The 72,089-nt window shown below is 40.9% G+C and overlaps 2 protein-coding genes across 2 annotated transcripts; both read left to right on the forward strand.

Moving 5' to 3' along the window:
* The first annotated feature begins 1,003 nt into the window (after positions 1-1,003).
* On the forward strand, positions 1,004-9,903 carry Ca3 (carbonic anhydrase 3). The gene is made up of 7 exons (XM_028885150.2): positions 1,004-1,123; positions 1,761-1,958; positions 4,161-4,279; positions 5,591-5,683; positions 6,489-6,551; positions 7,295-7,450; positions 9,068-9,903. Exons 1-7 carry the CDS (start codon positions 1,090-1,092, stop codon positions 9,185-9,187), a joined length of 783 nt encoding a protein of 260 aa, XP_028740983.1. The 5' UTR covers positions 1,004-1,089; the 3' UTR covers positions 9,188-9,903.
* A 14,740-nt stretch (positions 9,904-24,643) lies between these two features.
* On the forward strand, positions 24,644-40,114 carry LOC114704100 (carbonic anhydrase 2). The gene is made up of 7 exons (XM_028885151.2): positions 24,644-24,942; positions 26,025-26,222; positions 33,319-33,437; positions 33,858-33,950; positions 34,976-35,038; positions 36,054-36,209; positions 39,331-40,114. The coding sequence occupies exons 1-7, from the start codon at positions 24,909-24,911 to the stop codon at positions 39,448-39,450; spliced, it is 783 nt and encodes a 260-aa protein (XP_028740984.1). The 5' UTR covers positions 24,644-24,908; the 3' UTR covers positions 39,451-40,114.
* Positions 40,115-72,089: the final 31,975 nt, after the last annotated feature.

A 72,089-nucleotide genomic window follows, 5' to 3' on the forward strand; every position in this document is an offset into this window, starting at 1 on the left:
TGTGGTTTATTGTATTATGAAACACATTAAGACTGAGAGAAAGAAACGACCCCCCAAAACCGATTCCGTAGACCCTTTTCTCCTTTTTGCCTAGTGTCTGAATTTGTCTTGGAGAGTGAAGTTTTTAGTTAGCGTACTCATTTTATGACAGTGCCCTTCTAAAGCTTCGGGTATCCTTGGCGTCCTGAGACTAACGGAGCATAACTCCCCGTGTGGCTCATTCCCAGACTGCTGCTGAGTGAGGCTGGGGTGCAGAGTCCGTGCTCCGCCAGGGATCTGGCTCTGTGCTCAGACTCCTACAGGACAAATGTACCCACTAGACTGGATGTGAAGCCTTGCACGATCTGCCTCAGAAACTCATCCCTTGAAGGATAACGGGACTGGGCAGGGTGTAGTTACGGGCTCCTCCTCATCTCTGTTCCCGGGATTTGACATGTTTTTCACAAGGGAATCATGCTTGAGTTAGAGGATCGGAGGAGTTCTTTCCCGCCACCCTAACCGGATTCTTACAGGGAAAGGAACCTTAGCATTCAGAGACCGCAGCTGGTGGTCCTCCAGTCCGAGGTAAAAGCGACGTCTTCTGAGTGGGGCTGCAAGAGCGCGGGTGCAACTTTTAGTTGCTAACTAAGCGTAACAGGACCGCAGCCTGCGCCCGCGCCTCCCCAGACCCCCAAGTGCATGAAAGACGGAGGGAACCAGCATGGCCAAAGCCGGAGCTCTTAGAAAGCCCCGCGCTCGGAAACCTGCAAAGGGAGCAGGAGAAGGAGCCAGGGCTCATGCGAGAGCCAAGGGGCGAGGCGGGGGGGGGGGGGGCGAGGGGGGGAGGGCTTCCGCCCCCCTCGCTGCCCCCTCCTGCCACCCTCTCACCCGGACAGCTGTTCAGCTCTTGTAATTCATTGGCTTCCCCCCGCCCCGCCTTCCAAATACCACCCCAATCCAGTTTAGCCCCCTGCCTCACCCCTCTGACCTAATAAGGCCATGCACACTGCAGGAGACCTATATAAAAGTCAGGACTGTTGGGGACTTCGCAGGACAACTGGAGCAAGGAAAGGAAGGAGCTGTCCAGCGCTGAGAAACAAGAAGGTGACCATGGCTAAGGAGTGGGGCTACGCCAGCCACAACGGTGAGTAGAGCCCTTGGCATTACACAGATGTGCTGGCATAGGAGTAAAGAACTAGCAATGCTAGTATGTAGTGAGAACTTTCAGGTGCCCCATGCTGCTGGTCCTTTTAACATGGTTCACTGTTTTCCTTTCCACCGAGGAACCTGAAGCTCAGAGATACACTGTAACTAGTCTAAGGTTGGATGATGTGTCTGAGAAGTCACTCAACCCCAGGTCAGGTCTGGTTGGTCCTTAGTCTGTGAAACTGAGCAGTGAGCACTTGGCCTCTTTAAGCCTGGGGCCCTGGTAACAATCATTGCTTTCATTATGAGTCAGCCCTCAGCCATGGGCAAGAGAAGAAAGCTGAAAAATAATGCAAAATCATGTGATCATGTGTGATTCATTTCAAAGATAAGCTTTTCAGGTTACATGATTCCTAAGCGAGAGGAGGGACTGCATAGACTGAAATACTCTTCGAGCATAGATAAGCAAGGTTCTAAATAGGTTTGAAATGCAAAGTGCTATGTTGTTTAATCTGAACCCAAAACCTTTCTGTAACCACTTTCTGGCCTATGTGTATTTTGCTGGCTTAGTCCACTGGAAAGAGACCTTGGGTTGTACTATTAAATAAATAAATTTCTTTCCTTTTACTTCCTAGGTCCTGAGCACTGGCATGAACTTTATCCAATTGCCAAAGGGGACAACCAGTCACCCATTGAGCTGCATACTAAAGACATCAAGCATGACCCCTCTCTGCAGCCCTGGTCAGCATCTTATGATCCTGGCTCTGCTAAGACCATCCTGAACAATGGGAAGACCTGCAGAGTTGTGTTTGATGATACTTATGACAGGTCCAGTAAGTACAGCACTTAGGAAGGCTCATGTGGGTGTTTTCAGTATCTGTTGGCAAAATGCAATTTGTAACACAGTAACAAAACTAGTGGGGAGGGGGAGAAGTTCATCCTTGAAATGGAGATGACATTTGACTTGGCTCTAGTTGTAAAGAATTATATTTATGCAATGAAGAAAAATGCCATACCCTCTAACTATGGTTACCCTGTTGCTGAAAAATGGCCATGTGCCCAAGCTAAACATTAGCTACATATTCCAGAGACAGAGTATGGTTGATCAGGGAGTGCACGTGGACTTTTTGACTACCAAGAGATGAAGTTCTTATGTTTCCTGATGGTATGGAAAACAGACTCTCTCAAACAGAGAGAAATCAATTGGGTCATCTCTTCCCTGGATAACTGGAAGGAGGCCAATCAATGGGAAAAGGTAGAGCCACTTTGAGTTCAGGTGACTTGGGTTCAGTACCTCACTGGGGATCAACCAAAGAATCTTTGTGGTGAGTGTTTCTGATGTATGTGACCACTTCTTCTTGGGGCAATGTTAGTGTGAAATTGTAAACATAATATAATTTTTTAAGTCTACACTAGTAAGCAATCTGTGAAGTAAAATAAGACTAACCTGACTTTATTTCAGACAAGCTTGGTGGCTGTCATCTATAAACCCACTCAAGAGGCAGAGACAAGAGGTTTGCCACAAATATGAGGCTAACCTGGTCTTCCTAATGAATTCCAGGCCAGCCAGAGCTAAAGAGTGAAATTTTGCTTCAATTAAACAGGCTTTATTTCATTGCAAACAAGAATAAGAATTATTCTTTAGTTATCAAGAATGCAATTTCCTAGAACAACATTCCTCATAAGATAAAATTTCCTTTATTGATATGCATGAATGAACATCCCAGTGATATCATAAGAAATAATGATAGAGTGAGTGATCACTTCTACTTCCCAGTTAAGGAAAAGGACAGAAGCTTACCATTTCCTGGGCAGTTATTTCCTGCTGCTCTTTCCCATTTTTCCTTTGCCTTAAAAGCTGAAGCTCCATTTGGAAGGAAAAAAAAACTAGAACTCACAAGCAGAATCACATGAAATACCATTTTTAAAAACAAAAATTGAGTATTAGAGATTTAATATGGTTTAGTTCAATAAATTAGACTCATATCCAGATCATAGCTATTCTCAGTGATTGGACAGGAAACTACAAGTCAAACCACCTCCTTCCCATCTGATCAAGCTGGTTCAAGACTAGCATTATTGCTGTAGGTCTGCACTGTGGGTTTCCCTGAACCACTGAAAGAAACGAAGTCTTTCTAAAATAGCTGCTGTTACAATGCTATTTCATTGCTAAATCTTGATTTTAGGGTTTCTGTACAGTTTTCAGTATCCTTTAGAAGATATTTGAATCTTTAAATTAATCTCCAGGCAGAATGAATTGAGACCAAATTACAGGAGAGATTTAGATAAGTGCTATACAAGCCCAAACTAATGCCTAAGAATGATACATATGTCATACATACATACATATACATTTATATAATGATGATATGTACTGGTCCACCCTGACTAGCTTCCTGGGAAATTTCTGAATTTTGTTTCCTCTGCCATGAGCAGATACAATCTAAAGTAGATGTGTATGGGAAGTACCCCTTTTCATCTAAGGAAAAGCACCACTGAAAGTGGGACACTCAGAAGGAGTTCCTGCCTGCTCAGTGATCTCTCACAGGGCACTGTGAGATGAGCACCATTTAGGTGCTTGATCTCAGTTAATCCTCACAGCAGCTCAAAAAGTGCGGGATTATTATCACCTTCTTAGAGATTCAAAGACCAGTTCAGAGAAGCGAAGTATCTTGCCTGAGATCACACAACGATGAGGGTGTGAACTCAGAAATGGTACTTAAATCCTCTCAGGTGCCCAGCTCTTCCCAACAGTGCTGTACTACTAGCCTGTCCTCAGGTTCTTATAGTATATCTGCTACTTTAGTTTGTTTCCTAAAGTGTTAAAAGAACAAGATAAACAAGCAAAAATGAGAGAGAAAAGAAAATCCTTGCTCTGATATAGTTTGACTTCAAGTTACAAGCACTTGGGGATGGCTCCATATTCCCAGAAGTTGACGTCTTTTACCCATGGAGTCTTCTGTAGAGTGCTGGTTTCAGATAGGGTCCTGCAGAGGTAGGGGAACTCACCAGTCACCTTATTATCTTACTCACAGTGCTGAGGGGTGGTCCTCTCTCTGGACCCTACCGACTTCGCCAATTCCATCTTCACTGGGGCTCCTCGGATGACCATGGCTCTGAGCACACAGTGGATGGAGTGAAGTATGCTGCTGAGGTAGGGGGAACTGCCTGATCCACACTAGGTCTCAAATCAATGAAACTGGAAATTTAAAACAACTTCAGTACTCTTCCTGCTTCAAGCCTCCCACTCATAAAGTGAAGCCACCAAAGGTCAGAGAGAAGTGGGCAAATGGGTCAGCATCCTCAATGAAGATTCTCCAGATGATTTTGAGAAACGGGCATAGTCTTGAATAGAACCAGACCAGTAAGGCAGCTAATGTGCGTGAAGCAACTATGTGCATTAGCTGATTTGATCCCCACTAAAACCACCTGCAAGAGGTTACAGATAGGCAACATAATTGTTACATAACAGAGGCAAGGGGACTGGGCTGGTCTTCTTTATACAGACTGGCTCAGATATCTCTTTTATGAGTATAGATAATGCTTCAAAAACAACATTTAGTAATTATAAGAAATCTTTACTTTCTGCTTGCTTAAGGAAGTATGCTTGTATGTGTATGCACCTTGTTTAAGGCAGTAATTTGCAAATGGAATAAGACAAACCACCTCTCATTTTCATTAGGACATCAAGTCAAAATTCATTCTTCAAAAATCGAGAGCAAAATTCATTCTTTCTGTTTCACTCTTTTCCAAAGATGTTGATGAGCACTAGGATGAGATGGAAGTGTAATCATGGCAGCACACTATAGCTGATCCCACTAGGGGCATCACTGAGTACTTAACTGTTGGCTACATAAAACTTGAAGAAACTCCAAGTACTACCCAGGCTTGGCCTGGCTGGCTTCCAGATTAGATGAGATCCAGCACATTTAGGGTGGTATGGCCATTTCTCTACAGGCAATCTAGAAAGCTAGGGTAGAGACCAATAAATTATTAGGACTGTCTTCCTGGCTCGGCATTTCCTCCACCAGTGGAGAAAGTTCAGGCTAATTTTTTTCCAAATGTGGAAAAGGCTTGGAGTGTGGTATTTGTACATGGGATTATCTCACATTTTTGAAATTGAATATAAACATTTAACAGCTATAAACTATTCTCTTGCCATCTTAAGTAACTCAATATGGGCAACCTGATTACTTAAGCTGTGCTCATGTCCTAAATTAAGATATGCTTGCTGCCAGACACTGGAACTCTGTCCATGAGGAGGCAGACAATTTCATATCCCCCTTTTTTTGAACTATTGAAATTTTACCGAAGTATTGCTTATTAATATTTAGAATCTCATCAACTTCCATGAGAGTGTTCAGCAACAACCTGGAGACTGCACACATTTGGGTCTCTTGGGGATAATAATGCTCATTTCTGCATCCTAAGGATTTATCTCACAGCCTGTGTTTGGTGGTTGCAGCTTCACCTGGTTCACTGGAATCCAAAGTACAACACCTTTGGAGAAGCTCTAAAGCAACCCGATGGAATTGCTGTTGTTGGCATTTTTCTGAAGGTGAGGCAGACATAGATGGTAATTTTTTTCTCGTTCAGAATGCAATCTCTTACTAATGTTTAGTAGACCATGCATTCCATTTTCCCCTTGTATTTGAAGCCCGTGTGAGGCAGGGTCTTAAAAAGCTTATGAAGGCAAAGGCAAGAGCAAGGGCGAGTGTGAGTATGACATGTGTTCATTTTCTTTTCACACCACTCTATTTCCATCACACTGGAAACCAGAAAGCCAGTGCTGGGAACTTCTGGGATGCCAAGTGCCTGGCTGGACCTTCCCCCAGCTTAACGGGGCCACCACCCACAGGATCTCAGGCTAGGATGGCACAAAGAATGTGTGTGTTGTTCAGCCAACCTTGGTTTAAAGAGGACTTAGTGACATTAACACATGAACTTCATGGTAACCCAATCTGAGTTTTAAGCCAGCGAATGACCTAGTTTGTTCTAGGTTCTGAATTCACTGGGAGGATTGTGAGGGGAAAGACAGTAAGTTCAGTTGTGGAAACATAGTTTACTTTTGCTTTGGCTCTTTTAAAAAATGGAATGACTTTGCAGAAAGAGTCAAGGAAATAGAGTTGAACCAACATGTAATTTTGTGGTTTTGTACTTCAGAGAACTAAAATCCAAATTTAGATCAGAAAATATATATTCAACAGTCCTTCAGGGTGAATAAACTTACATTTGGCTCAACCTAAGACTATGGAAGAATTATAAACACCAATTGCACGTGGATGGATCAAATAAGTTTTTATGATGATCTCCAATTATAAAGGAGGGAAAAAACATCTCATTGGATGCCTATTTACTTACAGATAGGACGGGAGAAAGGGGAATTCCAGATTCTCCTTGATGCCCTGGACAAAGTTAAGACCAAGGTAAGAGCAAATCAGATAAGGACTGCAAACCTAAGTCCAAACATTTCAATTGTATTCGAATTTTGGGTAAAACCTTCCACTGTCTGATGGATATCCTACGTTTGCATACAAAAGTAAATGCCAGGTATTTGTTAAGTGTTGAGTCCTTAGAGCACTTTCACATCTGTTATTTCATTTGTCAGTCAGCCTATCAGATAAGGACTTTCCCCAGGAAGGTAAGTAAGAGGTTCTGGGTGGTCTTCCCCTGCTCCATGGTGAGCACAGGATTTATTGAGGTTCTTCAGGCTACCCACGGTCACTCTTTCAATCCTGGTATTGTCCTTCCTGGTAGCCTCTATATACATTAAACATTAACAACAAACACAATTTTATTTTCTTTGAGATTATTCAAGTAGCTGCTTTTAAGTGTGGACACTGGAAGAAGTATTCTGAGCATGAAATGTACTAAAGTGAAAGTCTTCAAATCAACCTCCAAGAAGTATTCTTCATTCTCAGTCTCCCCTGTGAGAAAGGACAGAGTAGCAGCCCCACACAGCGTGAAAACAAGGACTAAAATACTGCAGTGACTGTAACAGATCAAGTCAGACATAAAGCAGATTCCTTTTCGCCTGAGGTTCGCTAGTGAAGGGCCTGAACCTGTTTAAACGCCCGCTTTCCTTTCCGTTCTCATGAATGAATAAGTGAGGCCTCTAGGGGGCGCTGAGTGCACATGCCGGCTTAGAGTGCCTGCTCCTGTCTTCCAGGGCAAGGAGGCTCCGTTCACGCACTTCGACCCGTCGTGCCTGTTCCCTGCTTGCCGGGACTACTGGACCTACCATGGCTCCTTCACCACGCCACCCTGCGAGGAATGCATCGTGTGGCTGCTGTTGAAGGAGCCTATGACCGTGAGCTCAGACCAGGTGAGCGCAACCGCAGAGCCCTGTGTGTGAGCTGTGGGCTGAAGGCATTTGCTAAAGCCGAAACACATAGACGCTGAATGCCAGATTGCTGGTGTGGTCCTCAAATGTCTCACAGTTTGCCCTCTAGAAATTCCCTCAGCCTGTTCAGCTTTATCCAAGGGAGTTTCCCAAGGGTAGTGGGACAATGCAATCCTGAACTGGGTTTATGTAAGAGTGAGGACTGACTAGGAGATGGGGTGAAATCCGGGCCTGAGGAAGAGAAAGACGCAGAAGTGATTGAGCAGGACAGATTTTGAGGAGTGCTGCGCTCCTCCAGCTTTTACCAGTAGAGAAACATACATCAATTTCTCCACAAGGACAACCAAGCACAAAATCCTCATCCCAGTCCCAGTCTGTTTACTTCCAAGAGTTCCTGGCTGCTCTTCTCATTCCTGCCTTCCATTTATCTAACAAATGGACTGGTAACATGTACAAGACAGGGGCTTCAAGGAAAGCTAAGTGGGTGTGGACATGGAGAACATAGGTAAAGACGTGAAACACATAGGGCTCACAGCCTGGAACATGAATGTCTCACAGTAAGATCAGCTCATCAGCCTGACTCTTTGGCCCAAGACAGTGGCTTATATGTTTCTTCCTGGGTGGACCCAAGAGTAAACCGACGTTAAAACAAATAAATGAATAAAATAAGGATTAGCTTTAACAGTCTTGTTCACTGGTATAAAGATTTTAAAAGTGGAATGACAATTTTTAAATAAGGAAAGCTAAAACCATTTTATTACTAAAGCATAATATATCTTTATCATTATTATTATTATTATTATTTGTTTTTCGAGACAGGGTTTCTCTGTGTAGCTTTGCACCTTTCCTCGAACTCACTTGGTAGCCCAGGCTGGCCTCGAACTCACAGAGATCCACCTGGCTCTGCCTCCCGAGTGCTAGGATTAAAGGCATGTGCCACCACCGCCCAGCTATCTTAACTGTAAAAGTACAACATGTGCGTGTATATGCATGCGAGTGAGCACGTGTGAGTTGGTCAGAGGACAGCTTACAGCCCTCTGCCCTGTGGGTTCTGGGCATCGAAGGTTGTCAGGCTTGCCACAAGCACTTTTACACACTGAACCACCTCAACTACCAAGACATTTACACACTGAACCACCTCAACTACCAAGACATTTACACACTGAGCCATCTCAACTACCAAGACATACTGTTTTTATGAGAACTTCCTATTTTCTGATCCTTTAAGGAAAAAAAGAAAAGAAACGGTTATCATTTTAATGGATAGCCCGATTTTAATTTCTTTCTCGTCCTTTAAAGTAATTTCATAAGTGCTTGAGTTGATTACACAGTGGAAGCCTACCAAGGTTTTTCTTATTTGCAGGCATACAATAAACCTTTCTATAAACTCCCTTTCTATGTAAAATGTATACTTCATGCTGACCCCTCAATTTACAACGGGTGGGAAAGGTGGGTATCCAGAGAGCAGGGGATCCTGGATGTAAGGAACTGTTTATGTTATGTTTGCCAACTCGCGCCACACCCCTGGAGACTCGGCTTGTGGTTTGCCTGGCTGGCTTGGAGAGTCAGCGGTTTCTAACCGTCTGTTTCCCTTTGCAGATGGCCAAGCTGCGCAGCCTCTTCGCCAGCGCGGAGAACGAGCCCCCAGTGCCTCTGGTGGGGAACTGGCGCCCTCCGCAGCCTGTCAAGGGCAGGGTGGTGAGGGCCTCCTTCAAGTGAGGCTCTGGATTTGCCCTCTTCAGGAAAGAAAACTTGCTCCTGAAGAGTTGCCTGCCTCCTCCTGGTGCTCTGTTTTCTAAGCTGTTCTAAAACACCTAGAGGGAAAAGAAGTAGTCACATGAAATAGCAACGCCTTTTGACACTGTCTATCTAACCCAGAAGCATGAATTTCACACCTAACCTTTGTAATAACCACCTTTTCTATAAAATTAGTATTTCTAGTATGGGTTCAATGAGAAGAAATAGATAGAAGAAGAGATATAGAAGAAGAGATATAGACAACAATGACTTACTGAGCATATTGAATTTCTCACAATCTCAGGGCTCCTGTTTTCCAGCTGAGTTACTGATATTACAGAAGTCAAGCTGTGTGCGTGGGTACGGAGATGTGTGCCCACCGTTAGGATCGTTGTGTTTTACCTCTTAATACCAGCAAAACTCCATTACTCGCTAAAATTTTTCCTACTACCAAGTTTGCCTGGTTAAATTGTCTGTAAAACACACACACACACACACACACACACACACACACACACACACACACACACATGCACACACATGATCAGGTGTTTTAAAATGTTTGATCCAGCATTTGAATTTCTTCTCCATGAAGATGGTTTTCTTTGTCCAAAGCAGGGCCATTTCTTTTTTATTTCACTACTTTTATCTTTGCATGCTTAATAAAATAACAATAATAGTAATAATAAAAATAAAAACTGTCTCTGGTGTCTTTTGAGTTTGAGGTTGGAATGAATGATTCCTGGAACAGGAAGGCGTGGATGACAACTTGGTCACAGAAACTATAAAGACAGGGTGCAAATGACAAGTGGGTGTATCCTCTTTTAAAACTGAAGACTTAGATTAAAACATTTGTATTACGGTAGCATATGAAGTGACAGGTTTCATTATGGCACTTTCATGCATAAGAGTCATCAGTATACTTTGTTCTAATTTAGCCCCTCCATCACTGCCCTCTCTGGTCACATCTGCCCTCCCACCGACCCCTCCTCTGCTTCAACACCACACAAATCCCACTGTCCTCCCCTTTTAAGATCTGTCTTCTCCTCCCCTCATGATCCCCATTCTAGTTTCATGACCACCCATAAGTCTATAGACATATATTATTTTAAGCCTAGGCCTTATTTGTCTTTCTGAGTCTGGCTTATTTCCCCTAATAAGATTGTATTTGGTGTGCACAATTAATGGAAAAGCAATGTAAATGACAAAAATGGAGGAAACCCAGAATGACAAGCTTCTCAAGTTTGTTTTTTGTAACTGAAGGATTGCAATAAAAGAGTCGTCAAGTTCTGAGTTCAGATGCTGCATCCTTAGGAAAGGGGGCAAGGCAGTCGGTAAGGACATCCAACTGAACTGCAGACCTGAGCGGTGGGTGTTGGTCAGTCTCATCATGTGAAAGGTCCCAGCGGGTCAAGTCAAAGCTGGTTAGGATTCCGGCATGCAGGCCAGTGCGAACAGCCTGTGCTCCCTTTAGGCCAGATAGCACCTTTTATCACTGTTTGAAAAACGTACTTCAGAGTGCGAAGACCCAACAGCACAGAAATGCATATATTTGACTTTTAATACATTTAATATCTCTAGACACAAAGTCGAATTGTACAGTCAGAGATATGGGTTATCTTTCGTTGCTTTGGTGGCCTACAAGTTAGCTACTGTAGAAAAGGGCAGCAATAAGCACATTACCTTAAGGAGTGAAAAACGGTCCTGGGTCAGGAGAGCCCTGAGACACTGGAAGTCAAACCATGTGACGAAGTCCTGGGAGGCTGAAGTTATTTAATAGATTACCACTTGGGTGAGGTAAAACCAGGTTGGTCAGTGTGAAAAGGATGTGTTAATTAAATCCCTTGAAATTAAGAGGTGTGGAGCTCTCATCATTAGTGGTAATACACAAGCTGCTTGTCTCAGGATACTTGGTTCGTCACATTCAGAGCATGGTAAAGAATGTATCCATTTTTTATGCTGTGTGTGGGAGGCACATGGTTGCACACCTGTTAGAAATGGTTATTATTCTAGGACACAGGCTGGACAAGGCTGGAGAAGGCTGTTTCCCTGAACCATAAGCTCCCAGAGGGCACAGGCACTATTCTGGCCACTGGCATTTGCCTGTCATCTTATAGTGTGTCCAGCAAAAAATAACCACTTGCTGAATTTCGTATGAACAGACGATGTCATGAAAATAGATGCGTCTAGGGAAGGCTCAGCCTCTTGAACTTCACAGCACTTTGAATATTGATACTAACACCACTTTTGCTCCTCTTAGTTTATGTCTTCTTGAAAAATCATTTCATTGACTGTAGGTGGAGACTCTCCAGTGTCCTGTCTGCCCTTGCTGTCAGTGATTAATAGTGCACACAACAATCAACCATCTTAACCCCCACACACAACTGCCTCTAATGTGTGGTGCCATAATAGACTTCTCTTGGCTTGAAGACAGGCATGCTTCTGTGTTCGAGGGACCATCGTTTTCCAGATTAGGTCCAGGCCTCTGAATGATTGCACTTCAGGCTTCTGTAGCTTGCAGAGCAGTGTGCCAAGAGCTGCCATCTGAGAAGGCTCCAGAACACGCCAACCTTATTTCTCAGGGTATAATTGCAGGTATCTTAACATTTCAAAGTCGGGAGAAACCGATGTGAATTAAAGTGTTTCATAATCTTCAGATAATAGCATGCTGAAAAGCCTACAAGGAGAGCAACATGGGCAGGCTGTTAGGCTGAGGGGCACAAATTCATGACAGGCCTGGGGTTTGTAAAATGGAGAGATACTGTATTTATCAGAAGGCAAATAATAATTCAGGACTTCAGTGTAGAATGTTTTCAAATGCAAAATAAGTGAATAGTTTTGTGGATAAATGGGAGCTATTCTACATAAAGACTGAAAAGCTACAGCTCTCAGCATCTAAATGTGGCCACTTACACCATTAAATAAATCTAGTTGAGATGAACCAGCCATAAATACACTTGGAAGCATTGGAAAATGGTAACACACCAGATACCAGAATGACAGCTAACACAGCAAAATTGACCTAAAATAAACCATAGGGTCCCCAAACACATTAACTGCATCTGCTGGATATTAGTTCTCGATTTTCTTTAAGGTTTTATTCGATATAAGAAAGAACTCTGGGCATGTATAGTATATTATTTAACATATGAATAACAAGAGAAGTAACTCTGCATGTCAGAGTTTAATTAGTTCATATTTAATGTATGTAAATTTAGTGATTATTTATTAAATGGCTCCCTGGGTACTAAGACTTCATGCAAATAAAGCCTAACATGTTTACATGTTATTTTCATTTTGAGCACTAGATGGCAATAAAATCTCTGTTACAAAAATAGTAGCCTTTAAAAGCTGCCCTGTGTTTCAATCATGTTGACATCTAAGTTGCTAAGCTTTTAAGTTTTTTAGACTGACACTTTGTTTCCTTTGCTTACATATTTATTCTTATCTATTGATACTGTCTAGCCAAGGAGATGAAGGATTTTTACTTATTCTTAAGAACCTTAGCTGGAAAAGGAGGGCTGAGGGCAAACAGGGAAGCAGTTACTGAACTGAGAGGGGGATCAATAAGCACTGAGCAGCTTAAAGAAATGTTTAGTGTGTGGAGGATGCAAAATCACACAGCTGGACAGGAGATCATGAAGGGGTTGTAATCTCTGTGTGTCTGTGGGGATGGCAACAATATCTATGGATGGATATTTTAAGACTTAATCAATACATTTACAATACAAAACAATATCATGCTGACAAAATTCTCAGTAAGGGTTAACCTTTATCTTCTAAAATTGATTTTACTTCAACTTAGGAAATTTCTAATGGCTTATTACAACCCCAAAGATCATCTTTTAATGAAATTTTTTGTGGTGTTAGAAATTTACATCTCATCTGTTCAAACGGTAGAAAAGGGCGTGAGAATTCCTATTTACTACTGCTTATTATTTGATGAATTTCTTTTGATTATATCTGTGTGTGTGTGTGTGTGTGTGTGTGTGTGTGTGTGTGTGTGTGTGTGCTTGTGTATGTGTCACAGTGCTCTTGTGAATGTTAGGGAGTAACTTTTGGGAATCAACTCTTTCCTTCTACCATGTGGGTCTTGAAGAATCAAATTCAGGTCTTTAAACTTGGCAGCAGGAGACTGCCATCTTGCTGGCCCAGTGATGCTATTTAGAAGCAATAACTCAGGTACCAGAAATGAAGCAGAGTAACCAGGGTGTGGTCACACTGAACTAACACATCTCCTGAAGAGGTGGCTTGGAGGAAGACTAAACAATTGTTCCTGGGGAAGTTTCTGCCTCAGGAGCTCTGCTCCTAGTGGAGGAGGTGTATGATTAGTCAGACATCCAGAAAAATCAAACACCGAAAAGAGGCTGAAGAATTATAATGTTCATTTCTGTTTGACGCTAGCTTTCCAAATGTCATGAACAGGGTCTCCTGCAGTGCTGAGTGAGGGGGAAAAGCCATCTCAATACTGAAGGCAGAAAGTCTCCTGCTGTGAAATTAATTTTGAGCGTGCCTGGGCATGTCCTAAAGTGAGAATGCCAAACATGATGTACGAGTCACGCTCGGGAAAAGCGTTCGTGCTCCTGAGGGCTTTCAACTCCAATGGAACGAAGTGAAGCATAATATCTATGATCAAGGGCAGAGCTAATGATCCATCTTTTGCGGATGTGATGGAGTTTAGCAGGTATAACCTGTGACAGCTCAGCCAGGGAGATAATCACAGGTGATCAGCAGGAGTTAGAGCGAGTCTAACAGCGCAGCCCCAGGGGACAGGGCGCACTGCTGCCGCACAAGCCCAGTGATCTAAAAGCTAATTTTAGCCAGTTGAGAAGCAGCTCTGCAGTAAACAGGGAACCGGGTTCTCCCTTGTATTTGAATCAGCCCCAGGTAAAGGAGCCTGAAACCTCAGGGAGAATCTTTTTCCATTAAGTAAACATTTTCTCTGTTCCAACTTGCCTGTAAATTTCTATCGTGTTCATTTGAAATTTGGATGCTTCCAAACACATTTGTTAAAGGGAAGTCATTCCCGAAAGACCTCTTGATTCCCATGGAAGCATAATACAAGTACAGGGCTCACAGAAGTCACACTTCAGCCTCTCTGTGAGCAGTTTAGGGCAGGACCTCAGGTCACCAAGGGCATACGTGGATAGAGCAAGGGCCCCAGAGATACTGGAAGGGTGATGAGGTTGCACAAGCCAAGCAGAGCAGATGTGAGAGCAGGGCCCTGCGCTGGGCAGAGACAGAGGCTGGCTACATAGAGTTCAGGGACTATAAAGGACTCAAGTCCTTGCTGTGTATACTAATTTAGAAAAAGCAAATATATTTGAAATTTCTACATGAAATGAATGCTGGTGTGGGTTAATATGGGTATGATGAATAAATAGGTGAGGGTGGACAGCAAGGTTTTATGGAAGTGAGGACTTGATCTGTCTTGTTGCACTGAGGCCTGAGGACCTAACTTGGAACCAGGGGCCTGCTAGAACTCAAAAGTGTTTGTTGAATGGATGAGGGACGAATGAATGGTGACACATGAATGGTCCAGTAATCTTTGCTAGTCTCTGTCAGTGCTCTGGCAGGGGTTATTCCCTCACACTTTGAAGGTCAGAGACACCGCAAAGAGTTTTTGGGAAATTGTAGAATCCAAGTTTCTCTATGAAGAGAATGCATGGGAAATGCCGTTTTACATATATCCAAACATTTGTTATTTGTAAATTTAAAACTGAACTCAGCAAAGAAGAGATGTGTGTTAGGAGATACGAAAGAGAATTCCATCCCAGGATACTTATCTCTTTTACCACCTGCACTGCTGGGTACAAGGCTGGCAGAGTGCCTGGGGGATTGTCTCCAGTAGCATGCATCTGCATCACCACCCTGGTGCTTGTGTTTGCCCATTCTCTTTTTTCTAGAAGTTTCTCTTAATTTTCTCCGTGACTTAGTTCTCCAGTAGTTTCTAGTTTTGTGTGAGGACTGTTAAAGCAATTCTATATACATGATAAAGAGTCCTCGTCTTAGGTCCAATCCTTACCTCATGGTAAGAAATCAGAGAGTAGAATGCTTTTGAAGAGTCAACAAACACTCCTAACTGACATACTCCACTAAGACAGGAAGTTCAGGGAAATGGCCCCCTCCACATGCAGCCCAGATACAAATACTACCAACATGTTCATGTACTTAAAATTACTACTCAGCATCTTTTATTATGTGTGTATGTGACTGCACCTCAAGCATGCACTATACCATGAGCTACATCCTGGCCCTATTTGTTATTGTTATTATTATTATTATTTTAAATTTTCAAACAGAGCTGCATTAAATTTCCAAGGCTGGCCTTAAACTTGATATTTTCCCACCTCAGCCTGTTTCGTGGTTATGAAGAGAGGTCTGTACCATGAGGCCCATCTTAGCCCCTTTTAATATAACTGAGAATATTTTTTGGAAAAAAACACAGATAATCAATGACCCCAGATAATCAATTAAGAGAAAGCAGGATTATTTTGGTGTGGGGAGGCTGAGTGGCCCTTTGTGTGCTCATGAGTTGATTTGTAGCTACCTGTTGTAAATCCTTTTCTTTGAATAAAATATTTTAATGACATGTCATTAAAGAAAGTCCAATTCCTCTTTTTCACTTTGTTTTCTCTACAAAGGACCTGTTGTCAAGATTATGAGGTATGTTGAGCCTCTTGTCCTCAGCAGCCTAATTGATAGAGAACATAGATTAGGCCCCAAAAGGGAGGGAGAGTTCCAGAGGAGCTAGGAAATAAGCACAAGGCTCAGGGAAGGAGGGATCTGGCTAGAAGTACTGGCATTAGCTGAATATAGAAAAGCCTTCAGTACTAGATACGTGCTTTAAAAATAAACACACAAGTGGTTTTGTAAAACCCTCTTTTCAGGATTGTTTCATGCTTTTCAAATGTGTTTATGTGACAAAAATGTAAGACATCAAAAAAGACCAATAAACTACCTGGATGCAGGAAGGAGAAAAAATTAAGAGGAAAAAGGCAGTCTCTAAGCAGAAAGGCTGATTTGGGCTATGGCTACCAAAAGAAAAGCTTATCAGGCATGAGCATGGTCCACAACACCAGGGTGTGTTCCATAGAGATATCAGCACCACTGGAAAGGATGCTTAGATAGCAGGGCCTGGGACAGGTGGCCTGCAAAACATGGTTCTGGGTCAGCAGGCCTGGGAACCCATAATGGATTCCAGCTTCCCCTGAGGCACACGATCCCCAAATAGGACCTTTTTTTTTTTTTTTTTAAAGATGTATGGGCACATATAACATATCTGTTATAACTAAAGTATCTGCTATAAAATAAAAGTAGACATTTTTAAAGGGTGAAAAAAATTAATCATAAATACAAGTTCATCTGTTTTCTTCCTGCCATGGGTGACAGATACACCATGGCCACCCCTGAACTGTGTGGGGTGTCTTCTGTGGAAAGCTGGGTAGTCTTCTGCTAACAAGAGCGGCCGTGGTCTCCAGCCTTTCTGTCCACACTGTTCTGCCCTGTGCTCTCTCACTCTGCTGATCTGTTATTTCGTTCACAGTCTTCTCAAGTGGGCACCGGAGAGTGAAACAAAAGAAGTCCTGTACCGTGAATACTAGAAAAACAGGCCAGCACTCCTGCCCTGGTGGAAGCAGGGAAGCATGCAGCGTAGGTTGTCCAGCTTCAGCATTCAGCGGGTCAGTTTTGAATCGGTTATAACCCTTCCAGTTTGGTCAGACAATGCAAACAAAGAAAGAAGGGTTTAAAGGAAGCCTGTTGTTGGGGAGGTAAGAAGGAAGGAACAAAAGGAAGAAATAAGCCGGTGGTGGTGGTGGTGGTGGTGGTGGTGGTGGTGGTGGCGGCGGCGGCGGCGGCGGTGCACACTTTTAATCCCAGAACTTGGGAGGCAGAGCCAGGCGGATCTCTGTGAGTTTGAGGCCAGCCTGGTCTACAGGGTGAGATCTAGGACAGGTACCAACACTACATGGAGAAACCCTGTCTCGAACCCCCCACCCCCCAAAATGGGAAAAAATAAGAGGAATGGATGAAGGAAGAGGAAGGAGAGTAAATAAGAAGAGAGAGAGGACAAAAAACACATTTTGTCACATACAGGATTTACTGTATTTCCTGTCCACTGAAATTACATTGTTATTCATTCAAATGTATATATTTATATTTTACCCACTGTACTGAGGTGGAGAGAGGGGGGCACAGGAACGCTCTTGAAAATTATAAAGTCTAATTTTGAAAATTTTGTATGGAGTGGTTAAAACATGAAATTATGGCATGAAGCAAAGATGCTTGAAACAAATGCTGTCAGAGTTCAATGTCAGGAGCATTTTCTTAGCTTATGGTTTCTATTTTCCTGAATCCTGATTTTGAGTAGTATAAAACTCTTAAAATATCTTTGTGTGTGTGTGTGTGTGTGTGTGTGTGTGTGTGTGTGTGTATTAAATACATTTCCTTTCTGCTTCTGAATTAACTTGAATTAGAACAAAACAAGAAAACCACAGTTATAAAACGTAGCCATGTCCATCTGCAGAAGCCCACTCATACATGTTACAGAACTGTGAAAGTGCTGGTTGTGTATCTGTTTGCTCCTAGTAAACGGGGCTGGCAGCTCTGGCTTCCTGCCCTTAAGACAGAGGAACTGTGTAGTTGTGATGCCTTTACTCCTGCATGGAAAGTGTTAGTTCGCTCTTGTTAGTAAGAGGGAGTCAGAATTCCCCAAGCAGAGCAGTGACTTATCGGCAATAGAGACGTTTAATCATGCAGGGAAGCCAATGCTCACCTAACGAGCTCTTAGGATCTGCACAGGACTGGGTGTGCATTCAAGCAGCATAAACTGACAATTTCCCAAGGTGCAGTGCTAGAGTTCTATTCTTTCCTACTCAATCCAGTGAACAAAAGATAAGTGAGGGAATATTATGAATGCATCACTGTCTTAGGTCTCAGATGTTTTTGAATACAAACATAATTTTCCTAATTGTTTTCCAGACCTTTAAGAAAAGAATTACCATATATATGTATATATAGTATAGTATATATAGTGTGGGTGTGCAAATGAACCCACGACTTTGCACATGCTAGGCCTGTACTCTGCCCCTAAGCTCTACCTCGGCCTTTAACCATGTGGATAAACTTATGGCAGAATTTCACAGCCTGGTCTGGTGGAGTTTCTCATATGTGAGGAGATACAGCCCAAGACTCCTGGTCCTACTTCAAAATCTAGATAGTACCAAACCACAGATATTCCATCCTTATCCCCAGATGCTCTGCAGCTTTGATGCACAGTTCCAGAGTTAATTGTTCTCCAATATTTCATATCCTGGCTACTACTTTTGTGCTTTGGGTCAACATTAATTAAAACAGTTTTTGTTTGAAAAAAAAATTCCATGATACCTGGGCAGTCAGTCTGCTAACCAACATGTCTACTAAATTGCTATTGGCAGGTAGTGTTTACAGCATGGCTATTCTGGTCAAAGGATGATTCATGTCCTGGGTGGGATGAGGCAGAACATTGTTGGATTTCATGAGAATGGTGGATGATAAAAGTCTTATAAATTGTTTATGTCTAGAATTTCCCATTTACTAATTCCTATATATGGCTGACCATGGGTAACAGAAGCTAATGAAACCATGAGTAAGGAAAGTTCTGCTAGATAGGTAGCATTAGGAGTTGAATAGTCTCCAGGGTCTTTCCTGTACACTGCGGCATATGTAGGGCATCTTTGGCATTTGTCCATAGATGCCAGCCACAGAACACCCATATCTCCCAAGCTGGGAAAACCAGAAATCTCTCCAGAGATGTTCAATATTCCCCATAGGGCAAATCAGTTGAGAACCTATGTTCTAAGGAGAAGGGGGCTTTTATTTTTATTGGAGTATTGTGTATGGTAAATGTGGTAGCTGCTCTGAAACACCTAACATTAAAAAGGTATAATTTGCACACTTGAGTATAATTTTCCCATTTGATATTTCAGCTCAGTTCTGCTTAAAATGGAAACTTGTTAATATACTTGATTTCATTGACTACTCTGGATGGATTTAGTTCTTACAGGAGTTAAATATTACCAGGTATCCTGAAAAAAACAAAGACATTTTAAAAATATCTTTAAATTTGGAAATGTAGGTATTACACTTTTTAAAATCTAGAAAACAGCTGGCCAAGGACAGTTAAATTCAACTGTTTGTAGATGTAAAGTTAGTGTTATCTCTTAACCAAACTGTAGTTAGAGGGACTTTGGCAGGATGTTCCAAAAGTGCTTGGCATGTTGACATAACTTGGCTTCCCAGAGGAGGGCTACACACATAATCTTAACACATTGTTATTCCAGTACCATGGAGCAAATCCTTAACAAGGAGGAATTCATTGGTTCTTAGCAGGCCAAAGGACAGGTCACTGAGGGTTCAAACTGGATTTGCCAGTTTGGTTCACACCTGGCTCTTTTGCTTGCTAGCTTAGTGGCCTGGGGTCAAGAAACTTATCTCTGCCGTCCAGTGCTCTGGCTGCAATTTAGACTTATGTGAAGAATTTGGTACTGTATTGGTAGATAACTACTTTTAGTAAGTTATTTTTTAAGAACTGTATTGGTAAATGAATAGTTTTAATAAGTTATTTTGCCGGGCGGTGGTGGCGCACGCCTTTAATCCCAGCACTCGGGAGGCAGAGCCAGGTGGATCTCTGTGAGTTTGAGGCCAGCCTGGTCCACCAAGTGAGTTCCAGGAAAGGCACAAAGTTACACAGAGAAACCCTGTCTCAAAAAACCAAAAAAAAAAAAAAAAAAAAAAAAAAAAAAAAAAAAAAAAAAAAAGTTATTTTAAGAGTGTAAAAACTCACACATGTTAATTAAATGCTTTTTTCCCATTTAAGTTAGTGACACAGAAAAGGCAATCTATTATTTTTCAGTGGAAAATATTATAATGACCATTATATTATTAATTCAGGCATAAAACCACACCAGGCTTTTGAGATCTTCCAGACCCTTTGCCTTATAATGATATTCTGTGGCTAGAGTTCTCTCTCATCAGTTTACAAATGGAGCAGGGCAAGATGCCTAATTTTAGTTCAGGGCTATGCTGGAGTCCGATGGTGGTGGACTCAGCTCACACTGAAAGTTGGATTCTAATTTCACAAATCTATGTTTCTCCTCACAATGACAAGGACCCTGACAGAGAAGTTAATAACACAGGAAGCCTTAGCTAAGTCACATAAATGAAGTTTATCACTCAGCAGCCCTGGGTATGCTTAATACATTTCACATGTAAACACAGGAGCTTGAGGAGTAGAATAGATCATGGAAGTTTATACAGTGGAGAAGGCTCAGAGACCCAGTACAAACCCACAAAACCTGGCTCTCGTTCCTGTAGAAGAATACTGGGAGACTCAAAATCCAAAAAGGAAGCCAGGGTCAGAGTCAGATGGCTTTCCATATCAGAGGAACTTGGGTTCTTTTTCTGAAGGTAGTTCTTAGGCAAACACAAGGGTGGGGATAACAAGGGGGCACACAAGCCGATCCTTGGCTGTAAGATGAAGAGTTGGATGTGTGGCCTTAAAACTTCTCTTTGTCTTAGTTATAGGTTGTGTCATTCTCTTCCTGACACCTTCCCCCTGGCTTCCTTGTATACTTAAATAGAAAACGGTTCCTGGGTATGGTGGTCTGTAAGGCTCCTCTGGCTGCAGGTCCTGCCTGGCTCTGATGCTACTGCTTGTCTTCTCTTTCTTGATCCCAATGCTAAAGTTACAAACTTTTCTGTTCTAGAAACTTCTTTGTCTAGGCCTTTATACTCATTGCCTTTGCTTGAACTATTCTGTTTCTGGTCATTCCTTAGTGGCTCTTCTGGCGCTTCCTTCAGCAGGGATTCCAGGATCCTCAGTCTAAAAGTGGCCTCTCTTCCTGTACCATTCTACCTCAGTTCTGTGTCATGAACTTCACACTCATTGGCACTGATGGAATTCACTTAGCTTTTGTTTGCTTATTGTTCCCTGCTGTCTCCATATTTATTCATCATGAACATCAAGAGGACTGGCATCAGGTTGACATGACTACAGCCCAAAGTAGCATTTGATATCTTGGTAAATGAATGGATTTACCTTATGTAGCCCAAAAAGTAAATGGAAAATATTGAGCACTTAGTAGGGTCTCAAGAAATGCAATCGTAAAATGATAACTCATATTTAATAAGCTGTAATTATTGGCATAATGTCAAACCCTTTTACACATGACATATCACTTAGTTCTCATTATGACCTTATGACATGAGAATCATTATTATCTTAATTTACAGGCGAGATGCTGAATTTTAATTTACAACAACCTTAGGCTACACAGTGAAACCTTGTGTGTGTGTGTGTGTGTGTGTGTGTGTGTGTGTGTGTGTGTGTGTTTATGAGTATATATAAAACAATTTTCCCAAGGCCATAAAGCTAGTAAATAAACCCAGATCAAAGCCACTCTAATTTTAATACAATGCCATTCTTACATAGCTGGCTTCTTAGTCAAGTTGCTGCTGTCTTCACCTAGATTAATGAAAACACAAAACACTTTCAAAGAGCTTTACATGAGCAGCTGCCGCATGTGTCCTGGGGGCTCAGTCTAGGTAAAGGGTTCCATTACCTAGGATATCAAGAGAAAGAATATGTCTTAACCAAGGGTTACCTTTGCTGTGATGAAACACCATGACTCAAAGCAACTTGGGGAAGAAAGGGTTTATTTTACCCACAATTCCATATAACAGTGAGTCATCAAAAGCAGTGAGGGCAGGAACTCAAGCAGGGCTGGAACCTGGGGGTAGGAGCTGATGCAGAGGCCATGGAGGGGTGCTGCTGACTGGCTTGCTCACCCTGGCTTGCTCAGCCTGTTTTCTTATAGAATCAGGACTACCAGCCCACCTCCTCCCCCAATCACTAATTAAGAAAATGCCCTACAGCTGGATCTTAGCGAGGCATTTTCTCAATTGAGGTTCCCTCTTCTCAAATGACTCTAGCTTGTGTCAAGTTGACAAAATTTAGCCAGGAGAATATGACACACTTTGCACTTGAATGGCTCAGTGTGTGGTAGAATGGATGTTCATGTCCCATACACTCTTCATTCCCTCCACAAGGAAAATCCAGACAACTAGAGGCTCTCTCTCTCTCTCTCTCTCTCTCTCTCTCTCTCTCTATCTCTCTCTATCTCTATCTCTATCTCTTTCTCTCTCTCTTCCTCCCTCCCCTTTGCCCAGATGTTTACTTTACATCTGTTGCATGGTGTTTTGTACAGTCCTGTGTAGGATGGACTCTGAAGTCATGACTTACCCATGATGGCTTCAGGTGGCAGGTGATTAATGTGCATTCACTAGCTGAATTTGTACAACAGCTCTAGCTGGGTGTGATTATTCTCACTTCACCATGAACAATCAATAGCATATTGGGGAGGTGGGTTACAAACAGGTGCTTAGACAGTGGTGTCAGCTTAGAGCGCTGCACCATAGTAGAGAGATGGCTACATATAGAGCTCTAGGAGCCCTGAGAAGGGATGTCTCTCAGTCTCCATTGAACCTTAATACTCCAATTAGTCACTATGAGACTATCCACTTCTTTCATTAATTATTGCATAAATCAGATGTATTTCTTTGTAACATATATTAACTATCTGTATTTGGGAGTAAATCAAATGCTTTCTCATTTTGTTTTAAAATTTTGTTCATGTTCATGATAAAGAATTTTTATTATAATAAGTGGAACCTGATTTTAGTAATTTTTAAATGAGTTTTTTTCTGATCGTCATTTTATATATATATATACATATATATATATATATACACACACACACACACACACACACACATATACATACATACATACACACATACATACATGCATATCCCCCGGAGGTACATTTCTTCCCTCTAAAAAGATCTAAGCGCGTAAGTATTGTTTTTACTTTTAAAAACCCAATGTCAGTTTCTGGGAGCCAGTGAATGATGGCAGCCTGGGAGGAATGACGGCAGTACAACAGAGTTAGACAGTGACTGATCTACATGACTGTGCAAAGCCATCTCCATCAGGAAAACCTAGGACAAGGAAAATGCCGACCACCACGGTAATTAGAAAAGGAAATGAGTAAGAAGTACAATACCTGAGGCTCTCTTGACTGTGCGAAGGCAGACAAGCCAGACTCCCCAGCAGGGGCTTGGCTCCCTAAGAAGTACCCGAGCTGATGATTCCCAGTAGCTGCAACCCCAGTTGGTGGGGTCTGAAGTCTTGAGAGGTACTTACTCAAATCCGTTCCTGTTCTGTGCATGGCTGTGTTGAAACAGTAGGCTTCACAGGAAATGAGTGAGGGCCACGCAGCAAATTATGCGGGTCCAGTGTCACAGATGGAAGGGACACCCTGTGAAATGCGCTTTGTAATGACCCAGAAATCTAAAATTTGTGACTGATGCTCCTTTGTCAAAAATTTCCCTTGACATCAACCTAAAGACTCATGTATACAGATGAACACAATCTTCTGAGTCTTAGAATAAGAACAAGAAGATCTACACATGCATCATGTCAATGTGTGACATTGGCTGAAACAAATGCACATAGATTCCGAGAACACTCAAAATGTCACATGCTAATTTGTCATTTTATTTACTCATAGATTTTAATATATATAGGTAACAGTGATGTCTAGCCCCACCCCCACCCCTAACTGTATCCAGCTCAGTTTTAATTCTAAATACTATGGCCTCGGGTCCACATAGATTCAGAAGTCTACGAAAACGTTCTCAAAGTCAGAATGGGAAAAACAAGTGTTATGTGAAAAGGAAATGTTTAAACATAAGTGCACAAACGGAACACTGAGAAATGTGTCCCTGAGACGCCCCAGTTCCCTGGAAAGTCAGACAGCTACCTTTCGTTCTTTCTTTTTTTTTAAAGTCATTTTGATCAAATTATTTTGTTTGTTTAGGCATTCCAAATGCTAATTCCTTTACCAGGCAGGGAAAGTTCTCATCACTTTGAAAGACTTTCTTTTTAAAAACCCGATTCCAAAAGAAAATCGATTTTTGAGAAGTGTTGATCGTGTTAAATTAACACGCGACTGGAAAGCTCGGTGCCTTGGGTTAATTTGCGGGGCAAGTGAGAAGCTGGAGGAGGGCGCCCTGGTGGGGAGGCCAGGTCGTCTTCCCGCAGCCGGGCAGCAGGGGGCCCCCGGCTCCCCGCTCCGGGCTCGGGGATCCCCGCTCAGGGCGCCTCCAAGACGCTCCCCGCCCAAGGTCAAACTCGGCAGCCTCGTGCGGGCCGCGTTCCGGGGGTCGGGCGACTCTGGGAAGCGGAGTCGAGCTCTGTGGGCTGGTGGCACTGGCTGTGCGCACAGTGGGGACGGGGATGTCGGGGGGTCGGGGATGTGGGTCGCCGGCGGCCGGGGAGGCAGCGCCGCGCCCGGGAGGGGTGGAGAGCGCACGACTGCGGCAGAGCGGGTCGGACGCAGAAGCGGAGACAAGCCGGAGGGCGCCCCGCCCCGACCAAGCAGCGGGAGCCCCCGGCTACCCAGGCCTCCGCCTGTCACCTCCATCCGCCACCTCCACCGTCTCCTCCCCTTGCTCAGGTCCACTCGGTCCCTCCCCTGGGCCGCCCAAAGCACCAAGTTGGCGGGAGCCTATAAAAGCCGGACCGTGCGACCCGCGACACATACTGCAAGACCGCTAGTCACAGGACAACTGCTGCTCTGCCCCAAGCACCGGCGCGACCATGTCCCACCACTGGGGATACGGCGGGAACAACGGTGAGTGCGGAGGCCGCGCGCTCCGGGCCGCGCGCTCCCGGTCTCCGCTCAGGCACCTGCCTAGCACCGCGGCTCCCGTAGCGCAGCCTGGATGCCTGGGTCCCAGCAGGGTCCCCGCGCTGGGATGTCCCTGGCGCCACTCGGAGCGCTGTCGAGGATCTGATCTTAAGCCATCCCGGCCGCGCACAGGGGCCGGGAGGGACAGCCCAACGCAAAATCGGAGGACAGTACCTATGGGGACCACAGCTGGTCACCGTATGCAAACCCAGGCAGAATCGCACAAAGATTGTTACGAGTATTTTAGTTGTAGGTCACAGGAAGATTAAGGGGCGGGGGCGGGGGGAAGTGGCTCTTGTCCCCTTCGCATCACTCTCTGCCGCACCTGTGGCTAAGCTTCCCAGCGTACTTTGTCATGGCATCTTCTGGAGCCAGTTTAAATCTAATCGCGCTGGCTCCAGAGTTTTCCATTCATTTCTCAACTTCCAGTGTCCTCGATAACCGGACGTCTTCCTGGTCACAGACCTAGGTGCCTGAGGCCAGCTGAGGGGAGAGGAAGGTGCACCTGGCTCGCGGTTGAAGTGTGTGGGCTCCCTAGGAGAGAGAATTCTAAAGGAGGTGACTGTGCCTGAGCCTTGGTCTGTACTGTCACCTAGTGTGACAGCAGGAGGTATCCGGATTTGTTATAATGTCGTGGGGAGAATACATATCCCAAACTCAATCGCAAGAGGATGTATATTCCCAGCGAGACCACATCCCTAACAGTAGTTCTGTCCAGTTTTAGTTATTGAATCTGGGTAAAAAGACCTCAAAATTGTTTATGTTTCTGTTAAAAAAAAATACATGTATATGGATTCTAATTTTCACACTGACCTTTATTAGGAAGACTTGAAATATTATTACCTGATGTTGCAAATAAGGAGACTAAGGCACTTTTTGTTTTTGTAAACGTTACAGTGCTATTAAGTATCACCTCCAAATTTGAAACTGAGCAGACTTTCTCTAGAATTACTGGTGGCTTCTAGAGGCTAGTGTCTCCTTTCCCACACTGATGACTTCACAGATGGATGTCTTTTCACCTCCAGGACCAGAGCATTGGCACAAGGACTTCCCCATTGCCAATGGAGAGCGGCAGTCCCCGGTGGACATTGATACCAAGACTGCTCAGTATGACCCTGCGCTTCAGCCTCTGAGTGTATGCTATGACCAAGCTACTTCCAAAAAGATTCTCAACAATGGCCATTCCTTCAACGTTGAGTTTGATGACTCCCAGGACTGTGCAGGTCAGTATTTAAGAAATACTGGGCTCTTTAGCCAATAATTATTTTCTATCTTAGTGGAAGATACAGGGACACTGGCCGGAGGCCCCTGACACCACAGTTTGTTTCTAGAAGCCAAGATGTCACTCTGATTTCTTCCTTAGGTTCTAGAAGTAGGCAAATTACTTTGAACCCTCCTGGGGCTGTTTTCTACCTCGTCAGATTGTGAGCTATGTAGGGCATTAGGCAATGTGCCTGCGAGAATTCACAGAAAGCAAGCCAGGTCCTTAGCAATCCAGAGACCAGGGAATTCACAAAACCTTTAAACTTTTAAGATTCTCTAAAGTTTTAAAACATTTGTCCCTCTGAGTTGATGATGTCTATCCTAGAGAAGTAGGTCTTTGCTGTCTTCAAGTCAGCAGCATGGAAAGTGATGAGTCTGATGACTTAAAATGTAGAAGTTCCTGGTAAGTATGTCAGCGTTGGCAGAGCATGGTAAAGGTACCAGTATCTTATTCAGAAATTTATTCCACAAGTGAAGATTTTTCAGAGTTGGTTGGATATGCCTAGCCAGTTACTGAAAAAAAAAAAAAAAAAAAAAAAAAAGAAAGAAAGAAAGAAAGAAAGAAAGAAAAAGAAAAAACCAGTTACCATAATTTATTTGTAATAGGGCCGTTGACAGGATGCTGGTGAATGCTTTCTTCTTTATTTAGAAAGAAGAGACTGATCCCATTTAGACATAGTAACTGTCTTGATTGCTCACTGGCTGATTTAATTGCTAGTGTCCTATTTTCCTGAATGTTTTCCTTTGGAGGTCACTGAATGAAATGGGCCTGTAAATGCATTATGTTTGGTGGTTTGGGGAAGGAGTTGTGTTAGATGAAAAGGCAAAGACAGGAAACAGCTACAGTTGCAGTCAGAGTTGGAAGTAATGACCATGTTAAATGCACGCATATGATGTGTAATTAAAGCATTCTAATCAGGTTGACCATTATGTTTCACTAGCAGCAGAGAAACCACAAATACTTCACACAGAATCATCAGTTGAAGAAAGTCGCGTTTAGTGGGGGATGGGGAAACATACATATGCAGCAGACACACAGAGAAAAAGACCCTCTGCAAGAAAAAGAGGAATTGAGAATGTCAAAAAGAAAAAAAAAATCTAGTCTTTTCTCGAGGGCAGGGTTTTTTAAGTCTCTGAAAGATTTTCCTCCCCTAATTTAGGGTTGGTCAGTTTGAAGAAAGCTAGGATGGTTGATTGGCCCAGAACTGTTGTGTGACTTGTCCTGAGCAGCCTTTGGAACTTGTTGAGTCAGTCCATCAGCAGGGGGCCTGCTGGTGGGAGACAGAAGGCTTGCAGAGCCTTTGTTTTAAGCTTTTATCTCAAGTCATGAGGGAGGTGAAGAAGCTGGCTCTCTCGGAAATTCGCCACCTTTATTACCTAGCTGTGGCCCCTCCCCTTCTCTGCCTTACTAGGAATCTTTCTAACTCCTAGTCTGTCATCATCGCTAACGTCAGTTCATGCCTCATAAGATAAGGGTCATGAGGGCAGTTGAAGCTTGATTTCTTTCTTGTACCCTCAGAATCCAGAATGTACTGAAGATATCTAAAATCGAAGGATATAGAAATAATAGGCCCTGACTTGCAAAGAAGCTTGATACATGCAAAAATAAACTGTTCATGGAACTGCAGGCTCTTGATATGGGATCCAAGGGGTCATTGAAGTGGATAGTTTGGTGTAAGAATTGTTTGAGGAGAATTTAAGACCCTAGCACCAGAAACAGACAACATGAAAGTGTGTGTGTGTGTGTGTGTGTGTGTGTGTGTGTGTGTGTGTGTGTGTGTTGGGCAGGGTGGTCTAAAGAGAGGAATCAGGGCTTAGGTGGTACACATCAGGGTTTCAGAGCTTTTGGAGGATAGGGTAGGGGGGTGGTGGTTTCATAGCAGGAGCTTGCAACCAGGCTCTTGAATTCCCAGGCAGGGAAGGGGCTGGGGAACAGGATATGTGGCTACCAATACTTCTTTTGATTTAAACTTATTCCTCAGGTGGGAAATCCTGGCATTTGGAAGTCTGTTAGCTAGAGACTCACAGACAATGTCCCCAGTTGGGTGTCTATCAATATCTGTGAAAACGAAGGCTGTCACTTTGGTACTTGCAAAAATGATGTGGTCCTAGGGACAGGAGAAACACAAAGGAGGCTTCGACTTCCACATGACACCTCAGTAAAGAGTTTCCAGAGTAAATAAGGGTCATTCAGAGGAATAAAGGGTTGGGGTGTGTTGGAAGAGACTCCAGCAAAGGGAATTAGGAAACTCCAGGGGGTTAAAGAGAGTACAGGATGTGTGTCTATGTGCCCTAGATAGCAGAAAGGTCTAGGAAAAACAAGGGTCACAAAGATTAGAGCGAACTGTTCTCCCTTGCTGTGAAAGACTCCTTTGTAATTTTCCCAGTGTCTCCTATCTCCTTCAGTGACTTTGGTCAAACAAGAATCTAGAATGTATTAAAATGTTGATATAAAAGGAAAACCCACTTACAGAATAAGTTAAAAGTAATTAGCCACATGGAAAAATACCCTTTAGATTTTTCTTTTTAAGGATTCTTAGATTCTCAGAAGTAGACCAAACAGTAATAATGCTACAGTCAGCCCACAACAATGAAGAAAGAAAGAATCACCTCCTAAAGTTTGTCCTTGTCAGCACTACTTTCCTGGAAACATTAACTAGTGGACTGAAAAAAATATATATATGTATATATATATATATATATATATGTATATATATATCATTATATTATGTGTTATATATAAATATATATGTAAGAATCTTCAAATGATAAGCATCTTCAACATTTAGTTGTACATACCGTGTTTTAAAAAACTGATGTAATTTTACTGTACACTTAATCCTAAAATGAATTCATTTTGGTTAATTGATATTTGAAAATTAACACTAAGGAGTCCCTGTTGCTGTTTTTAATTTCTTATGTTCTGCATTTAAATGCATCAGTCATTTACCCACACCCACACCCCGACACTGAGATCCAAGCCTTCTAGAATTTATCTTAATTCTGGCCTTGCTGTATGTTCTGAATGTTATCTTACACACAGACTTAAGTACTTGGTGTCAGAAACTGAGCTAGCTGAATTTGATGTTGTCTATTTTACCCGCAGGTAATTTCTTTAACACATGGAATTAATAGGTCTTAATCTGAAGTCCACACTAAAGTTTTCAAAATTAGTTTAAAGCCGATAATCTTAAATTAATGAAATATTGTTAATAATCCTTTTAAGTTCTTTAAAAAAGTATTATGAAGGAATAAACTTCGGCTTGAGATATTTTCCTGCCAGCTTTTTCTGGTACAAAAACAGTCAAAGCATTAATTAACCACTGCTAACTTATTAACTTTTGTTAATAAGTTTAGAACTCTGTGCTTTATTGCAAAGTTACAGGAGAATATTGAGAGCAATGTTGGAATTATTGGGTCAGCTCACAACATCGTATTCATCTCAGTCAGCTCTCTGTTTTTAAAAACAGAAACAACGTTTATTTGTTTATGCTAGTTCAAGAAGAAAGAAGGAAGCTCGTGGTTCCCTGTGTGCCTTTGAAGCCGACCATTGTCTGGATAACATAATGGGGCTTTGTACATGGATTCTGTTTAACTTTACAGGGACTTAATTTTGAAGCTGTAAATTTACCTTCCACAGGCCATCATAAGCAACCAAGGAGGGGCTTTCCATGCACGTGGTCAATGATGTCAGCAGAATCTCTAATACCTAGGACCCTAAGCCATGTTTCCTAAGCACGCTGAGTAGTGAAACTCTCTCCTAAAAGGGGTCAGGCTTAAGCCTAAGTAATCCCTTTGTAGCTTAAACTAAAACTTCTGCACACTTGATTTTTCATTGTGCTACTCTAATGTTTCATTGTTTAGAAGAAATGGAATATGAGCACCCCTTGCAGATATATTTGCAATACTATAGTCCTAGGATTATCTGCTACTGTTTAAGGAAAAGTATGCATAGTTTAAACGGTAGTAAAAATTGCAAGCATGAATTAAAAAATTTCAGGGTATTTGTGGAGAAAATGTTCAGGTATTAACATTGACATCTTATCCATGGAAAGTTTTTCATTGAACAGGAAATCACTAAATGTTGGTTTATGAACAACATATTGGGGGTGCTTACTTGTAATTTGGGATTAAGGGTGATTACTTATCCCAGTGGTCTTTAGCTTGTTGTTCAAATACATCGTAATTAGTAATAGTGACTAGGAAGAAAAACAATGAAAAATGGTAAATTTTCTGTTATTTCATTGGGGTTTCAAATTAATTTCAGTAGTATAGAATCTCCTATTTTAACAAAAATATAGTTTAATAAATTATCCAGGTATTCAGTATAAGAAGACATTATTTTATAGTGTTATGTGGTATTTATACTGTTTATCTGATAACAGATTATAAAAGTTAAAATTGGGACAAGTTCTGGTTTTAAGAGTTGAAATTTAGTTCGAGGCCAGCCTGGTCTACTAAGCGAGTTCCAGGAGGCACAAAGCTACACAGAGAAACCCTGTCTCGAAAAACCAAAAAAAAAAAAAAAGAGTTGAAATTTAAATAAAAATTTGAAAGTCTTGAATAAACAAGTACAGCAAGGCCCTTTCTTTGTTTGCGGCCTGGTGGAACAAGTTTCTGTGGCACAGTGAAGGCATGGACTCCGTGGTACTGTTCCCCACCCCAAATGCCTGGATTTTTACAGAGAATAATCATACAGCCAGTAATTTCTACTACCCTGAAAAAAATGTTTTTGTGTGAGAAAAGCAGGTTTCATTATAAACCAATACAGTTTTAAAAGTGATGTATCGCAATCACAATAAATAAATATATTTCGGAATATAGTGTAAGCTATATTTAATCAAAGTGTTGTAATTTCTATTTCTTAGACAAAGTGACACATGCTATATTTATCCGGGATAAAGGCATTGTAAGATTCTAATGATGCTTTTAAAGAATTTAATCAACTAAACTCCATGCTAACAATTTCTGAAACCAGAACTGCTACTGTCTGTGGCAATTTAATTCTAAAGATTTAATAACCTTTTCTAATTACAATGGACTTCTAATCTACATAGCAAAAAGTTTTATTTTAATGTGGATTAAAACAGCTGTCTGTCTAGTGTTAAAGGTTACTACTGGGTATATTTAATCATTGAATCATTTCTTCTAGTGTTCACAAAGCCTTTTAAAATAAAAGTGTATATGCACTGAAAACATTTGCATTTAAAATACTCCTTAAAACAAGTGAAAGATGATGCAATTTCAAGGTCTGAAAAGGAGGGAATAAGAAACAGTGGGATAGTATGGTCACTTTAAAATATGAGATGGCGATTTGATTCTTCTCTGGGGGAAAGCGGATATACTTAGATCGGTGATGCCTGATGCTCAGGATCGTTTCATTGAATTGGATTTGCCCCTTGTCTGATCTAATGATACTATACATGACATTTGCTGCATATGACTGGTCAGTTGATTGTGAGCTTTGAGGAGTCAGTGTAAAGAACTTTTTCCCTTGCACTAAATTGCTTCCTAAAGATGGTTTCACTGTTAAGTGTCTATTTGTGATGGTGCATGCCTGGTCTTATTGTAGGTTGTTGTGCCTTGTTGGGTTGATGTCCCTGGGACGCCTGCTCTTCTTATCTGAGGGGAGGTGTGGGGTGGGGTGTGTTGGGGGAGGTGTTGGGGGTGGGAGGTGCATCTGGGAGAGAAGGGGGGTGATGGGGAAAGACTGGGAGGAGGGGAGAACTGAAGTCAGGATGTAATATATGAGAGAAGAATGAAAAGGGGAAAAAGGGTGTTCTTTCATTTCTGAAAAAAACCTAGTGTAGGGGCCTGGGCTTAATCCTTTCCTTGTGGTCTCATCAGATAAATAAACACAGTAGCTTCTGTGCTTCAAGAGATACAATCTTAGCATGGTACATATGAGTTCACATTTCTTCACGTATGTGTAATACAACACCGTTTATGATTCATTCTTTCTGTTTTCATTCTTTATTTTCTCTTGGCCTATTGGAAGAGTCAGCAGCCAGTGATTGCTTAGCTGCTGTGGAAAGGCCACACTGCATATCTCAGCTGGTTTCACCCTTTACTTTGAATAGATGAATAGGTCTTGCTACCGGCCAAACATATTTAAGTGAAATGAAGCAAATTAAATTTATTGTACAGACTTTGCCCCTATGTTTTACAAAGCCACTGTGGATTTAAGTTCATTATTTTATAGAATTATAGTCCAAGGCCAGTAAAATGTAAATAAAGCAACAGATGCTTTCATCCTAGAAAAATCAAATAGTAGAACTGAGTCACTTCCGAAAACATTTAACTGTATTGTTTAAACGGCATAGATACATACAAGTAAGGTGAAAGTTTTAGTTTGATTCCATTGTAATCCTCTTTCAAGACACCCTTGTCAATTATCCATAATGGAGGAGTCCGAGCATGTGGCCTCTAGGATGATTTATTGACTAAAACAAAGTTAATTCCAGAATAGAGAATCCGGAATAGTTTCTGTAGTTAGAGTTTTAGCTTCTGGAAAATAATAAGGGACATTGCACTGCACATAGAGATGATAGACAGGTTATTATTAATGATATAAATAATTGAATGACACATTTTACAGATTAGGAAGTTCCAGAGGTTTGATGAAGATTTTCAGGGACAAAGCCAGTTAGGCACAGTTAAGTTTTAAAATATTTTTAATTCTTTCACAAATTCTGGTGTTTGGACTGGCAGGATAATCTTTGGGCCACATGGGAAGATGAGCCCTTGGGTTCGCAGATCATTCCACTAGGCCTTTCAGTAATCGTATATTAAATCTCTCTCTGGACTCGAGAGTCTGCAGGAGACATACCCATGTACCCAGCCAAGATGGATAAGGCATCCATCCATCAGCTAGCACATAGGACAATAAAACACAGTTGGAATAATTTTGGTTAGTACTCTGAACTTAGCCTGTCTGGATTTAATTTCTGTGTGTGTGTGTGTGTGTGTGTGTGTGTGTGTGTGTGTGTGTGTGTATGAGCACACGTGTTGTGTATGTGTCTACAGAGACATTACACTTATGTATTCTAATTTCAGTGCTGAAAGGAGGACCTCTCAATGGCACCTACAGATTGATCCAATTTCACTTTCATTGGGGCTCATCTGATGGGCATGGCTCCGAGCACACTGTGAACAAAACAAAATATGCTGCAGAGGTAAGATCATTTCTTTGTTACAGGGAAAAGCCTGTTTAGCATTAATTAACAAAGCTTAGTTTTATAAGTCCAACGCATGCCAAGTGAACAATCTCTTTGCAAAGGACCTTCACACTGGTTTCTTACACACTTCATTGCCATCCAGTTAAGTCTGTCAGAACAGCATTATTTTATTATAAATCCATAAATAAAATCTGTACCCTTTCTCCATCTACATTTCCTTGTCTTAGAGTTGTTCTCAAAGTGATGTGCTATTATATCAAGTATAACTAGAATTAAATCAAGTTTTTTCTTAAAATTATCCACATTTTCTCTTTAATAACCTTTGGCTGTAAAGGGAAGAGTAGTCATTAGATAAAATCTGTTGGTTTTTTTTTATCATGTGAATCATTTACTGTGGTTTTTCTCCCATGACTTTAGCTTCACTTGGTTCACTGGAACACCAAATACGGTGATTTTGGAAAAGCTGCACAGCAACCAGACGGACTGGCTGTTCTGGGTATTTTTCTGAAGGTTAGTTAATGACCCAGTTCTTTGTGTTTCTGCTTTCAAGAATTATTGGCCAGACAGAATATTCTTAACAGGAAGAACATTCTACAAAAATTTTGAGGAAATTTTTGGCACTGAAGTATTTTTAGGCTTAATTCTCCCTCCCCGACTCCATTCTTTCCTTATGGATATCTGAAAGACACTTTGAGTGTGTCACTTCGAAGCCAGTTAGATAATAATGTGAAGAAAAGACAGGTAGGTAAGCTGAATGTCACCAGTAGGACATGATTTGCTTTAATCAAACCTTCAGCTAACGTTACTACTCTATTAGCTTAGGGTAGACTTGAAGTGAGATCAAGTTCTGGTAAGATGGTGGTGGGGGTCTAGGTCAGGGACACAGTGTTGGCAAATATCAGGAACTGTGAGATCTCAGAGTTGAGCTGTCCCTGGAAGGTTGGAAAAGGGAGTGTAGAATACTCTGGGAATGGATGCTCGTGAGTAGTGTCCCATGCTGAGGAGGAAGCTACAGGAGCTCATGAACTCATCCAAAGACAGCAGAAAGAGAAAAATGACAAAACTGCTCAGGATATAGTCCTGAAAATTTGCTAATGTGAGGCCTTTAAGCCCTGAGAACATGATTACCAATGATTGAAAAAAAACATAGAAGTCAAGAGATAGGAAGGCTAAAGGGTGTGGGAAAAGCTAAAAGACGATTTGTATGGGGTAGGCAAGAATGTGAATTCCTTTAAAAGCATCAACTTCAGTCAGCTCTTGAGTTCTTTCAGCTTAGCAGTTGGAGGTGATAGGGGGACATAGGACAAGGTAATTCAGGGGAGCAAGTTACAGAAGCAGAGGTAGGCTAAAGATTCAGTGACAGCTTTGTTGTCAGTCTTTACTAGCCACGGATGATGTGTAGCATGTCTAAGCTAAGGAGTAGCTTCTCCTTCCTCTTCCTCTTCCTCCTCCTCCTCCTCTTCTTCTTTCTCAGGAATTTTACGATAGTGTTGCCAACTGACTCATAAGGTTTTGTAACCCCTACTTTTCTGCAGATTGGACCTGCTACCAAAGGCCTTCAGAAAGTTCTTGATGCACTGGGGTCCATTAAAACAAAGGTAAATCTTTTCAATACTCTAGATTTTGAGATATTCTTTTGATCAGAATGAATAGTCTTATTGATGACATGGTGTTTGGATGAATAGTTCAGTAAAAGTAAATACTTGCATATACATAATAATATTTTTCCTTCTGCAAAAATGGATTCTAATTCTGTTAAATAGTTTGGCTTGTAATGACTTTCTATTAGAAACATACATACACAAGAACCAGAGGACATCAAGGAGCCAGAAAGATCATCTGAACAAAACATCAGTGATTCACACAGAAGTGTTTGTGGGAGGCTTGCTATGTTATGGTCTCTATACTAATCCCGGAGATCTAGAGATATATGGGTTGGACAAGCCTGCGCCATGGAGATTCATATTGAATGGCCTTAGTTCATCCATTCTGTGCTTAAACCTTCTGTGCAGCATTGGTGTGCTCATGTGCAACATTCACTCGCAGTGACTGGCCATCCCTGTGACAGGCTGGATGCACAAAGCTCACCTTCAAATAGCACCCAGCTTATGAAATGCACAATCTTTGCACCTATCTTGCTCCCCTTAAAAAAGGAGAAAAAACAGTAGTGTGAAATCTCACATTTCTACCCAGTTACTGCTTTGGAAGTGCTGTGTCCAGAGCTGAATATTGTGCTTTAATGTAGCTGTGAAATATCATAGCAAAATTATCACCTTACTATCGAAGATCCTTTATTTCTGTTAATATTGCAACCTAATTATATTTACCACTTTAGTGGTAACAATATAACTTTAAATAAATGCCAGATATGATCAGCTAAGGGCAATGGAAAACTTAAGGAATTGTTTTAATGAAACATAATTAATTTTTCATGCTCCTGCTAGCCAATCTGTTTCCAAGTGAAATGTCTTTTGTTTGTGTTCTTCATTTGATTTGTCAATAAACCTGGAACCTCTGTACAATAGACTTCCAGTAAGAGCTGACTAGACCGGTGGATGATAGTCTCCTACTGTGGATCTGGTGTTGACTTTTTTCTGTGCATTTGCCTTGCAGGGGAAGAGTGCTGCCTTCACTAACTTTGATCCTCGCTCCCTTCTTCCTGGAAGCTTGGACTACTGGACATACCCTGGCTCTCTGACCACTCCACCTCTGCTGGAGTGTGTGACCTGGATTGTGCTCAAGGAACCCATTACCGTCAGCAGTGAGCAGGTTGGTTTCCTAGGGAGAGTTCTCATTTAGCAGACGCAGAAAAGCTGGCCTTCCCAGTCAGGCCTGGGATATAATCCTCCTGTGACTTCTCATCCTGTGGCTAATGTCACAGAAATGCTTGGCAGTTAGTAAAGATTTGCTGTTATTACCATCACTGCAGGCAGTTCTTAAGCAGTTTAATCTATGATTGTTGGTTACTGTGAGGATTACAAGAGAATGATGTCTGCTTACTAATGTATTCCTTTTTGACAGCTAGGAGGAAATAGAGGCTTTGAAAAATGAGATTTCATATTGAAGGTCACATAGATAGCAGTGATGATTCCCAGTCTCCTGCTCGCTGATGTAAGAGCTTAGTGAAGTCTTGTGAATGTGAGATGCACTTCTGAATCCTGACCAAGGTAGTCTTGACTTGGAGAACATGTATCTCTCAAAACATCCCACCCTAGCTTGCTTCAGAGGCTCAGATCATATGTTCCTACATTTTCTAAGCAATTTGTGATGTTTGAGTGCTCAGTGCAGCCCTCAAGTCACCTGTGAGCACCCATGCAAGTGAACACAAATGGGTTTCCCCCTGGCTTCCTCAGCATATGCTGAAATGTGGAAAACAGACATTTCTCAGGAATCACAAAAGGTCAGAGCCTGGTAATATAAAAGACAACTGCAGCCAGTTTTGAGGTGACAATTATTTGAGTAACTGTGTAATTTAAAACTGGAAAATTTTGAAATCCTGAGAGTTCAGACTTGTAATATGCAAGAGAGATCACATTGCCAGACTTTCTTATTTCACTGTCTGGAATTTGCTGATAAAAAAAAAAAACAAAAAAACGTAAGCACAGGAAAATGGAAGTGCATTCCACTTAGTCCCTTGGGCAGTACCAGGTATGGCTGGGAACACATTTTCTTTTCTGTGCTCTCCTTTAGAATATTAATGTATTAATGTTAAAAACAATTCACACCTGTTCTTTGAAGAAATCAATATACAACTAGAAAGCCTCATGTATTATAATCAAAGTGGGCCACACAATGGTATGCTTGGCTGGAATGTGACTTGAAAGTTAAACTGGGAATTTTAACAGTTGAGCAAGCATCCTGAAGTAGCACGAGGAAAAGATTAAAATGCCACTTCTTGCTGTAGAAGTGGTGTTTGAGATATGGTGCAAAACATCAGCATTCCTCTTATTTCTCCACTAAGTACAGCTGATGATATTTCAAAGTCTGTTATCAATAGCTGCTTTGACAGGTATATTTATTGTCCGCACACACTCTAGTGCCAAATACAGGTAAGTACAGGCAATGGATTTTCCCTTTACTGTAGAAATGATGTTAAGCTACAGATATGAATTGAGTGTTTGAGATTCCATAGTAAGGGCATATTTGCATATCATGGAACATAGGCTGGGAGGTCTTGTCTTGCTCAGTTCAGAGTCACAGCTCTAGTTCTTTCTCCAAGATTCCCTTCGCTTTGCTATGCTTCTTGGCTCTGTATAGTGGTGGTTGAAAAAACTCCAGACACACCACCTCTAAGGCAGCCTCCACTGGTTCCCTGTGACACAGAAGCCGTGTTCTAGAGATCAAAGATGCTCAGCAAACTCTTCACATCTCTCTGACTAGCATTGTGCCTCTTGTTCATTTCTAAGTTATATTCTAGCAAAAGAAAGTGTTACCATGAAAAAGTAAAACTTAAGGAATTTACCTATTGTGGCTTTAGGGGAAGACAGATAATGGTTTATGAGAAAGTATGAGGGCTGGGAATGGTTGGTAAATGAACAGTATAGACAATCAGTTATATTCTGCTATCTTAATTTTCTACACATAACCCTGTCTTTGAGTCTAAAATGGTGCAACAAATTTACCAATATTTGAATATGATGTAAGTGATGGGAAGGGGCCATAAGTGAGCTATCTGTAACAACATAATAAAATAAGTTTTAGGACTAAAGAGATGGCTCATTCTCTGAAGTGCTTATCTCAGGACCGCTAGGACCTGAGTTCAAACTCCAGAGAGCACGTGAAAAAGCTCAATGTGTTGGTGTTAATTTGTAATCCCAATGCTAGGGAAGTGAGAACTGATGTATCCTTGGGGCTTACAGGTTAGCCAGCCTCTCCTACTAGTCAAGCTCCAGGCCAATGAGAGACCTTTTCTGAAAAGACAAGGTGGCTGGCACCTACTAAACAACATTCAAGGTTGATCTCTGGGCACGCTCGCACAGTGCTGTGGTGTATGTTATAAGCAGAACTTTCCACGTTTGTGTCTGCCTGCGTCTATGTTGAGCCAAGAAACCAAAACAAGCTCAAAGGAGACTAAAACTCAGCCAGTTCCCAGGATCAGAGTCTCAGAATCCCAGTGCAACCTGAGTGTCTGAGTGTCTAAGCAGAGATACCAGCTACTCAGTCTTTCCCGGGAGCTCGTAGGCCTGGCCCTTTACACACTCGAGTACTTGCTGTACTTTGTCTTCCTGAGACAGAAAACAAAACTTTAATGTGGATGTAAAACTGGTATCATTGCTTTATGTGAGGTACTAATTTACAGAAATTTTGACTTTGATTTAAAAGGAAAACAAGAAAAGCAAGCTCACAAAAAATTTTATTAAAGACCCCAGTGGCTTCCTGTTGTCTACATAAATAGATTACTCATAAAAGCATACTTCCATCCTCTATCCACATGTAATGTAACTGTTTGGAATTCATGATAGTGTGAATATCAGAGGCTGCATTTACTTTTTATTTTGTGTGTGTGTGAGAGAGAGAGAGAGAGAGTGTGTGTGTATGTGTATGTGTGTGTGTGAGAGAGAGCGAGAGAGAGAGCGAGAGAGAGAGAGAGAGAGAGAGAGAGAGAGAGAGAGAGAGAGAGAGAGAGAGAGAGAGAAAGAAAGAGAGAGAGAGGGAGGGAGGGAGAGGGAGAGGGTGGGGGGTGTTCTCTGTAGCCCTGGCTGTCCTGGAACTCGCTCTGTAGATCCGGCTGGCTGGAACTCAGAGACCTGTCTGCCTCTGTGTGCTGGGATTAAAGGCGTGAGTCACCACTGCTGAGCTTTGGAGTCATCATTTAAAGAGAAAACATGCCAGTTAAGTATGTAATATTTTGACACTATTTTTTTTTTTTTAATTTCATCGTATCCTTTAGATGTCTGTGTTCCGTAAACTAAACTTCAACATGGAGGGCGAACCTGAAGAGCTGATGGTGGACAACTGGCGCCCGGCCCAGCCCCTGAAGAACAGAAAGATCAAAGCATCCTTCAAATAAAATGGTCCTGGAGTGGGCGTCCAAACAGTACAAGTGTGGCGCCTCTCTGTAGCTAAGCACAATTCTACCTTGGTGATTTGGATCCCGCCTTTGTGTCTGATGTTGTAGGCCTTTCCTCTCTCACCTGTTGTGCTTACTAATAAAATGTGAAGAACAAGCCCCAAGTGGATGGCATGGGGGTAGTGGCAGGTTGGTGGCTGGCTTACGGCACACCTTCTCAGTCAAAGCAATCTATTGCAAAGGACAGAAATGGCCTCTTGCCTCAGCCACAGGATAATGAGTACTCAGGCCTGTTTACTAAAATGCTATTTTTAAAACATAGGAAAGTAGAATGGTTGATTACAAGCCCCTATCATGAGACAAACTGAGATAATTTAAGCAAATTAGGCAAAATAGTCATAGTTTTATGATTATAAATTAGATAAAAGTTCACTATTCCAAGATGTTATATTAAAGAAAAGCTTTTAAAATGCTTATATATTTGTAGCAACCTTATCTTAAATATGAATTATGTTGTAACTTGGTGACTTTTGAATTTTAGAGATGTAAATGAAGATGTAAAAATTGGTATAGTTATGATACAGAGTATATTTCCCTTCAGGTGACATATGACTTAATGGATAATGTATTTTAGATATATTCTCTAATAAAAATCAGAATTCTACTCTGGGTCGCCTTATTTTACGTGTTACCGGGACAGAAGTGAAAGAACAAATGTCTGTTTACAGGGTCCCCATCAGCTCAGTATCGATAGTCAGCCTCACAGCTGGCTTACAACTGAAGGAAAACCCCTGGAGCCCTGCACTGTTTGCCAGCTCTGCTTGGAGTGCTTTCTGAGCCCTGTGTGACACTTGTGTGGTCCTGGGACATTCCTGGGACATTCATCCTGCAAGATGTCAGGACTGACTGAGCTGAATCCTCCAACGAGGAAGGAAGTCTATAGAAGCTCATTGGAAATAAAGCCCGTGTGTTTACAAAGTGACACGTGGGGTTCAAATTGTATCTACTGCATACAGGGAGAAGTGAGTGAACAAAATAACATTCTTTCACTCATCCCTTTCTGCATCTATCCTCTGCCTTCACCGTGGAATGTTGGGGTATGAGTTATTCTGGAATGCCAAATTTAACATGCTGTGAACTCTATGCTTAATATACAAATGCCTCACTATTTTGGACTGAAAACTTTTTTTTAATTCAGGTAAATTTCCTTCTATTTTCACTGTTTCTTAAGCTTTACTGCAATTTTATGAAGGAGCGGGGTGATTATCGTCCACTCTTGGTTCTCCCAGCCTGTCTGGTTCTGGTATAAAGAAATAGTAGGCAGGTAGCTCCTCATTTCCTTCACATGATGTTCACCTGCACATTTCCTTTGGACCACATTATCTGCAGTCTCTGCTTAGCGGAAGGTAGCTATCTGGAAGCCATGCTCTAAAAACACTTCATCCTAATCAGCATATGCAGTTTCTCCAAGGTTCTTTTTTTTAATTAAAAAAAATTTATTCATTTTACATACCAACCACAGATCCTTCTCTCTTCTCTCCTCCCACTTCCCCCACAGCACTTCTCCCCCAAGCCACCCTCCTATCCCCTCCTCCAAAAGGGTAAGGTCCTCCATGGGGAGTTAGCAAAGCCTAATACATTCAGTTGAGGCAGGACCAAACCCCTCCTGGCTGCATCAAGGGTGAGCACAGTGTCGCACCATAGGTAATGGGCTCCAGAAAGCCAGCTCACACACCAGGGATAGATAGATCCTGATCCAACTGCCAGGGGCCCCTCAAACACCAAATGACACAACTGTCTCATATGCAGAAGGCCTACCTAGTCTGGTCCCATGCAGGTTCCACAGCTCTCAGACTAAAGTTTGTGAGTTCCTACAAGCTTGGTTCTGTTGTCTCTGTACATTTCCCCATCATGATCTTACCCCTTCACCCCTGCTCATATAATCCCTCTTCCCTTCTTCGACTGGACTCCCTGAGCTCAGCCTGGTGCTTGGCTGTGGGTCTCCTCATCTGCTTCCATCAGTTACTAAATGAAGGCTCTATGATGACAGGATATTCTCCAATCTGATTACCAGGGTAGACCAGTTCAAGCACCCTCTCCACTATTGCTGGTAGTCTAATCTGGGGTCATCTTTATGGATTCCTGGGAATTTCCCTAGCACCAGCTTTCTACCTTATTCCATAATGTCTCCCTCTGTCAAGGTACTTCTTTCATTGATCTTCCACTCCATCCCTCCCCAAGCTTGACCATCCTGTTCCTTCATGTTCTCATCCCCCCCTCCCCTCCCCTCTATCGTTCCCCCCCAATCCCCATCCCCAGTTTACTCATGGAAATCTCATCTGTTTCCCCTTCCCAAGGTGATCCATATGTCCCTCTTAGGGTCCTCCTTGTTAACTAGCTTCTCTGGAGCTGTGGGTTGTCAACAGGGAAATGCAAATCAAAAGGACTCTGAGATACCATCTTACAACTGTTCAGAATGTCTAAAATCAAAAACACTGATGACAGCTTTGTTGGAGAGGATGTAGAGCAAGGGGAACACTCCTCTACTGTTTGAGGAGTGCAAACTTGTACAGCTACTTTGCAAATCAGTATGGCGACTTCTCAGAAAATTTGGAATCAATCTACCTCAAGACCCAATGATATCACTCTTCAACATATATCCAACCAAACCACAAGGACACTTGTCCAACTATGTTCATAGCAACATTATTCATAATAACTAGAACCTGGAAACAACCTAGATGCTTCTCGACTGAAGAACGGATAAAGAAAATGTGATACATATACACAATGGAGTATTACTCAGCTGTAAAAAAAAAAAAAAAAAAACCAATGACATCATGAATTTTGCAGGCAAATGGATGGAACAGGAAAATATCATCCTGAGTGAGGTAACCCAGACTCAGAAGGACAAACATGGTATGAACTCACTCATAAGTGGATACTAGATGTAAAGCAAGGGATTATCTCCAAAGTTCTTTTTTAGATCTCACTCTATATACCAGGTTGGCCTTGAACTCACAGAGATCTGCCTGGCTCTGCCTCCCAAGGGCTGGGATTAAAGGCGTGTGCCACCACTGCCTGAGGTATCTCCAAGGTTCTTGATCCCCACTCATACCAGGCATCATAGATGATGCTCGAGTCAATGGGGCTGTTCCTTGGTTTGGGAAGGTGACTCCAGAGTCCTGCAGGTTTCTGCCATGGAGTAATTGGCTTTTGCTTGCCACAACTTGATCTATGTCAACCAGGGTGGGCTCATCTTCCCTGGTGTTTGCAGGCATCTCTAGCTGAATACTGATTGCTGTCATTAGCTCTAGTTACAGTCTCTGTGCTCAAGACTGAAGGAAGTGCCCAGAGGAAACAGGAAGAGGGAAGTCCCTGTCACATGGTAAGGGGCAAACAAGGGCAGCCTTTCTCCTCTGAGCAAAGTACCAGCATACTGCTTTGCTTTGCCTGAACAGTCTGAGGAGAGGTGGAAGGCAATAAGGACACTGGTGACTGATGTCTTTGCCTGCTTAGTTTTGCTTCTCCTGTGATCCAAGTCAGGGAAGGTTGGCCATCTTTTCTTGCATAGTGGCCTCCCTTCTACTTTGTTTCTTCCTGAAAGCAATATATATTTTGACTGTTTCCCAGGAATATAACAGACATGATACAGAAAAACAAAAACAAAACAAAAATCCCACAAATCTACTTCACAATAGTGACAATCTATCAGAGATTATTTCCAGATTCATCTCCACATAACTGTGGTCATTTTGCTGGCAAAGATTAGATGTTTGCACCTACTTGGTAATCTCGAAGCAATTTCACCTGCATCCCTGTGTCTTCCCCTGTCCTCTCTTCAGCACCACCTTTCCTCTCTGAGGAAAGATACCAGGGTAGTTTGGGTTTGGCTGTCCCTCAAAGGCGGGTGTGTAATGGTGGTTCAAGTGTGACACTATTGGGAGCTGGTGGAAACTAGAGAGGCAGGGCCGAGAATGAGGTCCTAGGTCACTGTGGGAAACAGTCTTTGCCTCTCAACTGCCACAACTTTCTCTTGGGGAAACAGAGAAAGGGAACAGCCTTCTCCCCAAAATGCTCCTCCATGACAGAAGCCATGGAGGAGGGGGTCAACTAACTATGGACTGGAAACCTCTGCAACTAAGTAAACTTTTCTTCTTTTAAAGTGTGTCTCAGGCATTTTGTTACGTCTATATAAGGCTAACTGATAGGTAGCTTGCTTTTCAGGGAGTAGGCTGTTTGTTTTATGGTACAATGGTTCCATAAAAGAGAACTGATGGTTCTGAAACTGAAAGATTCATTTCTTATGAATAGAAAACCATTCAATTTCCTTTCTATCTCTGGCATGCTGGCTTCAGGCTGAAAAAAAAAAGCTCCCCTTGTACTCCATTAAGTGATATTCTGTAGAACCTCAGGGTAACACTGGTAAGGACTTGCCTCAGACATTAGAGAAGCCTGGAGGAAGGGTTGGGAAGAATGGAAGGTGCCCTTCCTGACAGAGGCCTAAGGTTGTGTGTGGAAAAAGTCTTGCATAGTTTGGGTAACTTTGCACACTCTAAGCAAGGCCAAGGATGTTGAGTTTCTAACCCATATCTGTCTTTGGTAGGAAGGTTGCTTCTTGGAGAAAGTGTGGACCCCAGTTCTTAGCACATGATGCTGGCGTGTTTGACAGAGAGCACAGCCATCCAAGAAAAGGACTGTCCAGTGCTTTGCTTCTACCCAGTCACTTGATCTGTCTTTGTTCTCTCAAGTTCCTAGTTCTTAAAAGCTTTGAAGTCTGTATGTTTCATGGCTGAAAGCTAACCCTAAGAAAGTTCTATGGTATTAATGATGTCATTGAGCCCAGAGACCTTGGGCTCTCTTGGAATTCTCCATTGGCTACATGGAGAATTCCAAAACAATTTTAAACACACACACACACACACACACACACACACACACACACACACACACACACCACAGTTGGCAAAAATGTGTGTTCATGCTACTTACAATTTTTATATAGTGTATAGCTCTATTGGTAACTTAATTGGTTTCTTCAAGAGAAAATGCTGTAGTAAGATTTACCATTATGTCCATATCACTTTCAAGTACATCCTACAAACAGAAGATTTGTGTATTTTAGATAGAGCAGTGTGGACTGCAGGTATCAGAAAGCAGTGTGCATGCACCCCACACACATGCAATGCTTTGTGGCCCAAACTTCATTCACTACCAGTACCCTTTCTCCTCAAGAACTCTGCACCTACCCTCACTACAATACCCTGTACTTAGAATATTAGCTGGGCTTCGTGTTTCTGTATTTGCAACACATATCCATTTAGCTCCATCTCTCCAACAGATCAACCTCACACCTGATATACACCTATGCATACTCACACATACATGCAAGAACTCATCATGCAGGAGCACATGCACACATGTGCACACATGTACACAGAGTGCAACATCCAAACAAGTTATGAAAGTCCCTATGCTTTTAAACTAAGACTATTCATCAGGATGGTGACTGGAGAGTTACAAATCCTCATTTTGCTTGTTATTAATTAATTTAAATTCTTTCCCCATGTACCTATAATTTATCATATACTAAATACCACAAAATAAAAAAAATCAACTCTACAGATGAAACTTGGATGTCAGAAGAAATAGTGGCCATATATCCTCTACAATACCTCCCATAGGATGGCAGGGCCAGGTCCTGCTCTCTAATTTCATCAAATCCTCATACCCATACCCATATCTTTTCTGAGCAGCTGGCTTTGGCCACCAAAATAAAAGAAAGGGGGCTTATCAAGCTTTTCTGGCCAGATTGACAAAGATTTGAAAATATGAAAAGGGTCAGAAGAGACCCAGTAGATAAAGATTCAACTAGACTTCTCCTTACTCTCTTTCAAAATCTCTTTTTTCACTAATTGTGTGTGTGTGTGTGTGTGTGTGTGTGTGTGTGTGTGTGTGTGTATTCCTAAATATAGAAATACAATGTGGTCAGTCTGCATAGTGTTACCTGCATGTCTGTGTTTTCAGGGCTGAACCTTTGGTATTAGATAACCAGTTGGCATGCTCCTTCCTGAGGAAGGCTGTTTCTCATGCTCTCTGCAGTCCTTAGTTGCCTATAATTCTTTGTGTAGGTTGAAGCCTCCTGAGATTTCCCATGCATGCTTCCATGCCTGTTGGTGTGGTCCTTATTGAGGTCACATGTCATGTTGGTGTGACTTTATGAGTACAGCCTGTGACATTCCTAGGAAACACAATCTCATAGCAAACTCTGGTCCTCTGGCTCCTATATTCTTTCTGCTTCCTCTTCTGCAAGGATCCCTGAGTCTTAAGTGCAGGAGTTGCCTTGTAATATATTAGTTAGGCTAATATATTAGCTGGGCTCCACAACTCTGCATTTTGGTTGATCATGGTTTTCTCTAGTGGTCTCTATATATTGCAAAGAGAAGTTTCCTGGATGAGGACTGAAGAATACACTTATTTGTGGGTATAAGGGCAGATGTTTAGAATGTAGTTAGGGATCATGCTGGTTTATTAAAATGGGGATTGTAGGGTCTTCTCCAGGATCAGTGACCTCAGTGGCCCTGGGTAGTTAGTGGTTTTTTGACACAAGGCAGGTTCCCCTCTTGTTGAGTAGGTCTTTAGTCCAATTAGGGAATTGTTGTTTCCAGCTAAGGCATTTCTGCCACTGTTCCCTCAGTATCATGCCATGCTGGTCATTGCTATGGTAGAACTGTTGGCTGTTTCCCTCTTTTGGAAGCTTTCATGGAACCTTTTGGTACCACAAAAGCTAGTCCTCAGGGAGAAGGCTTTCAGGTCACAGCCCAGTGTCTGAAGTACATGGTGTCTCCAGAAACAGGGACTTACCTGAATAGGTGGATTTAAAACAAAACAAAGCATAACATACATAATGCCAGATATAAAGAAAAGGGTTTTGGTGATGGTTGTACAACAATGTGAATGTACTTAGTAAAACTGTAAACTTGAAAAAATGGCTAAAGTGACCACTTTTATTATGGCAGTATTCTAGCACAATTTCATTTTATATGACATTTATTTATTTATCATTTCTCTCTCTCTCTCTCTCTCTCTCTCTCTCTCTCTCTCTCTCTGTGTGTGTGTGTGTGTGTGTGTGTGTGTGTGTGTCTATGCACAAATGTAGGCGCATACTATAACACCCATGTGTAGGTCAGGAGAACTTGTCGAAGTGTGTTCTCTCTTTCTGTCACGTGGGTCCTGGAGATAAAATTTGACTGTCAGTCATGGCAGTCATCTCTGTGCCCTAGGACAACTGTAAACTTATGAAGTGTGAATCACTGTAAGGATTCCCCGTCCATTATTCTTCTTTCCTGTCTGTTACAAAGGAGACTCCTTCCTTCCTTCCTTCCTTCCTTCCTTCCTTCCTTCCTTCCTTCCTTCCTTCCTTCCTTCACTCCTTCCTTCCTTCACTCCTTCCTTCCTTCACTCCTTCCTTCCTTCCTTTCTTCCCTCCTCCCTCCCTCCCTCCCTCTTTCTTTCTTTCTTTCTTTCTTTCTTTCTTTCTTTCTTTCTTTCTTTCTTTCTGTATTTTGTTTTTTTTTGAGACAGGGTTTCTCTGTGTAGTTTTGTGCCTTTCCTAAAACCCACTCTGTAGTCCAGGCTGGCCTCGAACTCACAGAGATCTGCCTGGCTCTGCCTCCTGAGTGCTGGGATTAAAGGCGTGCACCGCCGCCGCCGCCACCACCACCGGGCAGGAGACTACTTTAGAAAACACAAACCCAATGACTTTGTAAACATAACTTAAAAGGACGAAGAGTGGGCATGCTGTAGTTGATCACATGTGTCTTGGGATAAACTGGCTTTGTGTCGCTTAGCTACCTGAACTGAGGTGAGTTATTTAATCTCTTTAAATCCCATTTTCTCATCAGTGAAAGGATTACTAACAGATACATAAGATTCTTGAAAGAGAATCCATGTAACAGATACACTTTTATGCTTAGAAAGCACACACACACACACACACACACACACAGGAATAAGGACAGTTAGTAAGGTTCTCAATGTCACTAAAAATCAAAGCCTTCAGTATTAGTGCAACCCAAACCAGGTGTTTCTTGGAAGCAGCAGTGGCTGAGTCCCCATATCCGCTTTCTCTGCTTCTCCTGGGCGTCAGAGCACCACTACTGCCGCGCTTTCGAGTGATTGAAGTCTCCCTGGCTGTCCTGAGCTCTTTGCTAAATATCTGTACATATAGGAATGAATCAGCACTACGTAGACAAAGAGCAATTTTTTCCTTCTGTTTCACAGTCTAGAAAGCCTGAATGCAACCAGAAAATGAAACCAAATTATTTTCCCATTTTACTGCTTTGCAAAACACCACTGAAAGGCATATTTAAGATTATTTTTGCTAGTCAAGTAAGCTATTGCTGAGTCCTCCTCCACAAAACTCATAGAGCTGTGCTGCCTCAGGAGAAGGCAACATGGATGCAAACCCACCAGCCAGGGTTTCTACCTCGTCTCATATTTGTTTTAATTTCTATTTTTGAAAGGTAGATGATTACTCTATTTCAGATAGGCATTTTATTTTGCAATCTGTTGTAATTAATTGAGAACCCTTTCTCAGGCTATTTTGGTCTAATATGACATAAAAATGTACATGTTGACTTGAGAAAGATACTTCATATGAATTATTGTTAGCTATCAGTATGTAAGTTATAAGAAACAAACTAAGATGAGAACTTTTTAATAAAAGAAAGAAGTAGTTGGGCGATGGTGGTAAATGCTTTTAATCCCAATACTCTAGAGGCAGAAGCAGACCAGTCTCTGAGTTCAAAGCCAGCCTGGTCTACATCGTGAGTTCCAATACAGCTAGGGCCACACAGAGAAACTCTGTCTCAAAAAACCAAAAACGAAAGAAAGAAAGAAAGAAAGAGAGAGAGAGGGAGGGAGGGAGGGAGGGAGGGAGAAAGAAAAATAATTTCCTTAAACTCCAACCTAGAGGCCCGAGTTCCAGCTGTGTGACCTTGAACAAGTTACTTAATGATTCACATCTCTTCTTTCTTGAGTAGGAGGAGACAGATACTTCCATGGGGAAAAGTAAGAGAGATTATATACCAAGGTCACGTGTGTGATTTGGCTCATAATAAGTGCTCAGTAAACAGTTGTTCTTAGAAACGCACTAGTCACAAAATAAGATCTATTGTCCAATTAAACTACAGCCAGAGCCTTATGTGAAGATCACACAAGCTTCCATCTGACTGACCTGTGTGCAGCCAGGTAGCAGCTTGTATGGGATTGATTCAGCCAGGCTGTAATCCTGGGATCCTGGGCTCTGTGTTACTTCCTGTATGACTAGGAAAGATATCCAGCTGCTTGGGGTAATAGTTTCCTTATCCCCTATGTGAATATAATAAAAGCACATTCACGAGGGTTGCTCTGAGGATGTAAAAGGACAATTTGAGTGAAACTCTTAATATCATGCCTAGTTCGTAGGAAATGCTCAATAACTGTATTATACTTGGAAGCAAATTCATTGACTCATATTTAGGAAGTAGATTTTTTTTTCTGGGCTTTTGGAAATGAATAACCAAATAAGGAAATAACGGTTGATTTTTACCTTCCAATGAACTTTGACATGTGGTGAGCCTGTGGAATGCCTGATGGCCCTGGGAATAGCTCAGGGGAAATCCACAGTGACATCTCTGAAAATGTCCAACCTCCAGCAGATACACGATTCATTAACTGTCTGACAGTCCCTGACATGAGGTTGTGAAGACATAAGTGTCTAGCTCCCTCAGTGTGGAGACAGAGCTGTCAGTCATCAGTGTCCAAGAAGCAAGTTTGTTGGGGTGCTCTCAGTCGTTTTCACTTGGATTTATCTTTATTTGATTATTTTTTAGGTGGTTTTGATGAGTAATTACAAAATGGTCAATAAAGCGTCAAATTTACAATATGTGTTGTTTTAAGTGCCATTGCCTTAACAATAATTAATCTTACATTTAATATATATTTAAATTTCTATTTTTATATACATGTGTACTTACATGAGTTTATGTGCATCACATGCATGCAGATGTGAGCACTGGATCCCCTGGAATTGGAGTTTTAAATGACTGTGACCTGCCATGTGGGTTCTGGGAACCAAATCTGGATACTCTGAAAGAGTTTTTAACTGCTAAATTATCTCTTTATCTTTTAATATTTACATCTGAAGTGTACTTAAAATGTACCCTAGTAAGATTATTATATCCAAGTTTGCACACAAATCAGAAAACATTTACATTAGTGTTTACAATTTTTGTCTTATCTGTGAAAGATTCTTCTCAAATTAATTTTCAGATTTAAGATATGCATATATTTATTTTAAAAACTCCCCTTGATCATAATTCAATGTTATTACTTGCTGACATAGTAGGGAATTATGAAATACATAAGTGATCCATAAGTGATGAATTGATTTAGCTTTCTGATTCTGGGTCCACTGCTTCTGCTGTCAGTCAGGGAATGGGACTGAGGACCATGAAAGTCTCTGTCAACTTTGTAGATTCCAGCAAAACCGGATAGCTATATGGCCTTCATGCATACACCCTTCACTAAGCTCAGGAGGATGGTTCTTGACAAAAAGCTGTGTCTTCTCTTTTTTGTGCTTCCCTGGATTGGAATTATTATGTTTTCCAAAACACTATAGGTCAATTTCTTTCAACACACACACAGGCCCATTAACATATGTACACACAGAGTCAATGGTTTCTAGGGATCTCCCACAGCACTGGGCCCATTGGATCTTCATGCCATATGTAGCATAGACCCAGACTGTCTCTTCTCACAATACTTGCCTTGTCATGGTACATTCTGGTTTTAATCACTTCTTTTTAAACTGGAATTCCAATGAAGACAGTGTTCCCTTGTATTTTTCCACAGGCAGGCATATTTTCAATTGTTACAAAACCTGATTTATTTTAACATACACATATGAGAAAGTCCAACTCTGCTCCACAGATTATCAACTTACATTTTAATGGATTCACCAAGGTGGGAGGTTAAATCCAATCACCAGCAGTGCTTGGTCATCTCTACTGGTTGGCTAGGGCTTCTGTAGCATCAAACTACAATCTGAGTGAACTAATAAGGCTTTGTCTTGCAGATGGGTAGACTGGAGTTGTTAAGGTATTGGCCAGCCTTCTGAAGATAGTCAAGGAAGGCCTGTCTCCTGGCCTCCCAATCCTGAACTCATTTTAATAAGGATATCATTCACATTGGAATCCGAACATACCGCCCCTGGGATAAGCACAGCTGAGCAAATTGACACCATTTCCAAATAAGGGAACACTGGGAGAAACAGGCAGTTAGGACTCTAACGCATCTTTATCTTTCTATTGTTAGAATGCAGGTCAACTCCTAATACTGTCCAAAAGAGCTTTCTTGTATAAGCTGTTTTACATGAAAGTGAAGTTATAAACTATATTATCCATTAATTCCTAAGTAACTTACTTGTTCCTTCAGAATAGATTTTTATGGATTATGTAAGATAACTTTTAGTCATGGCAATAGAAATCCAATATTAAGTGTAAAAGGGAAATGCACAATGTAGAGACCTGTGTATTTATAATGTATAAATTCAAGTCTTTTACAACAGGAAGGATTTTTCAAAAGAATATTTGTGTAGATACCAAGCCAGAAATACCAAAGTTACCAAGATATATCCTTGATGTCTTTAAATGTACTTTTTACACATTTTCATTTTTTGTAAAGCAAGGTAGGTATCTCTTGACTGCATCTTATGCCTCATCAGCCTGTCAGTCATCTTAAGGACTAAATGGCTAGGAGATGGGTTCTTTTATGAGGGCAAAACTATTTCTATAGCATGAACATATGACATTGCTGCCAGTTAATGAAATAAATCTTTAAGAGACTTGTTAGTTGACGAAAATTATTTTGTTGAAAGTCAACAGAAATTTGGATTTGTACCAACTCAGTCTAAGGAAAAAAAATACTTATGAACTTCTTAAAAATCCTGATATATTGATATATCTGGACTTCAAACATCAGGCTTATTTTGTAAAGAATATTGAATAAATACCTTATATGGTTTTCCTTTGTTCAATAAGAACAAAAATAAAAATGTCAAACTCGTACTGGAAAACATGTACAAAGAGCTGGCCAAACTGCATGCTATTGGTACAAACTGAATCTGATCATGGAGTCAGAGAAGAGAGAAACAGTGCCTTTGGCATGGCCCCCCTGTCACATTTTCCGAGTTGATCTTGTATTTGCATGGTTTCCAGTTTAAGAAAGTTGAATTTTGTCCTTCTCTGAGCACCCAGGGGACAGTTACTGCATCGTGGAAGACTTAACTCAAGCTTTGAAGAAGTAACTTGGAGTAAAGCTTTCTAGCTCAAAGAACTTTCCACGAACAAATGAGCATTCTGGGCAGACTTCCTGTATGTGCTGGGCTGGATACTGTGCAGAGGATTGTCTAGTAGAGAGAGATCATTCATTAATACATCAACATGCAATGCCTACAAGACAAAGGCCAGAAGCACACAGGAGAGCAGGGAGAAGCTAAGTCTTTAGAACTATCTGAGTCTCCACTCTTTGTATTCCTCTTTGTGAATTAAGGTGGCTTGAATTGTTACTGTTCCAAGAAACTTGCCTACTCATATGACCAAATAACATTTTATACCATGATCAGTCCTTCCCTGGACTCTGACAACACTGAGCCCTCATGAGAACTGAGCTCTGAACAGGGATGGGCAGTCTTCTTCTTTTTAATCATTGTATATATTTTTAAACATACCAACCACAGTTTCCCCTCTCCTCCCTACTCCAGCCCCCCAGGCTCCCCCCCAACACACAACCCCCCTCCCCATCCCCACCTCCTCCAAGCTAGGTCTCCCATGGGGAGTCAACAGAGCCTGGTACATTCAGTTGAGGCAGGTCCAAGACCCTCCTCCCTGCACCAAGGCTGGGCAAAGTGTCACAGCATAGACACTGGGCTCCAAAAAGCCAGCTCATGCACCAGGGACAGGTCCCGATTCTACTGCCTGGGGGGGGGGGTGGCTATACAGTTCAAGCTAAACAACTGTTTTTCCTATTCAGAATATGACCAGTCTTCTATGTATACAACTAGGAAACGTCTGTTAAGACTGTTTTTATATAAACAAAAGCCACTTACACGTGTAACTCCTACTAGTATAGTGTAGATGTACTATTTACTTCCTATTTCTGTGTTCCTGACATTTGATTGAGTTTCAGACTGAATCAGGAGTGGATGCTTTCTTCCCATATGTGTCATGCTCTCATGAATGCCATGTGACAAGCAGCCACAGCTGAAGTACAGTGGAGACAGTATAACAGAAGTCTAAGAATTTCCACAGAATTGTTTCCTTCCCAAAACAAACAACAACAACAAGCCCATCAGGAAGTAAAGCAGCTTGTCACAGCCTAATGACAAGATTTTGCTATTTTGGCCATCATGTTATATTTTATGGCCTTAGTTAAAATTCAGTTAGGCCATGCATGCATCGACTCTGTACATCACATATTATTTTAGGGAACTGATTTGTCTGAGCCTCACTTTTGCCACATTGGAAAAATGTAGAAAATAGCTTTGAAAGCCCTTTGGTGCGAACTGAAAAGATCATGCCTTTTAAAGCACGTAGCTCTGTGCTGGCACATATGTGAGCAACAATTTTTATGCTCTCTCCTTCCTCCTCCTTTGTGCTTTCCGTTCTTGGTATTAATAAATTCACATTTGTTCTCAAAGCCTACTTTAGTGTTACATTTAAGAACTACCGTCTCAAACTTAAATGGCAATGCAATTTATTCTTCTGAGGCAGTCCTACTTGGTGTGACATTCATTTCATGCATGGTGTATACAGTGACCTTAAGCAGAAGCCAAGAAGAAACCATTTCCTGGGTGTGAGTGTCTGACAGGAGCTTTCAGATGAAGTTTGGTGGGATCACTTTTAGCTTGGCTTCTTCTACAGGTTAGGAAAGAAATATATTTTTTTTTCTGGAAATGGCCCCAAATACAACACGCAGTTGTTTTTCTTATAATAGTTGTGGGTCTCATCGAAAGCCTGTACTATACTTCTACAGTCATGGAGCCCCCAAGCTCCTTCTCCACTAACTGATTCTGATGCTTTCTCAATATCAGAAAACTGTGTGTGAATGACTGTGGTAGTACTGCTTTATGAATATTAATAGTGTGATGCTAAGTAAGTACTTAGAAAACACTCTAGATATCAATCAAATGGTTAAAAGTTTGTCAGAACACTTGAGGTTGAATGTCTGACCCATTGCTTTGAGCTCTTTGAACACCTGGGTGAATTTCATCACTCACATCATCCAGGTGAGCTTGTAAATCTGTGTCTTCCAGGCAAATCTTAGTAGTGCTGTCCATACTTGCCTTCACTTCCTCCTTCCCTTCCCCCAGTGACTCTCTTGAGTCATCACTCTGAAGCACTGGATCAATTAATGGTACTAGCTACCTTTACAGCTGCAAAGATTACATATACATAAAGGAAGACAGCTCTTGTTTCTCTCTCCTCTTCCTTGTAGCTAGAGTTGTCCTGCCTTGCCCACAGTCAGGACAAATCTCTGTCACCCGCCAGTCCCACAGCCGCTCAGACCCAACCAAGTAAACACAGAGACTTATATTGCTTACAAACTGTATGGCTGTGGCAGGCTTCTTGCTAACTGTTCTTATAGCTTAAATTAATCCATTTCCATAAATCTATACCTTGCGACGTGGCTCGTGGCTTTCCAGTGTCTTCACATGCTGCTTGTCATGGTGGAGGCTGGCAGTGATTCCTTCCGCCTTCCTGTTCTTTCTTTTCTCCTCTCTGTTAGTCCAGCCTATACTTCCTGCTTAGCCACTGGTCAATCAGTGCTTTATTTATTGACCAATCAGAGCAATTTGACATACAGACCATCCTACAGCACTTCCTTGTCATGGCATACATCTGATAAGAGCGATCAGTCTTTCATTTTTGCTGCTTTGGGGTCAAACAGTAATTTGCTATCTATTTCATATTAGCCCCCATGGCTAGCTCCTTGTTCTAGTTGTTTTTTTTTTTTCCTGCAATAAAATATCTCAACAAAAAACAACATAAGCAAGAGCAGGATTTATTTGGCTTACAGTTCCAAGTAATAGCCCATGATTTTGGAGAAATCAAGGTAAGAACACAAGCCACTTGACACCTATATCCATAGTCAAGTGGAAATACAAAATCCACCCTTGCTTGATTGCTTTCAACTAACTTTCCCCTCCCTTGTCCTGTTCAGGACCACTTGCCTCGGCACTGGAACCACCCACAATAGATTGGGTCTTCCTACTTCAATAACAAGACGATCCACTACAGACAAGTACAAACCAACCTGATCTAACTGATTCCTCCAGCAAGACTCTCTTCCTGGGTGATTCTAGGTTGTGTAAAGTTTATAGTTAAAACTAACCAACACACTTCTGTCTCTGCTGAGTCTCTTATTGATTGGGTTCCTTGGAGACCTTTGTTTCTTCTTGAGTCACACACTAGGTGATCAAGACTTTTAAATCTAACTGTCAAGCTCCTGTTAATAGTTCCTTCCAGTACATGGATACTAGTCAGTAGAGGTGAAGGTTCTAGGTAGGCACCAGCACGACTTCTTCATGTTCAATGAGTTGTGTAGGAATTGTCTTCAGCAGCAGTTAGTTTGTAGAGAGCAACAATAGCCTTGGAAATAGCCTGAGTTGTTTGAGGGTGTCCACAGGGCTCCTTTAGTCAACAACTTGATTAGGTGTGTAACCCATACCTGGAATTAGAGGTTTTATTTGGTAATGAGTGATGTCTTGTTGGGGACTTGTCCTCTCATTATTTGGTGATTTGATTTAGATTTCTTTTTTATGTGTATATTTTAAGAAGCTTCTACTGTATTGTTTCCACATGACCTCTTCAATGGACTATAATTTCAGATGTCCCTCCCCATGTCCCCTTTTCCCTTCCCCCGCCATGTGATCCTCTTGTCTCAGTCCATCTCCCCATCTGTACATGACTATCTATTCTATTTTGGAGATCCACCCCTCCCTCAGTCCCTTACTCTGTGTAACATCTGTTGTTATACAGTTGGTAGAGCCTGGTTATTGAAGACTTAAATGCTAACATCCACAAATAAAAGAAAGTATACCATATTTATGTTTTTGAGTCTGGGTTACCTGACTCAGGATAAATTTTTCTAATTCCATTCATTCACCAGAACATTTCAGTTTTTTTTCAATAGGTGATTGATATTCCATTGTGTAAATGTATCACATTTTTAAAAATCTACTCAAGGTACTCTGCATGCTACCAAAGTGAGAAACCTAAACACCAGCACAGCTACAAGCCATTCAGTCCACAATGGTGACCTGTCTGCACCGATATATGCTGGTGCTGTACTGGCACAAGGCTTGCAGGAGCAGCCAACCAATATCTGATTGGATTTAAGGCCCACCCCATTGTTAGAGATATTTGATTAGACTGTGTAAAAATATTCCACTGTGATTGATTTAATAAAAAGCTAAGCAGCCAATAGCTAGGCAGCAGGTATAGCAGGGACTTTTAGGCAGAATCGCCAGCCAGACCTGAATAACCGGGATGGGCGCAATGGAGATGAGGTAACAAACATGTGGGAAAACATAGATTTAAAAATAGGGGTTAATTTAAGCTATAAGCGCTAGTTAGAAACAAGCCTAAGGCTGCGCTTTCATAATTAATATTAGTCTCTGTGTCATTTTTTTGTGAGCTGGCAGCCCAAAGAAAAATCTGTGTACACTCCATGAGATAGAATCCATACCCAACACTGCTTGAATGGCTCAGAACCTGAAACTAGATAGGTCAGAGCCACAGGGAAAATCAAATACTGCTGTTCTGCTAGAGGAACCATAGTCATAAAATGACTTCTAAGGACGTTATGCTTTACTCAGATCAGTGCCTGGCTCAGCTATCTTCAGAGAGCCTTCCTCCTGCAGTAGATGTGAACAAAAATAAAACCCGTAACTGCACAATGCCCAGAGAGCGAGAGACCTTGGAACACTCATCCCTCCATAGGATGTTTCTGTCTAACCTCTTTCCCCAGAGCTCAAGGAGTTCTATGTGGAAGAGGAGACAGAAATATCGTATGAGCTAGTGGGGATTGAGGATGGCAAAGAAGCAAGGCCTTCCAAACATAGCCATACTGACACACAAAGGAATTCACAGAGACCATGCCAGCGTGCACAGGGCCTGCACAGGTCCAAGCCAGATGGGATCCCAGTACTGAGAGGAAAAGTGAACTCAGGCCTCCATCCCTAACCCACAAGCTATCTCCAACTGGTAACCACTCCCAGTTATTTTTCTCCAAGGGAGTCTCACTGGGTACACAAACCACTCTTAAGTACAGGCCTCATGCCCAGCAGTGGATGGTCAACACAGAATGAACCAATTAAAATTTTGGAAGTTCTTTGTGTTATGTTTTTTTTTGTTTGTTTGTTTTTTTGAGACAGGGTTTCCCTGTGTAGCTTTGTGCCTTTCCTGGAACTCACTCTGTAGCCCAGGCTGGCCTCAAACTCACAGAGATCCGCCTGCCTCTGCCTCCTGAGTGCTGGAATTAAAGGTGAGCGCCACCTCTGCCCGTCAGTGTTCTGTTTTTTGGGATTACTATGCATGTGAACATGTGTGTCTCTTGGTCTATATGTGTTTCTTGTGCTTATTCTTTGGCTCTTTTTCTTCTGTTAGTTTGTTTCATTCCATTCTGGTTTATTATTATTATTTATTATTATTATTATTATTAGGTACCTGTTTGTATTATAAGGAGGAAGATAAAAGATGGAGATTTGGATAGGTGAGGAAGTGGGCAAGATCAGGGAGAATCAGGGAGAGGGGAAACTGTAATCATAATGTTTGAAAATAAATCTATTTTAAGTAAAAAATAATAATAAAAATTAAAGGTTCCCATTAGATGTGAAATCTAGGGCCTCACACGTACTAGGCAAGTCTCTACTAATAAGTGGCATGAGACACAACCCAGTTCAAGACCCCTAAATTCTTTTTTTTTCAGTTTTGATAGAAAGTTTTATTTTTTTAAAGAGCCATCTATGCTGTTAATGTCTTATTACAATGTTTTTATTCTTAAAAGCTTTTAAAAATAATTTCTTATTTTAAAAAATTTCTTTTCTTTTACATACCAACCCGTTCCCCTTCCCTTCTGTTCTCCTCCTCCCTCCACCTACCCCTTTCTTCCCCCCCTTCCCGCCCCCCATACCCTCCTCATAGAGAGCGAGGCCTCCTTGGGTAGTTAACACAGGCTGTTATACCATGTTGGGGATGGACTTAGCCCCTCCCTCCTGCATGCAGGCTGAGTAAGGCATTGCACCACAGGGAATGGAAGACCCCTAAATTATCTCTCCTCCAGATGACAACTGTCCATTTACCACCTGGATGTCTACATCTAAGCTTTCATATGACCAGAAAGACTATTGAATCATCTTTGTAACCTCTCTTAGCTCTCTCTGGGCATCAAAGGGTACTATTTTCTATACATGGCTTAATGAGAAGTTTAGAAATCACACCTGAGTGCTATTTTCCCCTAACACTCTTAATCCAACTTTTATCTGAACCCCCGAGTTTTCTGTTAGTAGCAGCAAAACATTCCCACGTGTCTCCCTGCCTCTATTTTACAGTTAATTTCCTACACAGGAGCTGCAGTCAGCCATGTAGAGCACAAATCACATCACATGCTTCCCTCTATGACAAGGAAACTCAATTCTTTGCCGTCAAGGCTGCGAACCCTGGGTTCAGCCTTCTTCTTCAGACTGGTTGCTCTCCTCCATTTCCTGATCTTGCTGTAGTCCCCTGTACTGTCATTTTGTGCTTGGTGCCCTTTTCTGGGTTTCACATGCCTGCCACTGGTCGTCTCAGCTGGAAGAACACCATAAGGAAGAGCTCATACTGCTCTAAATCACTCTTATTCTGCTCTAAATCCCTCTCCTGCCAGACGACACTGAGTTTTGAGGCTGCAGACCTCTTTAACACTAGCTCTGGCAAGGCAGATGTGAGGTCAGCCTCGCTTACAAAGTGAGCTCTACATCAGCAGGGCTACAAAGTGAAACTATGTCTCAAAACCAAAACAAAACAGAAAACCAAAACCAAACCCACAAATGAAAAACCAACCCCACACTGACACGGTACTCCTATCACTTTTCCTGTGTAACTTCTACTGTATTTCTGGCAAAACACCTACCATTACTTGGAATGATCCTATTTATGTATCTGTGTATATACTTTATTCATAGTGTATCATGGCCTCCAGTTTATAGCTCTGGCAGTATGCCTTTCCTCTGTGCATGGCTCTTGGGAGGCTAACTGGGCACTTTCATTCTCTGCAAAAGTGTGATAGAAAGGATTAATGAATTAGGATCCTTTCCATAGTGCATATTTGAACTTACTCCATAAATGTTAGCTATCATAATTACTAAGACACAAATTTTGCATAGGAAACTAGTCATTCAGTATCCATTAATAAATGCTTTCTGCCTCTGAAGTGAGCATGGAAACAGATTTTCTATTGTATTGCTTATAAAAACATGAATCCCTTCAGAACCGGATTTTAAAGCCATGACAGAGGATATTAGTGATTTTCAATATGATCTGGCCTTTCAAGCAAAAGTTCATTGAAAAGTGAGAACAGAAGTTCACAGTGGTGATGTAATCATAGTTCTTTGTCTTATTTGTTTTTCTCTTATTCCCAACTTTCTTTTATCACTTATGTTGTTTTTGTGAGTGTATGACAGGCAAATGTGATAATTTTGGACAATGTAGAATTTTTAAAGTTTGACCTTATATCTCTAGTAATCTAGCTTTCATATGCAATTATTTGAAAATTTTAATAGTGAAAAAATATATGTTTACCAAACATATCATAGGACCCATGTTTTCACTGCCTTCTATTAGCAAAACTAAATAATTCTTTTTTTCCCTTGTCTTCCAATCTCAGTTATCAATGAAAAACAGCAAAAACAAAGCAAATTAAAAAAGCCCACATTTAAGCACTAAATACATGAAAATTATTTTGTTGATTCGTATGTATTTTTCACAAGTCTTACTATCACATTCTTTGGCAACCCAGCACCTTTGAGACCTGCAATTTATTTATTCATTCTACGCCCCTGGTTTTGTAGGTACTATTTATCTTTGGTTGATATGCTGTCTTGTTCACGTCCACAATCACCTTTAAATATTTACCTCTGAAATCACAACCATGCCCTTACCCTTCCCTCTTATCAAACAACCTCACCTTCTACTTCAGTGAGAAAATGAAAGTAATTTGGCAGGGTGAGCAGCTTCCCTTCACCAAGAACGGAGGTGAGCCTGGTGTGAGCATCACCTCTCACCTCTCATTTCAGTCCTTCTAGATGATTATATCTGATTGCATGGATTGACTTCTACTTTGAATACTATCCCTATCACCACTTCAAAAATCATCAGTGTTTTCTCTCTTTTGTTTCAGAAGAAGTAAGTATCACTCATAAGCAAAAACTTCAACTTTCCTCTTCATTTTTCCCATATGAAGAGTGTCTGCTTTCCTCTCCTTCTGTGACCATACCCTTATGCTTCTTGTGACATATTCTAGCTCTCATCCTCACTAAAAACAAACAAAATCCACCCGGGATGACTTTAACTGACCTTCTCTGTTTAAAACACAGAAATCACTCAGACAGCTCAAAGCTGGGTAAGGCAACTGTGAGAACCTTCTGGAACTTTAAAAGCTAGCAAGCAAGAAATTTCCAGGTCATTGCAGCTCCATTTCTCTACACCTTGCAAACAAGGTATGTGCTGTCTTCAGCAACAGATTCACATCTTCTTATTTTGATGGGTAACTGAGGACTGACTCTTGCCTCTTTTGTTTGGGGGCCTCTCAGGCCTCCCTGACCAACCACTTCTACAAAGGTAGCCCATGCCTGGCACTGGGGACTTTATTTGGTAACCCATTGTTTCTAGGAGCACCACTAAGGAGCCATGCATGGTAACTCCCTTCAGTCTCTCTTTTGGAGTTTTTATTTGGTTAAATTATAGTATGTTTCCATATGTCTTTTTCATATACACTTTGCTTTGTTTAACTGGTCTTCCCATCTTTCCCTACCCACCCCACCCTGCACCTACTTAAACCTTTCTGCCTCCAATATTGCCATCTCTATTTTCCTTTTAGATCTCCTCCTTTAAGGCATTACCCACTCTCAATGTCCTCTTCCTAGCACCCACAGGTAATCCACAGGTATTCTGTATGTTTAACAGAAAGAAAGAATAGAAGCTAGGACACACATGAAAGAGAACATGGCATTTGTTCTGCTGAATCTGAATCATCCCATTGAAAATATCTTTTTCTGTTCTATCCATTTTGCTTCAAATTTTGTAATTTTGTTTTTCTTTATACCTGAGTGGAATGTGTAGGTGTCTCTGTAGTACTGTCCTTTGGATATATGCACAGGAGTGGATTAGATATCTTCAAGAGAACTGTGCGATTTAGTAATGTACAAGAAAGAACATGGGAATTATATTAAATATCATGATGCCAGTTTGACTATTAGATGCCTTGGAGTGGAATAGATATTACATATATATGAGAAGTGTGCAATTTAGTAATATGCAAGAAAGAATATGGGAATTATATTAAGTATCATGATGCCAGTTTGACTATAAAATGCCTTGGGAAAAGACTAGATGGTGAAAGTGACAATGCTGTTGTTAATCACTGTTCTGTGATGCTTTGTTTGCTATTATTGCTCTTTACTGAGTGTTTGAAATTCCTTCATCAACATGTCTTTGAAAACAACACATTCAGATGTGCTTCCTTTGTACATATCGTCATTCCAGGTTCATTCTTATCTCTCCCTTTCTCTTGCTTTCTCATGACAATTTTAGAAATGACCTTGTGGCTAACCACTCCACTTCCTTGTTTACCTACAGCCACCTGACTTATGCATATACATTTCCTGAAGTTGATCTACCAGAAACACCTTACTTTTCTGTCATCTTCAAGTTTGTTCTCCAGCTCATTGCAAAGGCTAATTTTCCCACAGACGGGAAGAGGACAGGAAGCATGGTGGGGAGGGTGGGACTCACAAAGACCTGTCACATATCGGTTTGGCTTACATGCTTTGTTCCCTTCCAGAAAGGATGTTAGAGTCCTTCTGAAAAGTGCATGCCAGCTATGAGGACCATAGAACCCTTCTTTGAAGCTAAGGCTAAGTTTCTCCTCCATGTTTGCTAATGGATCTGTCTACTGGAAGTAGTAAGATGTGTTCCAGTCTTCCCATCTACCTTGTTATAAGAATTGAAGGATATTTGGCTCAAGAATAAAATTTGTCCTTAACCAAAGACCAACCACTGCCATGTGGCCTCTCAGGTCTGGCATTGTGAGCTCCCCCATGATATGTATACCATATGGCATACATATCCTCCACAAGCACTACACACAGTCTTCTCATGCCTGGCTTCCCAACTGCCTTTGTCCCAGTCTCTTCCTAGACAGCAGCAATTGCAGGGGCAGCTGTTTTATGTGGTGGCCAATTGTTTCCACGTTTTCCTCTTCCATTCTCTGTGTGACACTTTTTAATCTCTTATTAGCCTATGATTGCATGTGTTGAGTAAGTGAGAAAGTATGACCCCATTATAGAATAGATGCACTGATTGATTACAAAAGGGTAGGGAATCACACTTTAATTTTTACCCCTAATCTTTTTTCACTTCCTTTTTTGTTCAAAATTTTATTTGTTTTTTTGTGAACTTTGTATATGAGCACCACATCTATACTAATCCTGCTATCATTCTTTCACCAACTACTGTGCTCCCTTCCAAATTAATAATTTCTTCTTCAATTATAATTTTTATACACACATGTAGACACATATAACCTACTGAATACATTTAGCTTTACTCTTCCAAGTAATAGGCTCTTATTAAGTCCTCTGTCATTCTCACAGAACTCAATCCTTAAGAGTCACTTACGTTCTCTTATCTCGGGCTGTTCTGTTTCATGCTTTCTACTTTTGATCCACCATTGATCTATTTTTCTTCAGTCCATACCTAAATCTACAGACCACAGGATTCTCATGTACTTTGGGACTAAAAAGTGGGGCTGCCACTTTAAAATCTGGTTGGTGTGTCAGCAACAACTCACTGTGTTATTCTCATTCATTGTGGTGCAAGTTGTCCAGCTGCCATGCTCACTTTCCAAACAGAAGAGGAGCTTAACATGTTCTGACAGTGATCAATAATTTCAGTGGTCATGTGGACTGGTGACTTCACACTCCCTTGATTTCCTGTCTCAGACAGTAATCTTCATACCACCTCAGTCATACATAATCATAATATACTAAGTCTTGCTGCCAGTACAATCCCTACTAAAAAATCTTCTGTTTTACTACTGTGTTCTGACTGCAGTGCCCAGTGTGCTCAGTTTTTACTCTTTTATTTATTTATTTATTTATTTATTTATTTATTTATTTATTTATTTATTCATTCATTCATTCATTCATTCATTTTACAAATACTTACATTTACTTCAATATGTTCTAGATGCACACAATATTGTCTCTGAGGAAATGCATGCTAAGGTTCTAAAATGTTTTACACACTTCTTATTCAAGTGGTGGTTTTCTATATTCTCTGTAGACACTGGTTCCCCTTAAGGCATCTTGTTTTGTTTGCATGAAAACAGGAAGAGTAAAGACAAAACACTATGGGATCTTCCTCAATTCTTTTTTTTAAATAATGAACTCAGAATGGTTTTGTACAAAGAGAGAATACGAATACTGTGTTTCATCCATTTTTTTTTTTTTTTTAGTAAACTGAGATTATCTACGTAGAAAAACTTTTAATTTGTATATGTAAGTTAGGATTGTTCTCCAGCATTCAACTTTTAAATGCATAGTTACTGGGATAATTAATATGATTGTATTTCTGTATCTGGGGGATTCATGCAGGTTGGGAACTATTACTATCTTCATTATTTTTACATTTCTGTGATGGAATACTTCAAAGTATAACTCAGGTGGATAAAATGATATTTACTTGGTCTCAAGAGTTTAAAGGGATTTTCAATGCATCATTATAGGAACAGTATGATGCTTTGAGAGGCTCCATCTTTTGCATCAAGTTTATGGGGCTATAGTGAGTACTGAGGATGGTTTACATGGCAATAGACCAGAAGCATAACTAGACTGAAACCAGCTTATATCATAGCCTGCAATAGTCTGCTCCTAATGATTCACCCTTGCCAGGCATGAAGGCTGATAGCCTTCAACATAGTGCTGCGCAATGAGATCAAATCCTGGGTCTGTTGGAGGAATTAGGTATTTAAGCTCTAATCTCTAATTGCCTCATGAAGCCTACATTTTTAAAGCTAAAACATGCTTTTAGGTTTTGTAGCCTGATAATTAATTATAAGTACTTTATTACACAGTTTTTACTCTTAACTGTATACACAGGTCATTTTCAATTCTTGGTTTCCTTGACTACTTTGATGCATTTGACATTATTCCTTACAAAATTACCAACCAACCAACCAACCAATCAACCATCCATTCACCCCTCTTTCTGTCTACCTGTGCTAGTTGACTTCGCATATTTGACTACACTGAATAGCCAAGTGCATTTTTTAATATCTTCTCTTGAGTGTACCATGTGTCTTCAAACTTCACTTGTCCCATTCTCAGCTCCTTTACCTTCTCATCGTAGTGGGATGTTCCTCCTAGATTTCTTGCTCTTTGCATGGTTCAATCATCCTAGTCAGGTACTTATGAATCACTGAATTCCTCCTACTCCACCCCCTCTGCATAGATGAATAATCACAAAGAATTCTATCCCTAAGTAGTTTGAGCCAGGGTCCTTTTTCCTGTGTGATACTACTTCTCTCATTCATTACTCATTATTTCTTTCATCTGAAATATTGCAATTGCCTCCTACTTTTGTTTACCTCCCACTGATCTCACTTACTCATTATTTTTCATGAGAAAATTACAATAACCTCCTGCCTTCCTTTTATCCTGGGGAGCTTAAAAATTCATCTTTCATCTTGTCACTGGAATGAATTGTCTAAGGTACTATAAATTCCAATCAGAAACTTCATAATCCATCTCTTTTATGCCAAATAAAGTTCAAGGTCTGAAATAACATTTACAAGACTAGTTTGTCCACCCTGGACTCCTATTGCTAGGGCTATCAAACTGGATATCATTCTGTTCGAACTACTTTCCACCATTATCCTAAATTACAGTTTCATAAATTATAATATTGTGCTATGGAAAACTATCCTAATGGCCATCACTTGCTTATACCCCCTCCTGCCTCACAATTCATTTGCCAGATGGCTTTGCAATTGCTTTTTCTAATGCACTGATACAGTCAAGATCTATTTTCTATTCAATATCTTTGTTAACTAGTTAGCTTTTTTAAAATTAATTCATTAATTATCCAGTTACTTAATAAGTAGTAAGCACTGTGTAGAGTTCTCAGCAATGTAGCTTTTGTGTTCTCAGGTGAATTCATACTTCAGTATCAGATCCTTTCTGCTGGTCTCCACTCTTGTTATTCTCTTTAGTGTGTTTATTTTGTTCTTTATTGAGAATTGAACTCAGGACCTCATCCACACTGGGTAGGTGCTCCTCCATTACTAACTGTATCTCAAGACCCCTGCTTATCACCCTGTAGCAGTATAGTTGGTCCACTGTTGCTAGCCCCCTCTTCCCCTTTAAGATTCAGATTAAAGCTCCACTCCCTTAGGATGGCATAGCTGAATATTTTACCTAAGTTTTCTTCACAATACTCCAAATATTGTTGGTCCTATGTCTCTTGTTACTTCTCAATGCTAATATGTATTAGGACCCAGAACTGTCCTCTTGATCAACACTGATACCCAGTGTCAAACATAGTGCTCACCAGAAATAAGCAGTTTGTGAAGAAAAGGAAGAAAATCTGCATCAATTAAATTATACAATTTATGATTATTTGTAATCTCTATTGCTCTAAATGTTTCAAATTTGTAACAAAATAGAGGTACTTTGCATAGGTAGTTTATACCTTGCTGTGAGTTTGATTATATTCTATCAATGTTGAGGGTATTCCAAATATTTCAATATCCAGCCTCTTTCCACAGCTGTTTCCTAGCCTCTTTCCAACCAAATGTTTTCTCTTCATTCTCTACCATGTAATCATTCAACAACAGAAACATGGGCTAATGACCAGATGCTTCCAATCTTACAGTATAAATGTGTCAGCATGTATAAGGTAGTGTGCATGCTCCTACTGCGTTGTGAACTCCTTAAAGCTATGAGTTCTGTCTCCAGGTCTAGGGTAGACAAACACTTAAGACATTTGCTGCTGTGCTAAGTGCCTGCATGCCAGCTATCATATTTTATCATTCAGAGGAAGCTCTATAAGGCAGGTGAGTGAGGCAGAAAGCCAGAGAGGTTAAGGAAATAAGTTACTAGGCTAATAGTTAAATTGGGAATGTGTAAATAATTGGTAGAGCTAGGACCATTTCAGGTTGATTTCCTGAACAACCATTGTCATGTTTACCTCACTTCCTCATCTTTGTATCCTCAAGAGTAAAGCAGGATCTTTCCCATAATGAGCATCAGATAGACCATAAATTCAGATTGAATCAAGAGGGGCTGGGATCTCTTCTGAAGTTTACAAGCTCAGTAGGATAAATTATTTCACCTCATACTTTGATTCATGCTTTGTTACTGCATATACCAAAGGCTACCTCATTACTTTCAATGTTTGCCAGCTCATAATGTCCTGCTGCCTTTACCTACAACGGAAAACAGGTATGCATTATAAAAATACTTGAACCTCATTCTTCATTTCTTCTATATGGCTGTTGTTTTTGTAATCTATAGAAGCTACAAATCCCTAATTATGTTTCAAGGCTCATGTTATAATAAATTTCTGAATGTCTGTTACTGTGTGAGTAGATGGATTACAGACATATGCATTAAGCAACAGGAAATTAATGAGGGCCAGCCAGATTGATGAGACTTCAAACACCTGTCTGGAACAGTGACTTCACAACTGAGATATATCTAAGTGTTTCTTATTCTCTTTCCAGAAGGGCAAGTTTGAGTTTAAAAAGAAAAAGTGGAGGATTGGGAGATTGCTCAGTGGGCATAGCACTTGTCATGCAAACATGGAAACCTTAGTCCAAATCCCTAGAAACAATGTAAACTAAAGCTTCCCACTTCATCACACATTTGTCACATCTGTCATCCAAGTGCTCCGAAATGAGATGGGAGGCAGATATAGGATGATCCTGGGAGTTGCAAGATTAACTAGCCTGGCATATGCAATGTGGGATGGCAAAGAAACCCTCTGTCAAAAAAAGTGGAAAGTAAGAACCTACACCTAGGGTTGGTTTTTGGTCTTCACATGAATACCTGAACTCACATACACGAACACACACACACACACACACACACACACACACACACACACACACACAGAGAGAGAGAGAGAGAGAGAGAGAGAGAGAGAGAGAAGAATTGAAAACATTCAGTAAAGGAATACACTTAATTTTCTTTTAACAATATGTCCCAGTATCACTTCCAACAGGTTTTGAGATGTTAGCTTAGAAAGGAAGTTTTTATATTTTTTGTATGATTCAGCAAATCTTTTTCAGTGGTTCTTACATATCTTCGTCTTAGAGAAAAGACAGTGGTAGACTACCCTGATGCTCTATCAGAATCAAATGGTAGAATGCTCTTGCCAGAGAGAACAAAATGAGAAACTACTCTGGAAGTGAATTTAGCCACAGCATTTAGATTTGCATCCTGAAAATCATCTGGTCAACCAGGCCCTTGTTAGAACAAGACTCCCATGGTGAAATTCAAGCAAGCATATTGTTTTTACAGCAATGGGTCTAGTACACAACTTTCTGGAAGGAGCCCGCGAGGGTCTTGCCATTGCTGAAAGTCCACTTCTTCTAAAAGTAGAAGTGGGGTCATTGTAGCAAATGTCATGTGGGAGGCTTCAAAGTAACTCTGTACACTGCTAGTAATAGATTTACCTTGTACAATTCTATCAGTTTTCTGACATGATCTCATTAGGCCTCAGTTGATTAGCTTTATTCAGTAAATATTTAGAAATACAATCTGCTTTACTGTAAAGTGTGTGCTTCCCCCTTGAACTCTTGGAAATGTGAAGAATAACATCTCCATATTTCAGATGTGTATTATCTCCTGTGTGGTTTTCCCCAGCAGGTTAATGATTCGAAGCACCCAGAGGCAGACTGTTGGCATTTACTCAGATAAAGTCAGCCATAGCAATCTGTGAAAAAGACCCTTAGGGAAACTCCCATGTCCACAGAGCTGAGGTAAAGACCAGGACTCCTGCATTTTCTACTGTGCTAAGATTCCTGGGAAAGCAGACCAGAATGCTGCAGACTCTCCCTTGTTTGAAGCAATGGGCCCAAGAAAAATAACTCTAAATAATTTATAATCTTTATCAAATGATCTATTGGAAGAAGGTATCAGTGTTCATCAACAGATGAATGGATAAAGAAGATGTAGCATATATACACAACATGATTTTATTCAACCACACATTAGAATGAAATTATACTATCAGGGAAATGGATAGAACATATAAACATATTCAGTGACATAGGCAAACATAATGTTATTCTCATATACAGAATCATATATATATGAAAGTAAAAGGGGACTATTTAGGAGGAGAAAGGGCACCGGCACAATGTAGGTGTATAGATAGGATAATGGAGATTAATATAGGCAAAGTACAGTATATGCATGTATGAAAATGCCGTTCCACAGCCTATCATTTTATACAATGGATATACCCAATTAACCAGAAAGAGCATGTTCACAGGATCGCCACCTCAAAGAAGCAAGAGTATCAGTAGCTAAGACTGAGAAGATGTATAAACTGGCCATGAATATCAGTAGAGATCTAGCTATGTTTGTGTTTATATCAGAATTATTCATTGTTCTCATTAGCCCTCTGGCTGCAAAGTCACCAGGCCTTTCTGCAATCTGTCCCAAATGTGTTCTTCCCATAACTTTCTTATTTTCAATGTACTATTTTGTAGAAATCAAATGTATATTTTAGTACAAATACTTGAATAATTTCCATTTTGTGAACAGGAGAAAATATAATTATGCAAGAGATTAAGGTCAAATCAAAATGCAACACAGGCAGGGAAAACTTAGATTTGCATTTCTTAAGTTTTGTATTTCTATATATACATAGAACTAGACAAATGTTGCTGATAGATGACATTGTGTGTGAAAGAGTGAGACATGGCTGATCAGCAAGTGGGTGCAATACTGAAAATGAGTCCTGGGACAGTTTAACTGTGGATGTATGAACTTATGTTGAGTATTTAGTTTGTTTCCTATGGCACTGTACTCAGCATGAGAGAGGGGAGGAGCAGAGAGTGAATGGATAGGGAGGGAGAGGCAAAGAGGAATGGAGGTTATTCTAAAAATCAATATCCAATCATAGTTCAGTGCAGTAGTGGGTATTCAGTACTGCAGAAGCAGAGGGGTTCTTTTCATGCCCAATGTAGCCATTAAAAAAAACAAAACTGAAAAATGTGAGGATCATGCCTCAGCATAGAATCCAGGAAAACATTGCACTGGTAAGTAAGTACAGGGAGCAGGAGATATTCACCACAGAGAGTGGAATGTGCTAAGGCATGAAACAAACTTTTGGGAAACTTAAGGGAGCATATTAAAGAATACGTTTGGGAGGGTGTGGGGGTGTGGTCTGAGTATGAGCATGTGTATTGGATTGTTTTGACAATATGTGAGTGTTGGGAATGGTGAGGCAGGGATAGAAACAGAAATTGAAAATGAAGTCAAAGAACCAGGAAGAATTCAAATCTTGTTTTTGGACACTTTGAAGTCAGTGTTGTTTGATAATCATTTTATTTGTGCCAAATTGTCTCACTATCTCAAATGCTCCATGAAATTTTCAAAACTTTGCTGAACAGTAAGTTCTACAGAGGTATATAGGTCATGACTTTCAGAGCTACAGTTATCCCTCTGACAATAAACACCACACTGGAAAGTAAGAGGTGTCTAATAATTATGGGTGGAATGAAAAACTCATTCTCTCTTCTAAAGCTTTCAGCTCCGTGTGAACTCTTCCCTAGATAATCTTCACTTCTATTTGTTTGTTTGTTGATTTATTCATTGAGACAGGGTTTTAATCTATGGTCCACACTAGCGGGAAAGTTGCTGTATAAACCATGTCGGTTTCAAAATTCACAGCAATGCATCTGCCTCTGGCTCCTGAAAACTGCTGATTAGAGGCATGACTATGATGTCTGATTTTTCCTTTTAAATTAAAAACATTATTAGTTCTTTGAGAGTTTTATATGTGTTATGATCATTTTCATCCCCTAATCTATCCCCAGATCCATCACTCCCAACTGTCTTAGGTTTCTACTGCTGTAATGTAACACCATGGCAAAAAACAAAAACAAAAACAAAAAAAACAAAAAAACAAAACAAAAAAAAAACCAACTTGGGGAGGGAAGGGTTTATTTGGTTTGTACTTCCATATTGTTGTTCATCACTGAAGGAAGTCAGGACAGGAACTCAGACAGGGCATGATCATGGAGGCAGGAGCTGATGTAGAGGCCATGGAGGGGTGTTGCTTACTGGCTTGCTTCTTATTGCTTCCTTGATCTTCTTTGTTATAGAACCCAGGACTACCAGCCCAGGGATGGCACCACCTACCATGGGCTGGGCCCTTCTTGGCTGATCTCTAAATGAGAAAATGCCTTACAGCTGGACTTCATGGAGACATTTCTTCAACTGAGGCTCTTTCCTCTCTGAGTTGACACAAAGAACAAGCCGGTACACTGACAAACTTTGTGTCTTTTTGTTGTTGTTGTTGTTAAACCCATCAAGACGAATTTGTACTGTCCAAATATTCTTGGATGTATGGTCATCATCTGGTGTGGTCACCTTACCAAGAGCCATACTCTTAGATAAAGCTGTTTTTCCTTCTCCTAGCAGCTAGTAATTGCCAATAGTTTCATGACCATTGGTGGATTTGAATGCCAAATTCAAATTCTATTCTTTATTTTGGGCTTTGGTCCAGCTTGGGCTTGCATGAGTTTTGCTCATGCTGTTGTAACCACTGAGTTCATATGCTTAAGTGTCCCGCTTTGTCAATAAACACTGTTTCCTTATAGTTATCCACTCCTTTTGGCTCCTAGACTTTTTCTGCACCCTCTACAAAGAGATCCCTGGGCCTTGGGAGAAGGAGGTATGGTGTAAATATACCATTTTGAGTTGAACATTCTTCATTTTCTTATTCTCTGTACCCAGTTTTGGGTCTCCATGTTATTCAGCGTCTACTGCAAATAGAAGCTTCTCAAATGAGAGTTGAGAGATCTATGGGTATAATGATGATACTAGAGGTTCTCCTATAAGGCCTCTGGCCTGTCTAGTATGGCTTATTGATCTAATAATAGTGAGAGGTAGGGATTTTATCTTGTGGTGCAGGACTTAAATTCAATTAGAAAATGGTTGTTTATTCCCATGATATTCATGCCACTACTGCACTACTGGCTATGTCTTGACAGACAGTCATTATTGTACTCACAGAGTTCATAGCTGGGTATGACTTATGATTGCTTTTCTCCTTTGGTAGCCTGAATAGCATTATGAAAGCTACCCAACAGGGATAAAGCTTTCAAATCCGTACCAGTCAGTACCATGTTCTATAACTCCATCTTCTAAGACACTCAACTATGTGCCATTTTTGAAAAGGGTCTTACTGTCAAATTCTTGAGGATAACCAAGAATAATGGCAATAGTCTGTAGTATTGGGTATTTTATGGGATCTTATTGGCTAACAGCCTCAAAAGAAGAAACCCTTTCCTAGCACTGGACTTTTTATTTGTTAGCCTCTGATATCTAGTAGATCACTGTTTCCTTGTTATAAGGCAGCTTCATTTTGACTCCCTTTATGTAAACACACACACACACACACACACACACACACACACACACACACAGAGATGCTTCTATAGTTAGTTAGGTTTCCATATGACTTTTTCAAGAGGTGTTTATTATTATTTATGCCTCCCGATACTGCTCAAGGAAGGAGAGAGAGAACATACTAACCCGTTTGATGGGACCATTGGGCACATCGAATCAAGTTTCATTATGATAACCTTGTTTTAATTTGTTTACTTCTCTAAGGACAGATATGAATCTTTTAGCAAGATTGTAATCAACCTAAAGGAACATTTCAGTAAAAAGTTACTTATTTAATAGGTTTGTTATTTAATATAGAAATTATTTATCAACTATTTAATTTATTAAATGTCTTTCATTTATTAAGCATGCCCCTGGGAACTTGGGGGAAAGAATCACAGAATATACAGATTGATCATAAAACAAGTTTCCATTTGTGTACTTCAAATTCCAATGTTAGAATATAGGAATGCTTCCTCCAGATCCATGAGAAAACCTTAAACATTACTTCAAAGAATTTCTTTCCAATACTTTAATAAACAAAGGAGGGAGATATTGCAGAACAACCATAGGCTATCATGTGGAAAAGCTAGCTTTTAATATGTTAAAAGAATTGAAAACAATTGAGATTTTAATGACCTGTTCAGACATA

Source organism: Peromyscus leucopus, chromosome 2 (genome assembly GCF_004664715.2).
Source record: "Peromyscus leucopus breed LL Stock chromosome 2, UCI_PerLeu_2.1, whole genome shotgun sequence".
NCBI classification, from domain to species: Eukaryota; Metazoa; Chordata; class Mammalia; order Rodentia; family Cricetidae; genus Peromyscus; species Peromyscus leucopus.

What these genes read in the sequence shown, in the direction of transcription:
- Ca3 (XM_028885150.2), top strand. Translation starts at nt 1,090, where the DNA reads ATGGCTAAGGAGTGGGGCTACGCCAGCCACAACG. An exon ending in TGATACTTATGACAGGTCCA is followed by an intron (nt 1,959 to 4,160) that starts GTAAGTACAGCA and finishes TCTTACTCACAG; the next exon opens with TGCTGAGGGGTGGTCCTCTC. An exon ending in GAGTGAAGTATGCTGCTGAG is followed by an intron (nt 4,280 to 5,590) that starts GTAGGGGGAACT and finishes TGGTGGTTGCAG; the next exon opens with CTTCACCTGGTTCACTGGAA.
- LOC114704100 (XM_028885151.2), top strand. Translation starts at nt 24,909, where the DNA reads ATGTCCCACCACTGGGGATACGGCGGGAACAACG. An exon ending in GGGATACGGCGGGAACAACG is followed by an intron (nt 24,943 to 26,024) that starts GTGAGTGCGGAG and finishes TTTCACCTCCAG; the next exon opens with GACCAGAGCATTGGCACAAG. An exon ending in TGGGGTCCATTAAAACAAAG is followed by an intron (nt 35,039 to 36,053) that starts GTAAATCTTTTC and finishes TTTGCCTTGCAG; the next exon opens with GGGAAGAGTGCTGCCTTCAC.